This window comes from Zalophus californianus, chromosome 4 (assembly GCF_009762305.2).
Source record: "Zalophus californianus isolate mZalCal1 chromosome 4, mZalCal1.pri.v2, whole genome shotgun sequence".
In the NCBI taxonomy this organism is placed as follows: Eukaryota; Metazoa; Chordata; class Mammalia; order Carnivora; family Otariidae; genus Zalophus; species Zalophus californianus.
The window spans coordinates 176,884,550-176,956,638 of NC_045598.1; positions in this window are offsets into that span (position 1 = coordinate 176,884,550).

Genomic DNA, 72,089 nt, shown 5'->3' on the forward strand with positions numbered 1-72,089 from the left:
TGAAAATTATTAAGTAATTCTGCTAACAAAGGTGTAATTACATTCTGAGCTCAGGGCTTGGCAGGAGAGGGGTATGGTCCTCTAAAACAGGACCAAGGGTAGTGAGTAGGACTGGGAAGGCAGGGAAAGCTTGCCTGAGAAGCCTTCCTTGAGCTGAGATCTAAGGGAGATAATAAAGTAACAGAGGGAATGGAAGTCCAGACTGAGGAGACAGCAGGTACCAATATCCTGGGGTCTGGGAGAATGGCGGCTTTCATAAACTGAAAGAAGGACAGGGGCCGCTGAACACAACTGTGAGTTGGAGCACGTTTCCAGAGGAAAATGGAGAGGAAAGCACAGCGAGAATAAACAGAGTCTTGCAGGCAAACTTCAGAGTTTTGATTTTCTTTCCAGTGACAACAGGAACCTCAATTTCCTCACTTAATATGGGGGAAATGGGAGAGGTGAAGTCTTAATGAGCCTGATTACACTTGTAAATCACACAGCACTGAGCCAGTATATGGTAGGCTTGCAATAAATAATTCTCTCAGCACATGTTCTGAACTGTAAAAGTCTTCCACTATTAGTCTCACTTTTCACCAGTGGATTGTTATTTAATGCACATTTATAAAACCTGCTTCTTTAAAAGATCCATCTAAATAAAATGTCAAGTATTTTCCTTCTCTAACTCCATAGCACCACAATCCATTCATTTTTTCCAGTCAAAAGCCTCGGAATTGTCTTCAATAACTCCTAATGCTCACCCACCACATCCAGTCAATCACCAAGAACTTGCCCATCCTATCAACTAAAATAGTCTCTTTAAAATCTGTCTACTTCTCCCTTCCCATTCAGTTTTCTTAGAACACAGAGCTGCTAGTCCGTCCTAACACATGAGGCTTCCCATTCACTTGCCTGGTCTTGTACTTGACCTCTCCACCCCTACTCATGCGTTCTCCACCCTGAACTCAGACTTCTGTTTAAATTTCACACCTGATCATGTCACTTCTCTATTGAGAATCTTCTCGTAGCTCCTCGACATTTGGATGAATTCAGGCTGACTACTTAGCATGGATGATAAGTTCCTTCATGATTTTGTCCTTGTGGGTTCACCACTTGTAAATGACTCCTCTCCAGCCTGGAATTTGCTGTTCCAGGAACATGTCATTTTCACACTCATCTCTGGACCTTTGCATATACTCTGAGCTCACCATGGAACATTCATTCTCCCTCTTATTCCACCTTTCCAGGATAAATTTAATTATCTTCAGGTTTCTACTTCAATATGACCTCCTCTGGGAGAGGGCTGGAGGTCTTTTTATTCCCCGGGACCTTATACTTACTCAATACAGCTAATGGTTGACTTTTTGAAATTGCGTGTTTACTTGTCTGCATCTCTCTAGCTTGTAAACTGGCTAAAAGTGGAGATATTCTATCTTGTGTTCATGTTATCACTGGCATTAAGCACAACACATGGCAGAGTACTACCTCAAAATAATTATTGATTAAATCAGTAAATGCATTAGAAGTTAATCAAAGATATACTTATAAGAAAGAGTTCTCCAGCTGCCATTTTATTCTAAGATGGTAGTATACTATATATCAAACCTAAACCATCTTGGTGTAATTTAAAGATACATACTTATTCAAATTTGCCCTGGAAGAAACAGATAATCTGGTAAAAGTTTGATGCCAATAGGATGCATTGAAGTAAATACCACATTCCAGGCAAGTCCTATTTCCCTTGTATACAGAGATGATATCACTGGCCACATGTCATTCATTTAGTCTTTTTACAGACATTTACTATTTTCAGCAAAAATCCAAAAAACACAAAATTTAAGTTCCTTTGGGACACCTGGCTGGCTTAGTCTGTAGAGATGTGACTCTTGATCTTGGGGTCATGAATTTGAGCCCCGAGCTGGTTATAGAGATTAGCTAGCTAGCTAGCTAGATAGATAGATAGACAGATAGATGATAGATAGATAAAATTTGAGTTCTTTTTCCGTTTTGGAGGATGCAGGGCTGATTTATGCATATAGCTCTTCTTGTTTTCTTAGTGCCTAGTGCTTATAGGTATGTAGGTTGGAGGAGAAGATGGCTATAATGTAGCATAAGAGGATTAGATCTGCAGTCAAATACCTGGGCTTTACCACTTGCTAGCTGAAGAACACTCTATCACCAACAACATCTTTAAATCCTTCTACCTCTCTCATCTCTCCGTCACTAGCCAAGTCCAGGCTACCATTATTTACCGCTTGGTCTCCTCATTGGCCCCACTGTTCCCAATTTTGTCATTCTTCAATCCATTCTCCATTCTTCAAGGGGCCAGGGTGATCTTTTCCCTCCATCTAATACCACAGTTCCTCTGCTCTCCTTTTTCTTTTCTTTTCTTTTTTCTCTTTTTCTTTTCTTCTTAAAATTTTTTCTTCACTCCAGCTACAGTGGCTTTTTGGGGGGTCTTCCTATGAGCAGTGCTCAGAGTCACTGGTACCTCCTGCTGTTTGGGAATAGTACCAGCTCCTTGTGGTTCACTGTATTCCTCCGGGTAGGGCTTGGCACTCCCATTGCTCTCTGCCGCTGCCTTGCACGCCAGGAAGATGCCGAATCAGAGTGCACAGCTTCAGAGGCAGACAGGCCTGGCTTAAATACCAAAATCTACCAAAATCAATGATTATTTAATAGCAATTGTAAAACTAAGAGGGATGAAAATATTCACTATTTATTGTTAGTGTAGGTACTATGCTAAATGAATTTTCATGCTGTCGCCTCTTTTAGGCTTCAAAACAACAGTACCATATATTATTCCCACTTTATACATAGAAAATTAATATGTAAAGAGGATAAGTATCTTTCCCAAGACATCTAGTGAACTAGGAGAAGTAGGGGTATAAACCAAAGTCTGATGACTTCAGAGCCAGAACTTAACTTCCATGATGTACATCTACATTGTACACAGGGGGTATGATATAATAAGTACTGTGGTGCTTAGCACATGTTAACTGTTTACTATAAATAATTGTCCTTGCTATTCCTATTTTATGGGAGCAATCAACTCTACTTCCTCTCTGTCTAACCACATTCTTTTCTGTTTTTCAATATTAGGCTCAGGCATAGCTTTTCTCAACCCCTGGTGTCACCTTGGATTATTATCTTACTGTATCCACCATTCATTTGGCTTTTTTTCACTCTCTGTGTGGGATCACAAGCTCCTGGAGGGCATTGGTTGCTTTTTGTGTTTTTCTAGCTTTCCTCTCAGCAACTTGCACAGGGCAATGCAACTGTAGGCCACTCAATAATTGGTTGCTGAATGAATGCATTAAACCTCATAAGGATCAATCTTCTGACCTTGAACTCATTAGTACCATGCTCTGAAGAGCTGAGCTAACTCGAGTTACATTAAGCATAATTAAAATAGATTTTTTTTTTAAAGAAAGGAGAGCTTTGTGAGCCCAGTCCTTGGTTAGTCCAGTGTTTCTTAACTGGGGGAGATCCCCTCTCCCTAGAAGATATTTGGCAATGTCCAGCGACATTTTTATTTGTCAATATCAGAGGGTGCTGCTGGCTTCTAGTGTATAGAGGACAAGGATGCTTCTAAACATCCTACAATGCACAAGACAGCCTCCTACAACAAAGAATTATCCAGCCCTAAAGTCAATAGTGCCAAGATTGAGAAAGCTTGGGTGAGACAAGGTTATCAAAAGATAAAAACACATAGGGAGACAAACCATAAGAGACTCTAACTATAGAGAACAAACTGAGGGTTTCTGGAGGGGTGGTGAGTGGGGGGATGGGGTATTTGGGTGATGGGCATTAAGAAGGGCACTTGATGTAATGAGCACTGGGTGTTATATGCAACTGATGAAGCACTAAACTGTACCCACAAATTAATAAAACACTGCATGTTAACTAACTTGAATTTAAATAAAACAAGAGATTATAAAATTTACATAGAATTTATTGAACAATTTATAAATATGTACCATGCATCTGTGATGTATGTGATTTTAGGTCCTGTATAAATGTATGAAGAATAGGACAAAATCTCTATTGGTAAATGCCTTTTGAATCAAAATGTCAGAGATAGTGAAGAAGCTTATGTATAGTTAAACTTAACTAATTTAAAAGAACTTGAGAGAAATTCAGTCCTTGGTCTGTGATTTATATAAGAGCAGCCAGGTTTATTATTTGCCATAAGATACAGTAATTCAATGTGCAACTAACAAACTGATACTCATCAAGAGATCCTAAAATTGATTTTTTTGAATTAGTAAGAATCATCTATAATTGATGGGTGTTTATATTCAAAGGAGGGATGATGAAGAGATTTTTTAGGAGACTTTGAAAAATGAACAATATTCTTACCACTTCTTTTTTTTAATATTTTATTATTTATTTATTTATTTATTTTTATTATTATGTTAATCACCATACATTACATCATTAGTTTTTGATGTAGTGTCATACATTACATCATTAGTTTTTGATGTAGTGATCCATGATTCATTGTTTGTGCATAACACCCAGTGCTCCACGCAGAACATGCCCTCCTTAATACCCATCACCAGGCTAACCCATCCCCCCAACCCCCTCCCCTCTAGAACCCTCAGTTTGTTTTTCAGAGTCCATCGTCTCTCATGGTTCGTCTCCCTCACCCATTTCCCCCCTTCATTCTTCCCCTCCTGCTATCTTCTTCTTCTTTTTTTTAATATATAATGTATTATTTGTTTCAGAGGTACAGGTGTGTGATTCAACAGTCTTACACAATTCACAGCGCTCACCATAGCACATACCCTCCCCAATGTCTATCACCCAGCTACTCCATCCCTCCCACCCCCCCACCACTCCAGCAACCCTCAGTTTGTTTCCTGAGATTAAGAATTCCTCATATCAGTGGGGTCATATGATACACGTCTTTCTCTGATTGACTTACTTCGCTCAGCACCACTTCTATCTCTCACACCAATTCTCAACAGAGAATTGCAACCTGTGTATCAAATAGCACAAATTCCAATTAGTAGCATCTAAATGAACAAATATTTGATGACAAGATTACAATCACATAATTCTAATGCTGAAATTATTTCGAACACGCACACACACACACACACACACACACAATCATAACAGCCAGATCTTTGTATAGACATGAGGAACAGGGTCATGAGTAAAGCAAAAAATGGCTCTAAGAAAGCACAGGATTACAAAAGTAGAGCTTTTATTCGAGGTATAATTTATGTACTTGCAAGTAAATAGTTTTCATATCAATTATCCTAATAGTTTTTAATATACTTTATTTTTTAGAGCAGTTTTAGGTTCGTAGCAACCTTGAACAGAAGGTACAGAGATTTCCCACAAATCTCCTGCCCCCACACATGCACAGCCTCTCCCACCATCAATATCCCCACCAAAGTGGCAAATTTTTTATAGTTTATGCATCTACATTGATACATAATTATCATCCAAAATTCATAGCTGACATTAGGGTTCATTCTTGATATTGTACAGTCTTGGGTTCTGACAAATATGTAAGAGATCTATCCATGAGCACAGCATCATACAGAGTAGTTTCACTGACCTAAAACAATTATAATATTAAAATAAAAGTCACATTAAATGAAGGTTTATAAGGTTTCTCGCTCCTGAAAACCTGGTGTTCAGGTCAAAGGAAAGGCTGTCTTTGTTAGGTTATTGACTCACTGTGATTCCATTTCCAAAGGGGACCTGGAAACTCTAACTTAGACACCAGTTACAGAAACTCTTCATGGTCAGCCCTTAGTTTTCCCTTTAGCCGCATTCTCCCTTAGAGAATGTAGGAAATCACATCATAAAAATGTCTATCCTGAAGGATGGAGAAAGTCGTTGAAACTTCTGACAAAGATGAGAAGACTGGTTAAAAAAGAAACATCTTGTAAAACAGTGAGTTATAATCAGGAATCCCTCCAATTCTGAATCCCCCAGGCCCAGGGAAGACTTGATGAAATAAAAGTGTTAAATCTTTCAGGCAAGACAGATTAACTTGTAAAAAGATATTTGCATCCTTCTCAGAGAACCTGCTGCAAAAAGATATAATGGGGGCAGTTTGGATAAAAAGCAAAATTACACATATGCATGAATATTAGCATTGAAGCTAACTAAAGCAAAGCAAATGCTGGTGTGCTTAAATGGGTCATTCCTGTGTTCAGGAAGAGAGACAGTTGGAAAATAGTACATGATGTATGGGGCCTGATGGCTGACGACTGGATTATTCAAAGAATTCAACGACTTCATCTCAAGTGGCATTTCTTGATGGCTCTGTCTGAAATGTCCGAGACTTTTGAAAGTGAGACTGATTCTGATAGTATTAGTCTCAACAACATATTTGCAATGGCATAATAAATTTTTCAACAGACTATTAGGAGAGGAGTCTGGGGCAGTTTAATGAATTCTGGATGAAGGGGAGGTAGGGGTCAGATACCTGTGTTCTTTTCAGTCCTGCCACTGACTAACAGAGTGGCTTTGGACATGTCACAGAATTTCCATGAGCATCAGGATAAAACAGGAATGAGAATGCTCACTCAACTCCAAATTTTGTGGCCTGAGAAAATGTTTGCTAAAATCCTAGGAAGAGGAAAAGGGGGAATAGTTGGTGATAAGGCTTGACAGGAAGACAAGGAGAGGTTGATGCTGGAGGCGCCATCTATTTGGCTTGGAGGAAGATTAATCCAAACTGAGTTTCACTTCCTCATTCAACACGATTGTGAACCCTGATTAGATACACTGTTCTTATTATGATGGTATGGGGTGTGAAACATTCACTGGCAAGAGGATGAGGGCTAGACCTCAGGAGAGTGTCTGATGAAGGAATTCAACTATGCACAACACAGGCAGGGTATTTGCCTAACCTCTTCATCTGCAAGGGCATATCTTTGAGTGCAAGTGGCTACTAGCCACACATGTATATGAATATTGTTGTGTGGAGAAGAAGGGATGAATGGGTCCTTTTATTTGGAAGATTTTATCTTTTAATTATTTGATGACTGTCATTCATTCTCAAACTCCTTTCATTATAAAAAATGATATAACTGCCACTGAATGTTAGTCATTATCCACCTATAAATGCCCTTTCATACTTGTGACAATTTCATAAGGTATATATTATGACTTGCATTTTACAAATGAGCAAATCTACATTCAGATAGGAAAAATGATTTGACCAAATCCGCACAACTGCTAAGTAAAAGAAGCAAGCATCATCTCTACGTTGGCAGGCCTGGATGGAAATCTGAATTTGCCTGGTATTCTTTTTATGGAGACATGTGGCTTTCTTGTATAAAACTGGAGAAGCACTCCATGCCCGGGATGGACTCCAGGCCTGCCATTATTCCTAATGATGAATTATGGCCATGGTTGCCTTGTAACCCCAGCTTCTTATAATACTAGCATGGTGACCACCTGGCTGGAGTGATTTATTGAAATGTAGCTGTTCTTGTTTTGATGCACATAAGTGCATCGCCAGTGCACCTTGGGGTAATTATATTGTGGATGAAGAACTGCCATGGCAACCACCCATGGCGTTGTTTATATCCTGGAGCTGCAGTGCATGGCCCCCAGAGGGCTTTTCCTCTCGCTAAGGTTTGCAATGGGTGGTGTAGGTAGGAGTGGGGGTGGGGGATGAGTACTAACCTATTACCATGGAGACCGGGATGCTGATAAAGAGCAGGCATCCTAAGGAAGAAGCATCTAGAGTAGCAGCATTGCATTCCTCAGAGGGTCCTGGTGGAATTGAGTAAAAATGCTGACCTTTTTCAAAAGGCCCATAAATAATTCACAACCCATCTTCTAAATTTGTTCCCCCAACCTTTTTTGCTTTAAACATTCACCTCTTTAGGCAATAATTAAGTTCCAGCTCAAGACATATTCTATTTCATAAAACATTCTTACTTTAATAGGCTCTTTGGTTGATACTAGGTAACGATGTGTCTCATCTACCCTTAATAGCAGGAGTGGACATTGGTGGATTTATTTTTGTATTGGATTTGTGTTGAATAGCACTTTATGGTTCTTTGAATAAAAGCTTCAGCAAAGAGTGTCTATTTTCAGCTGTATTTAATTAAATTTTTAAGAACAGGCCTTCCCCTCTACAATGGAATCCAACCAACTTTCGCAGATAAAAAAGTGAAGGAGGAAGTTAACTAGTGTGGATTGAACAACCTTTTTAAAAATCAATTTTACTTCTATGTTCCCATGCGAAGGCAATACTTACTTCATTGAGCTTTTTCAAGGATTAAGATGTGATGCAGGTGTGGCAAATTCAAAAGTCTAGAGAGGCCAAGAAGACTGTGTACATGAGCAAAATGAGCTGAGTGCCGTGCAGCAGAGCCGGGTAGGGCCTAAAAGAAACTGGCAGGGTGGGGGTAGGGTGGGGGGGCAGTGTTCATGTCTCCCCTAAAGTAGGTGCTATTCAGCATTGCCATTTTTTTAAGAGGAGCCAGAAATGGGGAGAAGATGGTGAAATTTTCCCAGTTTTAAATGATGACAACTAATTAACAAATATTGAACCATCTAGTAGGTAAAACACAGACAAATATACAAAAAAATATGTCATGGACTGCCGGTTGGAGGCCTCAGATGATGTATGTTAAAAGCTGAGACTGGCCCTGAGTAAGCTCTCATAAAGGTTAGCTATTCTTATTTGGTTCATTTGATGAGCTGCTGAGAGGTTTGTACTTTTTCTTTCTTACAGATGGGGTATCTAAGGTTCAAAGATCTGAACTGGGATGTGAAAGAATCTGACGTTGGTCTTTCTGATCTCAAGCCTCAGCTACCTGAGTGGGTGGTTAGGAATGTTTATTCACAGTTTGTGCTTTTTTTATGCTGACCTGATTGCCATGATTTTTTTTTTTTAGCAAAAGATTATTCTTGCTGCTTGCACTACTCTCATATTGCATGTTTGTCTGAAATTCAAGGAATTATTAGGCAGAAGCTTCATGTGATCTAACTTTCTTTCTTTCTTTCATTTTTTGGAAGAGGTCTCATGCATAAAAGTCTCCATTAAAATAATAATAATAATAATAATAATAATAATAATAATAATACCCAGAGAGATATTCTGGATTCATTGCTTCTAGGCTCAATTTTTTGCAATTTGACAGCCCCAAGGTCTGAATTCATAGCTGTAATACCCCTTTCTTATCTTCAGAGAAAATGAGTCTCACAAGACCCTCTGCGACCTCAGCCTGAGTGTTGAATTCCATAGTGCTTTGTCACTCTTAGGATAAAGAGATTTCAAACATACAAAGTCCTCTTCCATTCTTGATATTGCTTACAAAGTAAGAACTATGGAGGTAGTCATTTATTTTCTTGCTTGTTTGTTTTCTATGTCCAGACATGTTTACATTCTAGGAAGGAGAACCAAGAAGCAAACCGAGGTCAGTTAAGAGATGTAAGCTAATGACCCAGGAAGTAGAATGAGGTCAGAAAGTGGAAAGCTGAGGTTTTGTTGCAGGAAGTAGAACTAGACCAATAAGAAAAAGGGGAACTCCTGTCCCCGGAAGTGGAAGGTGGTCAGAGGGTGCAAAGGTGAGCTTGTGACTGCAGAAGTAGAGTAAGGTAGGGAGATAAAGAGAAGTGATTTAGATAGAAAGTGGCTCTTGGCAGTTGGGGATGATGTTTTCTTTATTTTTCTGTCTTCATGCCAACCACGGGGAAGCAGTGCCAGGGGTTTATCTGAAGAAGAACGGCTGATTCCTTTCAAATTAGACTTTGTAGGTTTTCTGGCTCTGCAGCTGGGAGGCTTCGGAAATTTACCTAAATTCTTTCTGCCTCAGTGTCCTCATCTGCAAATTGAGATTAACAATACTGTCTACCTCACAGTTTGCTGGAAGAATTAAATGATATAGGTAAGTGCTTATTATGGTACCAGAACTATTCAATAAATATGATGTTATCATCATTTTTATTTTCATTTTAAGTGTTTCAGATTATCTGCTTTTCTTCTTAATGAGCATATTCTTTTACCTTCTGGTGTGTCTGTCACATACTGACTTCTTTGCTGCACAGAAGCGTCTACTAGTTATTAGTTAACAGTCGACAAGGGGGTCCTTGGTGAGACAGGCTCTCTCACACTATTAAATGCTATCGAAATCACATCTGCTAATTCAATAGGACAGAGTCCCACAGTCCCAGGACACTCTCCGAGTGAACTTATGAGAACTAAATTGATAACAAATGAGTTGCTTATTTCCTGGTAAAAGGGTCATGGAGGAGTAAGAGACGTCGGTTGTCTTTTGTAAAACAGATTTTCATGCAAAAGATAGCTTTGAATCAGAAGGTCTGAATTTGGTACACAGAACGCCCGGGGATGAAAAGAGAAATCCCTGCTTCCTTTCCTTGGCATCACTTGTCAGTTGAGTGGAATTTCCTCTTTACTGTATGGACATTAGTATGATGGAAATCAGGTCTACCTGGCTTGAGGTTCTTATAAAGATGAGTTTGGCTAAGCGTTACATAAGTATTAATAAAAAGCACACTGAATTTCTCCCACCCATCCCCATAGCAGTGTGCTTTTCTAATATCTCTTTCTGTTATTGCCTTCTTGCTTTTCATTGCTCATCGATGTGCATTTTATTAACATGCTGAAAAATATGTATTGCTTTTCATAAGGTGTGATTATAGGTCCCTGGCAAAGAAAAAGTCCATTTCAATAGATTATATGTGTCTGGTGTTAACAGCCTGATTTCCACTGGTTTGATGGTTACTTAAGCCACTGAGCTGTTATCAAAGCAGGACCACACAGTGTATACCTAGACCCTGCCCCAGGTTAACACATTTCCCATAAAATGTCTTGGGGAATGTCATTTCTGCAAAGTAACCACGCTTCCCGCATGCTTAGTGCCCTACAATTTCAAAAGCTCTTTCCTATGCATGTTGTCATAACAAACCTGTGAGTCCAACAGGGCATCATTAGTTCTATTTTATATATAAGGAAAATAAGCCTGAAAGAATATAATCAATTCATAAGAGGACAGAGTGGGGATTTGAAACCAAGAATATATGACCCCAGGGTCCTTGCTTTATTCTTTATTCACAGGCAGAGAGAGGTGTTTTCTCAAAAACCTCCCTATTATTTGGAGTGCCTCTTTTTCTAAAAGGATCTATATTCCAAAAGGATGCTTAAAGGCACAATCAGAGCAATCAAATATAGTCATTTTTATCCAAGATGCCTCTAATCCTATTGTACTTCTTCACCTCTTCAAAACCACCATGAGAAAGTCACAAAGCAGTGTGGATTCCTTCTGAGTTACAGGTTTGTTGGGACAAAAAAAGAAGTCATCCATAGGCCACTGACGTCACTTGGCACTGGTGGGGTGGCATAAAGAACTGAGGGGGAGTGAGACCTGTGTGTGGATCCTGGATCCACCCATTTCTAGCTGCATCACCAGGGACCGTCTTTGTGAACCTCAATTTCTTCATCTGGTAAATGGGAACAATAATAGCATCTGCCTTTTATGGATGGCATGAAGATTGAAAAACCTATTTCCTATAAACTACTTAGCAAAGAACTTCATTTCATAGCCTCTCACATAAACAACAGTGATGGTCACTATTACTTAGAGTAATTTTGCTATTTGAATGTTATAGTTTAGGGAAATGAGTCTATTGGAAGTTTCTCAAACATATTTTGCCTTAGAGGTCCTACAGGGCTTTGGTTCTTCAGACCCCAAAATGATGAGTAAAGAAAACCATGAATAATCAGAGTTCTGTGCTCATGCCCTCTATACATTCTATATTGCGAAGACTGATCCTAACACTTACCATGTTCTTTCAAAAATTTCAATTCAGTTTAACAAGTGTTATCTGAGGGTCAAGTGTGTGTTAGGCCCTGGGATGAGAGGTGGATAAGAATGATCTTCAGCTTCAAGAAGCCGTCGCATGAATGGGGATGATGGAAACCCATGTTTTAAAGCCGGGCAGCAAGTGCTGTGGTGGTTCTATGTCCAAATTGGCACAAAAAACCCGTAACAGGGCCACTTAGCAAGCCTGTGGTTTAGGAGCCAGTCAGAGGATTCTTGGGGAGCATCTTGGAATTACTAGAGTATAAAGTTAAAATCAAAAGAGGTGGAAGATAGCGTTGATGTAGCTTTCTGGAGCCAGGTCATGGGATGCTATTGACAAGGCAGTTGGCTTTATTTTATGAGTTAAAAAACAATATATCATGAGCGATATACAACCCATAGAGCCCATACAGATTGTTTGCTCTCCTGGATCTTCAAAAAAATGAATTGACATAAATATGAAATATGACTTCATTTACAAATCCCACCTTCTGGGGAAATCACTCAGCCCACATTTTGGTGTAGTATTGGTTAGCTGAAGCTGATATAGAGCTGCGCTGCAACACTAGGCATGTGCTCTCAAATTTCCCAGGCCTACCCATCCCTTTTGACTACCCTTGGCCTACTGCACTCATCTGTATTCTGTTGTACACCTATCAGCATTTGAAACTGCTTTTTGCTTCTTCCATTGTCCAGACCTTAGCAAACATATGAAACCGCTCCTATCAGAAAACTGGTATAAATCTCTTTATTGCACTGGTACTGCCTTTCAAAGAGCCGGCAAACTGGTCCACTCCCCAGACGCCAACAATCTCATCAAGTCATCTCTCATTAAATCCATCACGTTAGGGTCAGAGTGGGAAGCAGGTGGCAGCAAATTAATAGTAGTACTAGTGGTACTACTACTTACTTCTAACAATAACGATAGCTAACATTTATTTAATTCTAAGTGCCAGCAACTGTGCTGGGTTAAGTTTATAGGACTCCTTTCAATTGATAGTCTTACAAGAGCAATTCTGTTATTATCCCCATTTCACAAATAAGGAATATGACATTTAGAAAAGTTGCTAAAATGTGAAGGATATAGTGCTGCATCCTGGAGGTATGATGATACTAAGTGGTGGTGTGAATAGAAAGTTGAAAGGTAAAACTAAGGAGAACTAGCGGGAGCACATATACTGGGATTTACAATGTTTTTTACTCTGCATTTTTATGCATTCAAAGAAGTGATCTTTTAGCCTAATTAAAACCTACTTAAGGAAAACCTACTAAGAATTGGCCTAAAAATTGTACACATCAAGCTGTCATCCAGGTATATATAGGTCACAGTCTGAGACCTGACCAGACCTGCTGCTGACAGAAAGCAGAATAGTGATCTGCAAACTCTGTCCATTAATCTAGAAAGATCTTCTCCTTTAAGAACAAACAAACAGAAAGAGCAATTTTAATAACTTTTGGGGAAAATTGCAGGATAAAACAAAGGAATGTTGTCCTGAGGACTCAGAAGAGTAACAGATTTGGGAAATTTTAGAGACTAGTTTGGTATTTTCAGGAGAATGTAAGGAAACATTGCTTCTCTGAAACAGAAGCAGATCACCCTAAGAAAGGCGGGGAGATAAAAGTTATAAGGAAGAGATGAAAATACAGATGTGTGATATAAAAGATGGGAAGAAAACTAAAAAAAATGCAAGAGCACAATTCAGATATTTTCAAAAAATGGGAAAAAAAAGAAGGAAGAGTCAGAAATTCTACTTCCTGAGTTATAGACTACACGGTTCAGACTAACCTCCTGCTGAGAAAACCTAGAAAAAACTGGGAAAAATATTTATGGAACTAAAAAAAGAATACACATTGATGCACATGCAAGATAATATGATATAAAATCAGGAGGAACAACAAATAAGAAAAATGGATCCAGAGGTCATCCACATAATAAAGCTATAAAGCACAAATTAAAACAAACAACTGTGCTAAATATCTTCACATTAATAACAGACATGATTGATAATTTGACAGGAACTTGGAAACTACGAAAAGAATCAAATTGAAATTCTAGATATGAAACAAATATATAACTAAGAATGATAACTTAATGCATTATGTGTTAAAGAGCAGATTAGACAAAGCCAAGAGTAGAATTAGTTAACTCAAAGAAGATATTGAGAATGAAACTTATAAAGATGAATGAATGAATATACAGAAAAATGTGTAACATACCTAGGCAGTCCAATAACAAAGTCTAATAGATAATTAGAGACCCAGAAGGGAAAGGGAGCAAGGGAAAAGGGCAAAAAGCAATATGAATTCCTCAAAAATGTCAAGAGAAATTAAGCCACAAATTTCAGAAGCCCTAGAAATCCCAAGCAGGATGAATATGAAAAAAGCCACACCTAGGAATATTATAACAAAACTGCTAAAACCAGAAGAAAGATTTAAAAAACCCAACAATTAGTAACAGAGGGAAAGTGGGGAAGATTTATTAACCTCCAATGAGCAGCAATAATATAGATAATTTATCAACAGAATCTATAGAAACCAGAAGACAAAGGAATGCTTTCTTCAAGGTGCTAAAAGAAAATGATAGACAACCTAAAATGTTATACTTAGAAAAATAAACCCTTCAAAAATTAATGTGAATTTAAGATATTTTCAAACAAACAGAAACTAAGGGAATTCATCACCAGCAGAACTGCACTAGCAGAAACACTAAAAGGACATGTTCATTCAATGCACAAGAAATGTATGCCATATAGAAGCTGAGAAACGTAAGAATGAATAAAGAACATCAAAAAAGTAAAGACTTGGGTAAATGTCATTGCAACCTATAAGCAGAATTTATAATGAACTCTACAAAATAATGAGAAAAAGCCCAATAGGAATATGTGCACAATCCTTTAACCAGCCCCATAGGAAAGAGGACGTCTGTGACCAAAAACTATATGAAAGTGTTCATCCTCATTAGCAAGCCTGTGGTACAAATTGAAATCAAAATGTAAAACCGCTAAACACTCACTGGAGCAAAAAGACTGACAGTAGTGAGTTCCTGGTGAGGTGGGGAACAAGGGTAACTCTCAAATGCAGATGGTGGAAGTTAAATTATTAGAGTCACTTTGGAAAAACAGTATATCACCAAAATTGATAATTAACATGCCTATGACCCAGCAATTCCATTTCTTTTTATATACCAAATAGAAATATAAGCACTTGGGCACCAAAAGACATGCCTTAGGAAGGTTCATTGTTTGCAATAGCTCCAAGATGAAACAATCCAAATGCCCATCAGCGGTAATATAGATAAACAAATCGTGGTATAGTCACTCAGTAGGGTACTGTAGATGACAGGGTCAGCAAATTACAGCCCATGGACCAAATCTGGCCCATTGCCTATTTTTGCAAATGCATTTTATTGGAACACAGCCATGCTCATTCTTTTATATAATGGCAACGGCTCCTTTCATACTATGACCCGGGTGAGTTGTTGCAGTAAAGACCATCTGGTCACAAAAACAGGAATTTTTACTATCTTCTCTTTACAGAAAAAGTTTGCCAACCCCTGGTATAGGTCAGTGAAAATAAATTAACTACAGCCACATTTGTTAACATGTATGAATCTTACAAATAAAATCTTGGGCAAAAATAAGCCACACCCCTCATAAATAACATGCTTTAAAATATGTTTCTGATCTCCTTTCCCTACTTCTGGAATTTTCTCCTTGCTGAAATTTAACTCACCTTCCAGTTGCCCAGTACAAAAATCTATAGTTCTCATATCCAATCCATCAGAAAGTCTTACTGGTAATCCTTTGACATATATTGTGTCCAACTACATCTCATCACCTCCTCCCCTGTCATTCTGGTTCAAATCACCATCACCTCTCATTTAGGACCATGTCAGTAGCCTTCACTGATGTCTCTCCTTCTGCCCTTGGCCCTATTCACAGCAGGTAGAGTAATTCTGTGAAAAAGAAAATCAACTCACGCTACTTCTTTGCTCAAAACTCTTCACTGTCTTTCCTTTTTAGAGCAAGTGCCATAGTTCTTACTGTGCCCCAGGTGGCCTCACCTGATCTGGTTTTAGATGACCATGCTGGCCTCATTGCCTACTACTGCCGCCGTCATACTGTAGATGAGGAACACCAATGTCTGCTTTTCCTTGAACACGTGTGTGGTCAGCATCACTGCCCTCTACTTGCTCTGCCTGCTGTGATCCTTTCAGACACCCACCTGGTTTACTTTCCCACCTACTGCAGGTCTTTCCTCCAATGTTTCTCAATAAGATCTTGCCTTCTCATTGCATTTAAGCATTCAACTTCCCCACTCCTGGCATTCACTTTCCTGCTCATTTATCTCCAAATTATGTATCACTATCTAAAATACTCTCTATTTTTTCTTTTAAGTCTCACAAAGATAAGGATTTTTGTTCCTTTTGTTCATTCGTGTATCCCAAAGACTTAGAACAATGAATGACACAGAGTAACACTTGACAAATGTTTGTCTAACAAAGAAAGAAACTGAGAACTTCTGGAATTCTAAGAAAAAAATAAAATGTGAGAAAACAGCAGAAATGATAGATATGGAGGGCAGAGAAAGGAGATCTCACCTAAACATAGCAAGTGTTCACAAGGAAAAAAAAATCGAAGTAACTGGGACATAGGTATCAAAGAGAAAATTTTTTTAAATCCCAATAAGTAATTAGATTAGAAAGTAAAGACAAAAGGGTTTTTGCTTCTCCGATGACATGAGTGAAAAAGGACTGACAGAAACATCCTGGCAAAATTTATGATATAGCAGGGTAAAGGAAATTTCGACAGGTACTCAGTTAAGGGGGCAGTGGTGGGGGGAGAAACAGGTTACCAACAAAAGAACACAAATCATCTGGCTCAGACTTCACTACATCAGAAGTTAGAATGTAAGGAGTGATAGCTGATGGGTTTTAAGGGAAGAGCGTTGTGACCCCAAATCTTTGCACCTATTCCAGTTACCTTTCATGTTTCTGACAAAGGAAATATATTCTCCAATATGCAACAGCATAGAAATATGCCACCAATGTTTTTGTTTTTAAAAAAAAACAATTACCTGAAGAGATCCTCCAACTAACTATAAAAAAAATCCACATTTAAAAAATCAAGAATATACAAGTTAACAAGTTAAACATACTAATATCCTTTGTCTTTATTGTCAGAGTGCCTAATACTGAGGAAGGAATATGGTGCAGCAGAACAAACATAAGATGACACATCTGGGTATAAATCTGAGCTCATTCACTAATTAACTCTGTGACTTTGAACAAATTGTTCAAGCTCTTTGAGTCTCAATTTCTTTATTTATAATATTAAGATAATAATACCTAACTCTCACAGATGGATTGAACAGATAAAATTAGATAATACATAGGAGTAGGGTTTGTAAATTACTCTAAAAATGTTAGTACTTATTATTACTCACATAAGGGTTTTTGTAGCTTCCAATCTAATTACTGGAGTGACTGTTATGGACTGAGTGTTTTTGTCCCCCAACCTCCGAAATTCTTACATTGAAATCCTAACCCTCAGTGTAATGGTACTGGGCGGTGGGGGGAAGGTCTTTGGATGATGATGAGGTCATGGGGCTGGAGCCCTTATGAACAGAATTAGTGCCCTTAGCAGAAGAGACACATGAGCTTGCCCTTGCTATCTGTTGTCTGCTCTCTGCGGGTGAGGACTCAGGGAGAAGAGAGCCCTCTGTGAATCAGGAAAGGGACCCTTACCTGATACAGGCATCCTGATATTGGACTTCCAGCTGTGAGAACAGTGAGAAAAGAAAGTCCGTTATTTAAGCCCCCCAGTCTACGGTGTGCTGTTATAGTAGCCTGAACTGACTCCAGATAGGCTTTCAGTTTTCTTTTCAGCGGATAGCCATTTCCATGTATGAGGGATTTGTTGTGGAACAGTGAAGACAACTCACTGAATTTAGAAACATAAATCTTTTTTATTATAGGTCTCAGTTACCACAGCCCAGCTCTAGCTGCATAATAATAAGCATTGCTTCCTTCTACAGAATTCTATAGAATTGGATCTCACCCTTAAGTCACATTTGTAATTTCTATGTAAACCAGTCAAGTTATTCTCTTAATAGAAGCTATAGTCCCTGTCTTGAGCATGCTCATTTATTTTTTTTTTAAAGATTTTATTCATTCATTTGAGAGAGACGGAGAGAGCACACAAGCAGGGGGAGAGGCAGAGGGAGAGGGAGAAGCAGACTCCCTGCTGGGCCAGCCAGGAGCCAGATGTGGGGCTCCATCCCAGGACCTGGAGATCATGACCTATGCCAAAGGTAGATGCTTAACCATCTGAGCCACCCAGGTGCCCCGAGCATGCTCATTTTTTACCAGGATATTCATCATTCTCTGATCTCAGCCAGAGCTGCCTTGATCCTGTGTCCTCAAATTCCTTTCCCGTAGGGGTGCCTGCATGGCTCAGTCGGTTAAATGTCTGCCTTCCGCTTGGGTCATGATCGCGGGATCCTGGGATGGAGCCCTGCGTCAGTCTCCCTGCTCAGTGGGGAGCCTACTTCTCCCCTTCCTTTTGCCCCTCCCCCACTTGGCTTTCACGCTCTCGAATAAATAAATAAATAAATAAATAAATAAATAAATAAATAAATAAAATCTTTTAAAAAATTCCTTTCCACATGAAGCCTTTTCTCTTATCTCCAGATGTCCATCATCTCTGGTCAGTCCCTTTAAAACTTTTAGTGTGAACCATACAAGTACATGATTTACAGGTTAACCATATTTTTTACTATCCTCCATTACTAATTTAGGATTGTGTTGGTTACATTTTCACCAACATTTATGTTGGAATTCTAACTAAACTATAACTAACTGATGTCCATAAAAATCTGTCCAGTGATAAAACAATGTCTATAACGTAGCATTACAGAGAAAAAGGTTGTAAAAGTTATGTGTACCATATGATCCACACTATGTAAAAAAGGCTAACAAAAAGATTAGAAAGAATTCGACCTCATGTTGAGATTGGTTATGTCTGGGGAGTTGGATTAGCACTTATTTCAGAAAATTGGTTTTATGGAGTTATAGTTCCCTGAGATATTCCAAGTTGCCAAAATGTTTAAGAAATTCTACAAGTGAAACCCTCATCTTGGAAATTCACATCACAAGTAAAATTATTAAGTGATTTGATAAATAATTTAGTAAAAAAAATTACCTTAAACTTTTTTTATTCCATATTTCCAAACTTATTTGGAAAGAGAATTCTTTAAATTTATTATCAAATATAATTCCTTAGAACACATGTTGGAAACCTAAAATGTCCCCAGTGGAGATAAATTATTAAAATTTTAAAAAATTTCTTTATTTTTTTTTTATATTATCAAAGGAACGTACTCCCTTTTGAACCAGGGAAACAATGCAGGATTGTATTTAAAAATCAATAATTTCATGCCAGCTCGTTTTCATTTCTAGTTCTCAGGGTCACAAAGTTTAGCACACTGATATGCTTTCCCCATAGACAAGTTTATACATTCATATGCACAAATGCCTAGGGCTAATGTTATCATTTTACAAATCAGTTATTTACAAAAGTAGGATCATTTTACATGACACTATTCTGCCATTTTTTTCCTTTCATCTAACTAAATATAACTACCTCTCAAAGCCCAATTCAGTTTTTTTGAATAGCTAGATGACTGCAAAGAGTGGATATACCACAGTTTATTCAGCCGTTTCCTTATTGATGGACATTTTAGTTTCTTCCAGTAAGGTATATCCAGCGCATCTTGGTATGGTAAAGTATATCCAGCTCATCTTATTGCTAACACAAATAAGGATGCCTCCTTGCACAGATATATTTATTTAGAGGCATTTTTTTAAGGGGATCAATTCTGATCAATATAATTTCTTAATCAGAGTATATATTTTTATTTTAGTAGATATTACCACATTACTTTTCAATAATATTGTAGCAATCCTACTCCCTCCTCGTAAATACGCCTATTTCCCTATCTTCACCAGCATTTGATACAATGATTATTTTTATTTTTCTGGTATAATGAATGAAAAATGGAATTCTTCTATTTCCTTGATTTTCTTAATAATATGGCCACATACCTATATATGCATAAAATATGTAATTCTTTGTTGTCTTTGTTTTTGAACTTGATAAAATTATATCAAGCTATGATTATTCTTATACAGCTTGCTTTTTTATTCCATGTTGTGTTTTGAAATTCATCCATGTTGGGGTGCCTGGGTGGCTCACTCAGCTGAGTGACTGACTCATGATTTCAGCTCCAGTTGTGATTTCATGAATGGTGGGATCAAGCCCTGCATCAGGCTCTGCGTTCAGCAGGGAGTCTGCTCAGGAATCTGGCTCTCCCTCTGCCCTCTCCCCACTTGTGCTCTCTCTCTGTCTCAAATAAATAAGTGGATAAATCTTTTTAAAAAATTCATCCATGTTGAAAAATGTAGTTATAATTCTTTTTTTTCACAACTGACTAGTATTCTACTGTGTAAATATATTTAATTAATGTATCCATTCTCCTTTCAATGTACATTTAGGCTGTGCTTTGAAAGATTCTTCAGTAGCAACTGGAGTCTCCAGTACCAACTAGAGAATCGCACATATTCAAAGTTCCATATATTCCCATATCTAAAAGTGAGATTACCAGGTTATAGGATATAAAACTTTTTCACTTCATAACTTTATTTAACAAATAATTTTCTAGTGATTTGTTACAAATTCATATAGAGTTTTATATGAGTTCTTATTTCTCCAAATTCTTGCTTATACTTGGTGCTGGCAGGTTTTTTAAATTTTCTGACAAATTTGTTGATTTCTAATGGTCCATCATTATGGCGTCTCCCTTTAGTTTTTATTTCCCAGATTAGAAGTGAGATCAAACAGATCATCCACCGGTGTTTATTCACCTTTCATATTTCCTTTGCCTGGGACTGTCTACTCAAGCCTTTTGTTCATTTATCTAATAAGGTGTTTGCCATCTTTTACTTACTAATAGTCTAGAGAAGTCTTTGTCATTTTCACTTGTGGGAACCATTGGAGTTAACAGCTGGGACTTGAAGTCACTTCCTTTAATGACTTTCCCACAGAGTTAATGTTATGATTTGTTAGATTAACATTTGTTAAGTAGAACCGTGGGGTGCTGAATGGTGAGCTGTGGTTCAGCAAAAGAGCACAAGAGAAAGTGAGATACAGAAGTTTATTATTCACAGATCTTGGAGGAAGTACATGGCCCATCTCGAAGGGCCACATGGTGAGGTGAAGGCAGGGTGCAGGCAGAGAGAGGCAGACCTGGGGCACGTGTATTTGTGAGGGTCCGTAGGTGGAGTGCTTTGGGGTTCCATATTGGTCAATTCAAACCAAAAAGAGCCCCAGAGTTTTGGTAAGCTCCATGGGGTCTTCTCTAAGGGGCACACAGGGAAAGGCCCTGAGAGCTAGGGGAGACTGTTTATCAGAAGGGCTTTGGGGGGATCATATCAGGAACTTACATTTGCTCATGCTCTCCAGGCTGTTATGTAGCCTGTTTGAGGGGTTAGTGTCGGTTTAAGACCCCCCCACCCAGGGTGCGTGGCCCAACAAAATAGATGCCCAGGCAGTGCTCCCTGGTTTCATCTGCTTCTCTGCTCTAAAGGTACTGTTTGTCTCATAAAATTAATACGTATTTTGAGGGGGATGGTTTAAATCTACATACATCTTCCATCCCTCTTCAAACTTTCAGTGTATTCACTCGCTAAATAATATCTATGGAGTTATGGTTTCCTATTTTATTCATTTCCTATTTTATTCAGTGGGTTGTAATGTGCTACTATCATTATTTATTTTAACGCTCCAATTTCTCCAGTTTGGTCAGTAGGAACCCCTTGAACCTGGCTCCTCTGTCCTTTGAGCACATCCCATCATTCTTTGAGTACTTTTCTTGCTTTCTGGCATGGTAAGGTATATCCAGCTCATCTTGTACTTTTTATGTCTCAGCTCTGAATCAGCCATATCTCCCAGGAGCCCTGGTTCTTTATGATAGAGAATGTTAATTAGAAGTCAAGATCTGTGTTTATGTGTGTTTGTTGCTATCAGGGTGTCATTGATCCCAGGATCACCCAGTGACAGAACTAGGGATTAATGCGGTAGGGGGGGGAGCATATACATACTCACATGTATATGTATAAATACAAACACACATAGACACTTTAAAACTATATATACTTCTCTATTTATACATATTGAAAACCATACGCAAAATAATGGCCCTTCACAGATATCCACATTCTAACCCCTGGAACTGTGAACATGTTACCTTATTCGGAAAAGGGGAATTAAAGGAGTAGATGGAGTTAAGGTTGTCAATTAGCTGATCTTTAAGTAGGATGATTATCCTGCATGATGGAGCTGGGTCCAGTGTAATTACAAAAAGTCTTAAAAGTGGAAGGGGAAGGCAGAACAGGTCAGAGCGATGCGTTATGAGAATGACCCCACCCATCATGCTATTTTTGAGATAAAGGAAGGAGGTACAAACCAAGGAATGCAGACAGCCTGTAGGAGCTGCAAAGGGTAAGGAGAGGGATCAAACCCAGCACTTCCAGAAAGGAGTGCAGCCCTGCCAGCACCTTGATTGGAGCCCATTGGCACCTGTGTTGGATTTCTAACTTATAGAACTGGAAAATAATAAATTTGTGTTGTTGAGAGTCACAAAATACGTGGTAATTTGTTTAGGCAGCAATAGAAAATGGGTACAATTGTGGTACCTCCAGTTCTAATCCAGTAGCCCGAAGTTTGTTCTACTTGCCTCTCTTTGTTTTGTATTTGTAACTCCTTTCTCCAACAATAAGAGCTCTGACTACCATTCTCCTTAATAAGCTTCTGGTTCCTTCGATCCTCCTGTAAGGAGTCAATTTCCCATCCTCACCTCCACCTGTCCACAAGCACAGATCTCTCCCCACCCTGCCTTGGTCGGGCTCACCACGGCAAGTCCTCCCACTCTGGGTCACTCATGCAAGGATGACCTCACCTTGCTCAGGTACTGACACAGGTATAGCTTCCTCACCCTGCTTGGGGTCTCCTTGTCAATACAGTGTCCCCTCTCCTCCTGCATGGATACCCCTTTCCCTGATCACTTCCAACCGTCCATGCGGCTATCATCCCCAGCTTCCTGTCTAGTTCCTTTGTCTCAGTGAATAGCTTTACATCCACATTGTTCAGAGAAGGTGCGTAAAGGGGAAGGAAAGCATGAGAGAGAGGATGCTGGGTGTATTTTCTAGAGAACAGATGTTTTACGTATTTTCTGTTCCCTTCACTCTGTGCTGTATTCTGGATAATTTCCTTGATTTTATGTTCTAGTTCCTTGATATTTTTTTTAGCTATGTCTCCCATGATATTTTTAACTAATTTAATTTTCAATTTGCTGTTTGTTTCTCTTTATTTTCAATTTCCTGAACAACTGGTGGGGTTGGTTTATTATCATGGTTTATTATCACTTTTAAGTACTTACTGGAATTTTCTCTTCTGTGAAGTGCTTAGCCATATTTGTTGCCCAAATTTCTATTGAGTATAACAACATCCTAACAGTGGTTATATCTGAACTATTGCACTCTGATTGGCTTTATTTGATTATTGATGTTTTTCAATTTCCTAAGTGTTCATTTAGAACTAAATTACTAATTTACATTCATCATCACAAAATCAATTTCAAAATAAAACAATAAAAAAGTTCTATAACTTATCTATATTTTTTGACCAAAAAAAAAGAACTAGGGGTGTGTGGGTGGCTAGTCAGTTAAGCATGCAGCTCTTGGTTTCAGCTCAGTTTATAATCTCATGGGTCATGAAATGGAGCCCAATGTGCTCAGTGGGGAGTGTGCTTGAGGATTTTCTCCCTCTGCCCCTCCCCCAACTCGTGCATGGTGTGCTCACTCTCTCTCTCTGTAAAATAAATAAATCTTAAAAAAAAAAAAAAAGAATTGGCAAGTGGCTAGAACTGGGAGAGAATTGGAGTGATGCTCTGTCTCCTAACTGGATTATCCAGGGAGGGCACATCACCACTGTAAGCTTTCATTTTCCTTCTTCAAATCCTGTCATTTATTTTTATTACTGGTTTTAAATAATAATTAAAACTGTTAAAATGCTCTACATCCAGAGATGGATGATGGCTGATTCTCACCAGGTCTTAGGAGAAAGCTACTGTCACTTGGACAATGCCATGTAGGCCCATTCATGAAAGGTGTGGCATTATTTCCGGAATTCAGCCTCTTGTGCCTGGCATTCAGTGGATTTCTTTTGCTTTTATTGGTTTCCCCCAGCACTGTCCTCAATATTCGCAGCTGCACCTGTTCATAAAAGGATTACTCTTACAGAAGAGCATCACTAAGCTTAAAAAATGGGGTGGCGGGGGAAAGGGGGGTTGTCTAGCCACCGTGAGGGCTTCTGCTGATTGGCCAATATTAATCCGCTTCTTTCACTTCTTTTTATTCTTTTTTTTAAGGATTTTATTTATTTGTTTGTTTGTTTATTTCACAGAGAGGTAGGGAACACAAGCAAGGGGAGCGGGAGAGGGAGAAGCAGGCTTCCCTGTGGAGCAGGGAGCCCGATGCGGGGCTCGATCCCGGGACCCCGGGATCATGCCCCGAGCCGAAGGCAGACGCTTAACGACTGAGCCACCAGGCGCCCCCACTTCTTTTTATTCTTATTTACTGCTCTATCCTGTATTGCAGGTGTCTTTGCAGATGATAACACTTTGCTTGATAAGCAACTCAGATCTTGAAGACAATTTTAGCTAAAAACAATCTTGAGGTCCATGGACACCATGTGCTATGTACTGTGCTACTGAGAAGTCGGGAATAGATCCTAGAATCCAAGAGGTACAAAGGAGAAGAGAAAGAAGTGGGCATGACATCAGACACACCTGAATCCCAGCTCTACCGCATACTGCTGCTCGGAACCACAATGTCCTCCTCTATAACATGCGGACACAAGTTAACTGGTTAATTTATTAACTCGGTAAGCATTTATCGAACAGTTACTATATGTCAGTAACATGAGCTATTTAAAATATGAAATCAGAAGAAAATTGGCACATTTTAGGAAGTCATTAAATACCAATTTCCTTCCCATGTATAAGAAAGGTGGTACAGAGTACGTTGGATTATAAATTTCCAGTTCCCTGACGCTAACTTTAAACTGAAGCGAGCCCCATTATCGGTCCATTAACTCGGGCCTCTGTGGTGAAAAACGGTATCTTATTACTTGGGAATTGACTTGTGAGTTTAATAAGAAATAACATTCACCACCTTGAAAATCTCAGGAGAGAAATGTTGCAGAATGTAATTGAGATATTCTCTGTCAATTTATTTAGTGGCCATTGAGGAATGAGTGTGAAGTTCTAAACAGTCCTTTGTACGGTACCTTGCACATTTGGAAGAACTCAATACAGGTTTCCCCCACTCTCGGAAAGAAACCCCCAACATTACCCCTCAGACCTCTCTGATACCTTAAGACACATTTTGCACAAAATAAATTGAGGTAAAGCTCAGATGCTCACAGACACAGGTCAAGGCTCTGGCAACTTGATGCTGAAATGTGAGTGTAGGTCTGGGGGAAAGAGTTGGGGGTCTCCTCTCTCTGCTTGGGGTGTGGCTGCCTCTATAATGGCTGCTACAAAACACATTCAGAATGCTATTTTCACATTCAGCCCTTTTTTTTGTAAAAGCAAAAACCTTCAGATTTCTTTCGGTTAGTGAAAACAGGTGTTAATGTAGGTCTTTCAGAAAAGCAAAGTGGTGTAATATGGACTTTTGAAAAGCGGGGGATACCCGTATTTAAAATTCTGATCATGTTTATTATTTTAAGTGTAATCCTTTAATCTGAGATCTAGAAATGATAAAAGAATCATATAACCAATGTTTCTTCAACAATTAGTCTATTCTATATTGTGATGAACAATAGAAATCACACTCATGCTCGTAACACACACACACACACACACACACACACACACACACACACACACACACCCCACTCTCAAAACACAGGTAAGTTTCCCTTGGAGTTGAAAGTGAGTGATGGCTAAGAACAAGCTCTGTTTATAGTCATTCTCTTTGCCATAATCCAACACCAATCAAGGTATAGTTTGTTATTTTAAAAATGTTGGCTACTTTTTGTTTTCCCAAGTGTAAAATTGTATCTGAATATTAATCCAGTGTTTTCTCCAGGCATGTGCTCTGGAGATTCACTGATGTAGATAATTTCCAGATTTTGTAAGTCCCAAAGTAGAGGCCCAGAGAGGAGATGCAAGGTGCCCAAGTATACACAGCCTGTTGTTGACAGAGACAGAACAAGACAAAGGTCTCTTTTCTTCTGGACCAGGGCTGCTCATTCTTTTTCTCACTCTGCCTGCCTCAGGATCAAGGAAAATGATAACCGGGACTAAAATAAAGCCTGTCTCAACTTCAGAAATATTCTTCAAATAATTGAATCAGTAGGTTTGTGGCTTCTTGGGAATCATTATGTTAGACCCAGGATAGAAATAGCCTATCCCTTGGTTGAAACGTGTTACATTCAAATTGATACTGCTTTTTCCCAATGTGTAATTAGGAAAGACGAAGACCTACTTTTGTAAGTGTTGTTAAGGGAGAATGGAGGTCAGTCTCTCTAGGTCAGTTGTAGTCTTGAAGCCTCTCTTTGTCTAGGTGTCTGTTGTTCTTAATTGCCAGGAATGCTTCTCCTGGTGGCAGGTGAGGATCGCTCTGGGTGAAAAGACAAATTCACAGGGCCGGGGAAAGGAGACTCCTAGCATGTGCCAGACGCTCATTCAGGCTTCAGAACCACCCTGCAGGCCAGGCATTATCATTCCTTCCTGTATTCCTCTGTCCATTCGTCTATACATCATTATTTAGTGCTGGCTTGTGCCAGCTCGACCTCATTCCCACCTTTGTGAACCTTGCTCTCCAGCACAATAGTCAGATAGTAAGTGAATAATTAAATGCAATTGTCACTACCAATCCCATTTCAAAGATGAGGAACCTAAGGCTTAGTGGCTTAAAATGCCTTGCACAAAGCCATTTACCAATCCACCAGGAGACACCAAGGTCCCCAGCTTGCTGGGTTCCACCATGCTGACTCTTAGCCTTCTGCTTCCGAGAGAACATATGGATGGGTATCTCAAGGGAAAACTTCCTTTCACCAAAAACAAGGAGGGACAAGCCTTCATTAGCAAAGGCAGGAAACACAGAGAATCAACAGCCTTAGGTAAATACCACCCAGGGGGAACCACAAAATTTTATTTTGACAGAACTCTTCCAGTAGGCTTTTCATTTTATTTTATTTTCTGACAGATTTTAATTTTTAGATCATTTTAGATTCATAGTAAATTTGAGCAGAAGGAACTGGGAGTTCCCACATACTTCCTGTCTCCACACCTGCACAGCCTCCCCCTATCATCAATGTCCCCCACCCGAGTGGTACATTAGTTACAATTAACGAACTGACATAGATGCATCATCACCCCAAATACATAGTTCACATTAGGATTTACTCTTGGTGTTGTACCTTGTGGGGGTTTGGGCAAATGTGTAATGATGTGTATCTGCCATTATAGTAGCACACAGAATAGTTTCACTGTCCTAGAAATCCTCTGTGCTCTGCTAATTCATCCCTCCCCCTAACTCTTGGCAGCCACGGATACTTTGATTGTCTTTATAGTTATACTTTTTCCCAGAATGTCACATGGTCAAAGTTATGCAGTATCTAGCCTTTCCAGACTGACTTCTTTCACTTAGTACTATACATTTAGAGTTACTCTTGGTCATTTCATGGATTGACAGCTCATTTATTTTTAGTGCTGAATAGTATTCCATTGTCTAGATGTATAACTGTATTGTGACAGGTGTTGGATTTTATCAAACATTTTTTCTGCATCTATTGAGATGATCATGTGGTTTTTGTTTTAATTATGTTACTATGGTGTATTACATTAATTAATTTGCAGATGTGAAACTAACCCTGCATTCCTGGTATAAATCCCAGTTGGTCATATGTAATTTTTTTCTATGTTGCTGGATTTGGTGTGTGGATGTTTTGTTGAGGATTTTTGCACATGTATTCATAAGATACATTGGTCTATAGTTTTGTTTTCCATAATGTCTATGTCTGGTTTTGATATTAGGGTATTACTGCCCCTATAGAATGAATTGGGAAGTGTTTCCCTCCTCTCTCTTTTTTGGAAGCATTCATGAAGTATTTGTATTTTTTTCTCATATGTTTGGTAGAATTCACCAATGAAGCCATCTGGACTGGAGGGTTTTGTTTGTTAGTTTTGTTTTGTTTTTTGTTTTTTACTAGTTCAATCTCTTTACTTGTTATAGGTCTATTTAGGTTGTCGACTTCTTCCTGAGTCAGTTCCGGGAATTCTCCATTTCATCTAACTTGTTTCACTTACTATCATCTATTGTTCATACTGTTCTCTTATGGACCCTTTATTTCTGTAAGGTTGGTAGCAATTTCTCCTTCCATTTCTGATTTTAGTAATTTCAGTCCTCTCTTTTTCTCTTGCTCAGTCTTGCTAAATGTTTGCCAATTTTGCTTATCTTTTCAAAGGACCACTTTGTTTTTGTTTATTTTTTCTGTTGTTCTGATGTTCTCTTATAGTTTCTATTTTGTTAATTTATTCCCTAATGTTTATTATTTCCTTCTTTGCTCTTGCTTTACATTTAGTTTTCTCTTATTTTTCCAGTGTCTTAAGGTAGAAAGTTGGTTTATTTTTTTGAGGTCTTTCTTCTTCTTTTTTTAATAGAGGTATTTACAGCTCTAAATTTTCCTCTAAGAACTTCTTTAGCTGTATTTTGTATGTTTTGGCATAGTATGTCTTAATTTATATTCACTTTAAAGTATATTCTAATTTCCTTTGTAGTTTCTTTTTTGATTCATTAGTTACTTAGGAGTGTTTTGTTTAGTTTTCACATATTTGTCAATTTCCCGTATTACTTGCTGTTATTGATTTATAATTTTATTCCATTGTTTTTAGAATGAAATTTAAATTTAATTCTTTTTAACTTTATTGAGATTTATTTTATGGTATAGGACATGATCTTTTCTGGAGAATGTTTCATGTACACTTGAGAAGAATGTACATTTGACCTTTGAACAATGTGGAGGGTAGGGACACAGACCCCCTGTATAGTCAAAAATCTGCATGTAACTTTGACTCCCCCAAACTTCTACTGTTGACCAGAAGCCTTCCTGATAACATACACAGTCAATTAATACATATTTTGTATGTTAAATATATTATATACTGTATTCTTACAGTAAGTAAATTAGAGAAAAGATAGTGTTATGAAGAAAATCATAAGGAAGATACATTATAGTGCTACACTGTATTTATCCAAAAAAATTGCATATAAGTGGACCTGCACAGTTCAAACCTATGTTGTTTAAGGACCAACTGTATATTCTAATGTTAGGTGACATGTTCCATAGATGTCTGTTAAGGCTAGTTGATTTATTGTGTCATACACATCTCCTATTTCTCTGTTGGTCTTCTGCCTGATTGTTTCACCCATTGTTTAAAGTGGGGTTTTGAGGTATCCAAGTATTACTATTTGAATTTCTTATTTCTTCCTTCGCTTCAGATATTTTGGTGTTTTGTTGTGAGTTGCAACTAACAATGTTCAAATAAAATAGAATAGAAAATATAAGAATGCATTTTTGCAGTAAGGTAAACAGTGTTGGGGTGAGCCTTGTTTGAGTTACGTGTGTTTGAATCTGTGTGTGTGCTATGATGTAAAATATATTTGTTGTGGAAAAAAGCATTTGAAAGCCATAAATTCACCAAACCCTGGCCTTACTGCCTTTCAGCTTTCACAGGCTGGATTAAAACCCCACCCCATTTCTCTGCTTTGTTCGACTAACCACTGCTATTTTTATTCAGCCTTGGTTGAGATAATACTTCCTTGATGGGGACTTCCTAAATGTATATGATAAGTTAATTTTGTTGCACGTTCCCATAGCACCCTGTGCTGCCTCTTACTGTAGAGCTTACTGGGATGATTTATCTCTCTCCCTTCCTCTGCTCTAGGGCTTGTAAGGACATGGATTATGTAGTTTTTATTTGTTACTCCATCTAGAGCAGCAAGCAGATACTCGGCATGTTGCTGATGGTCAAGAAATAATTACTGAGGTTATGAATGAAGCACAAGAGAGTGACAAATGATACTTCCTATATTGACAAAGGCTGGTAAATAAATATATCTGTAAGAGTTTACTGTATGTCAGACACTGGGCTAATTGTTATGATGTTTCCATTAAAATATTCTTGAGGATGTAATATGGTGGTTTCTGTTATATAGAGAAGCAAATTGAGTCTCAAGTAGGTAAAATAGATCCCTCATTGTTACACTGTATTACCTAGTAAGCGACAAAACAAAAGTCTTGTAAGAATTTCGGGAAAAAAAAGATAGTAGTTGACTAGAAAGATCTGTGAAGACTTATTACAGGAGAGGAATCAACCCTAGGCCTTGAGGAATGCTGGAATCTGGGGCCAAGCAAACGAGTAAGGCAAGCAGCCTATGTGTAGAGGTGGAAATGGCAGAATCAGAATTCATCTAGGGTTTACATTTGAAAATACTCAAACTCTCACCACCACATCAACATAAAAAAATTAAAAAGCTCCCTTTCAAGTTAAGCAAAGCAAAGATGTATTACACGCACTCCGTTCTCACAGGATCATCAGCAAGTAAGACGGGCCACTGGAATGACAAATTAGGGCAGCTATCTGCTAGGCATCCCTTGTAAACGACTAAATTCCCAACTGGGTTTCAGTGTTAATGGAATGTGAAGATACTGCACCATCTAGTGGTTTTATTGGATGCATATCTATATCGATTTTTGCTTTTTTGATTGGTTAACCACTAATAGGACCTGACACAATGGAGATTCTAGTTTGCTGAAGGATCAGGATAAATTTTTGTCCAAGATTCTTGAGGACTGAGGTGTGTTGACAAAACAAAGAAATGGATCAAGACTTTCAAGCACTATCATGAATGGAGATGTCTTGAGAGATCTGTTTTACTGTTCCAAACACATGGTTAATCTTAGGTAGATTTACAAGAAAATTATTGGAAATATTATTGCTCTTGAATTCTAGGAAGAGAAAATTTCCAAGTGTAATAAACAAAAAGAGATCTCAAAGCCAATGTTGTGAGCCACAGTTCTAGTTAGAACCTTCTCAGGTTATGGGAACAAGTTCTATTATATGTCATTTCTGGGGCAGTTTTGATTTATTCTTTATATCCTCATTGTGGTTTTGTATTATGATGCTTTTTCATGCCTGTGCATTTGATTGGATGTCAAGCATTGTGAATTTTACCTTGCAGGGTCCTGATATTTTTGTATTCCTGTAAATGTTCTTGAGTGTTATTTTAGGGCCCAGTTAAGTTACTTAGAAATAGCTGCATCCTTTTGCGTTTTCTTTTCTTTTTCTTTTTCTTTTTAAAAGATTTTACTTATTTATTTGAGAGAGAGAGCGTGACAGAGAGAGAGATCACGAGGAGGGGCGAGGGATAGAGTGAGAAGCAGACTCCCCCTGAACAGGGAGCCCGATGCAGGACTGGATCCCAGGACTCTGGGATCATGACCTGAGCTGAAGCCAGACATTTAACCAACTGAGCCACCCAGGCACACTTGAGTTTTCTTTTTAAGCTTAGGTAGTACCAATAGTACCAAAGCTGTGTTTGATTTAGGGTAGGGGCTTCTTGTACTACCTACAAGCCAAGAGTGGTTCTTACATTTTTAAGTTGTAAAAGGAAAAGTAATATAAAACAGAGACTGAATGTGGCCTGCAAAGCCTAGAATATTTACTACCAAGTGCTTTAGAAGTTTGCTATGGTTAATTTTTCTACAGGATTAAGGCAAGACCATTCTTAGTATTCCAACTGATGCCATACCTATTATGAGATTTTTCACTCTGGTTCTTGACGACTCTTACAGTTTCCACTTGGATGTGTTATATATCACATTCATTGGTCTGCCATTAGCTAAAGCAAATCACATGGTCACATATGACAATGTGATGGAGATATAAGCTCCCCCATAAGGAGTCACATCACATTGTGTCAACAGGTGGGATCTACAGTTATTTTATTGGAAGAAATAGTATACAATTATAAATCAAATCTAACATACACAGCTAGACTAAATAAGGTAAAGAGGTTCCTTTAATGCAATATTAACTCTGTGCCTTTATATGTGATTGCAGAGTTTCTTATAATGCCGATGAGTTCTCAAGAAGTATTTTTGTTTTGATGTTGTGTTTATATCCCAGTATTATGATAATTTACATAAGCTTATTTGAAAATTAATTACATTAATGGAAGTGTTAATGAATTATTAATTATGTATTAATGAAAGTCTTGAATTTAACTATTATTAGGAGACTTCAGAGCCCACATTTACATTCATGTTTCCACAATATTGATGAGAAGGGAGAGAAGCAGGAAACAAGCAAACCTATAAGCATATTTGGGTGCCTGACCTTGCAAGCACTGTGTAGAACCTGTATATTTATTGCTTCTTTTCATCCTCACCAAAACTCTTCATGGTAGATACTGGTGACCATGTTTGATGGACAAGGAATTTGAGTTTTACAATAACTAAGTTGGTCATAGTTCAGATTGTCAGGAAATGTTGGAGTGGGGATGAGAGTGCAGGTCTGTCTGACCACAAAGCCGTCATCTTTTGGCCATTGTCCCCCACAGTAATCAGGGAGGGAAGTGGCCAGCAGCCATGCAGTCCGCAACTTATTCCCCCAGAGCTCCTCCCCATTCATTCATTCGTGGTGGCCATAAAGAGAATGAGATCACTTATATTGAGAAAAAGTCTGACTTCTGGCTTATCAGAATTCATGATTCTCCTTTGTAGAGGAATCCAAATTTGAAACTTACACTTCCTGATTTACTAGTGCAGAAAGCTATGATCTGGTCAAAGTGGAGGTCTGTTGATGGTCCCTTAATTAACACCAACGATATTATAATAAGTTAAATGCTATGAATACTTCAGTATTTGAAGATTCTCACAGTAGCTACTTTGACACTGGTTGTAGCAACTTCTTTATAGGTATGTCTCCTGAGGCAAGGGAAGTAAAAGCAAAAATAAAGTACTGGGACTGTATCAAAATAAAAAGCTTGTGCACAGTAAAGGAAATAATCAACAAAACTGAAAGCCAACTTATGGAATGGGGAGAAGATACTTGCAAATACATATCCGATAAAGGGTTAGTATCCAAAATATATGAAGAACTGATACAACTCAACACCCAAAGAACAAATAATCTAATTCAAAATGGACAGAAGACATAAACAGACATTTCTCCAAAGAAGACATACAGATAGCCAACAGACACAGGAAAAGGTGCTCAACATCACTTATCATCAGGTAAATGCAAATCAAAACTGCAATGAGATATCACCTCACACCTGTCAGAATGGGTAAAATCAACAACACAAGACACAATAGGTGTTGGCAAAGGTACGGAGAAAGGGCAACACTCTTGTGCTGTTGGTGGGAATGCAAACTGATACAGCTGCTCTGGAAAATAGCATGGAGGTTCCTCAGAGTTAAAAATAGAACTATTCTATGATCTAGCAATTATAGTGCTAGGTACTTCCCCAAAGAATATATAAATAGGGGCACCTGGGTGGCTCAGCCAGTTAAACCTCTTCCTTAGGCTCAGGTTGTGATCCTGGGGTTCTGTGATGGAGCCCTTTGAGGGGGGGCGGGCTCCCTGCTCAGCAGGGAGTCTGCTTCTTCCTCTGCCTCTGCCCCTCCCCCAGCTTATGCTCTTTTCTCTCTCTCTCTCTCACACACTCTCTCTCAAATAAAAATAAATAAAATCTTTTTTAAAAAGAACACAAAAATACTAATTTAAAGGAACACAAGCACCCCGATGTTTATAGCAGCATTATTTGTGATAGTTAAATTATGGAAACAGCCCAAGTGTCCATCAGCTGATGAATGGATAAAGATGTTATGTGATGTGATGTGTGTGTGTGTGTGTGTGTGTAATGGAATATTAGCCATGAAAAAGAATGAAATCTTGCCACTTGCAACAAAATGGACGGAGCTGGAGAGTATAATGCTAATAAGTAAAATAAGTCAATCAGAGAAAGACAAATACCATGTGATTTCACTCATATGTGGAATTTAAGAAACAAAACAAATAAGCAGAGTAAAATAAAAGAAGAGAAGGAGAGAGAGAGAGAGAGAGAGAAACCAAGAAACAGACTCTTATTTACAGAGAACAAACTCTGGGTTCCCAGAGGGGAGGTTGGTGGGGGATGGGTTAAAGAGGTGATGGGGATTAAGGAGGTCACATGTGATGAGCACCAGGAATGTATGGAAGTGTTGAATCACTATATTGTATACCTGAAACTAGTATTACACTGTATGTTAACTAAATGGAATTTAACTTTAGAAAAATATCTGAAGATTCTCAAGAAAAATAGTTGCTTACAATTACTTTAAATTGACCTGGTTAAATGGCAATTGCTCTTGCTGTTAAAAAAAAATTTAAGCATAAAGCATAACAATCCTTTGTGTAGTTTGCGCATAGTTTATTCAATCAGCCCCCTATTGATGGACGTTTGGGTGGTTTCCAATTATTTGCTCTTTCAAATAATGCCTCCTCTGTATCAGCTCTTGCTACAAAATGAAATGCAGCAAATAACCACAAAAACTCAGTTGAATATAAAAATAATCATTTATTGTTTACATCTCTTAAAGCCCAGCTGTGGGTCTGGCACACTGCCCCTTCCATTTACAAGGTGTCATTCAAAATAAGCCTCATGGTCAAGCCCAAAAGTCAGAGGTGGAGAAGTGCTCCATCCATGATGAGGCTGTGACAAAGTTGTGGATACAAAGAAAGCTGAATAGTTAAGGTGAATAACGCAGTATACTGCAGACTCATGTGAAATTTTGTCAATGTATCTTTGAAATATATTCCTAGAAGTGGGGTAGCTGGGACAAAGATGAAGTGCACAAGTAATTTTTCTAGATTTTACCAAATTCTCCTTCATAGTAGTTTAACTATTTATTTCTATAAGCAATATTTGAGATTGTTTTCCCACAACTTATTTTGTCTATCAGCATAGTTTTAACTTTTATTTCTAGCATTATGAGCAAGGTTAGGGATCTTTTCATGAATTGAAAAGCCATTTACTTTTGTATGTATGTGAGTAGCTGATCTTTGCTCCTCACCACCTAACCCCCTCCTTGGAATATACAGTCTGCTACCCATTCCACGCTGGGAACCATGTTCAAGGACATAACTTTGAGAAAGAGAGGTGTTGTTGAGACCCTCTGGATGGTACATGTGACTGAACCCTGTTAAGGCCTCCATATAAACCAACAGGGCAGATGCAGAGGTCTACCTGTCTTGTGGCACCCAAGACAAGCCTCGTTGTAAGTTCGATTGCCTGTTAAACTGGCCACCTACCGATCTGGGGTGACCCCCCCCTTTTCTTCCTTTCTTCCATCTCTCCTTGCCGTCCATGCACCGGGCCAAGTTCAGGGTTCACCTGTGAAGTCCCAAGTCGGCAAACCAACAGTAAGGTTCTCATCTTTTACTTCTTTATCTTTAGAAGCTGTTTACACAATAGGGAAATTACCAGTTTGTGAATATGTTTTCCCAGTGTTTTACTTGGCTAATTGTGCTTCGGTAAACAAATGTTTCAAATTTTTATTTCATCAAATTTACCAACACTCTTCCTTTTTGCTTCTGGATTTGGGGGCATCCTTAGGACATTTTTCTCCATTGGTGAAAATCCACTCACGCTTTCTTCTTATACTCATTTGGTTTTGTTTTCATACTTAAATCTTTTATACATTTATCATTTATCTTACTGTAAGCAATAAGTCACATTTCAACTTTTTCAATAGAACTATCCAGTTATCACCATACTACTAGTTTGAGATGCTGCCTTTTAACCTACTGAAAGTCACATGTAATTGATCTGTTTCTGGATTTCCTATTCTGTTTTGTTCATGTATCTGTCCAGGCACCTGACAAACTTCTAATTATCAAGATCTTAAATTATGTTTCAATGGGCTAGGCTCCCCAATACTTATAATGCTTACTTATCTTGTTCAGAGTTTACTATGTATTTGCATTAGTTATCTCTTACTGTTTTGTGAAGATTACAACAAACTGAGCAACTTAAACCAATACTCATTTATTTTCTCTGTTTCTGTGAGTTGGGAATTTGGACACAGCTTAGCTGGACCTTCTGCCAATGGTCTCAGGAGGCTAGTGTCAAGGTGGTAGCTGGGCCACATTCTTATCTGAAGCTGAAGCCAGACATTTAAGTGGTGTTACTATCTGAAGTAATGGATTTCTTAATATTGAATCACCTTTCAATTACTGGAGTAAATTATCTTTGGTCATGATGTACATATGTTCATGTTCTATTTGCAAATATTTTATTCAACATGCTTACATCAGCATTTAAAATTGAGATTTGTCTCTAGATTTCTTTTATTGTACACTGTTTATCATATTTATGGATTAATATTATTTTGCTTCATTAAACTGATTAGGAATTTTTGTTTGTTCCTTTAAATAGCATTGAGTTTATCTGAACTTTAAAGTTTTGAAAGAATTTCCTGTTGAAACTATGTGGGCCTGTTGTTTTTTATGGAACAACGGGAACTTTTTAAACTATTTTATCTACTTTTCATGAGTATTACTGTTTTTAGACTCTGTCTTTCCTGGGGTCAATTTCAGTTAGTTGTGTTTTTTAAAAATTACTCATTCCACTTAGATTTTATAAAGTTATCTCAGGATTTTAAAACTTTTTCTCTATTTTGGATCTTTGCTTTTTGTGCGTGTGCATTTTCTCTGTCTTTTTCCTGGTTGGATTAGTGATGTATCTACTTTTTCATTGATTTTTTAAAAAAGAGTCAGATTTTAAGTTTATTAGTTTTACTATTTTTCTCTTTTCTAATTTACTATAGGATAATTTAATCTTATTACATATGTCCTTCTTCTTTTGATGGCTTTTTAATCTTTCTAACTTTTAGAGTTGAGCATTATATTATTTTCATTTTTTTGCTTTTTATTGACATAGTTATTTGATAGTATAACATATTTCTGATAACCACTTTAACCAAATTTCATAGAGATGGATATGCTCTGGTCATTATCATTATTTCTGAGAAATTTTGAAATTTTATGTTCTCCTTTGAACTAAAACTTGTTTAATCGCATATTTAAAAAAAATTATAGGTGGAAGAGCCATTTTTCTTTGCAGTTGTTACTAATTTATATGTAATTTTATCACACTGTTGTCAGAGAATGCTCTTGTTGCTATTTCAGTTCTTTAGGATTTATAGAGGTTTTCTTTGGAACATAAGATGTCTTTCATTTTTGTCACTATTTCTTGTGTACTTGTTAAGAAAGTATATGCTCTAACAGATCATAGTTCACAAGTAGAATATATTACATATATGTTATACATTCTAAACTAGACTGCATGTAAGTCTTTAGAATACATATATGTATATACACACACATTTATCTTTTACCTAGATACGTATACTGCTGGATAGATCGAATGTGTGTGTGTATGTTCCAGTTCCTTGATTATATAATTATCTTTGCACCCCCCAGAGGAGACCCTAAGACAAGGAGTGTACATGCAGCTTGCCTCTGTACAAGGTCCTCCCTGGGAGCAGGGGTGAAGCACTGAAGAGGAGGAGGAACAGTCCATGTAAGTGTGTTACTGAGGATGCCGCTTGGCCACACTGGGGCCCTGTGCTTGCCCGGCCGCCTCCAGTGTTTGTAAGTATGGCCTCTCACCCTTGTCCATTCTGGTTGAGTGATGAAAAACTATCTCCAATGTTGAGAGTTATCCTCAGAGGCTTTCACTCTTGTGCTTTGGGGCTGTGTCTGTGTGCTCATCAAGTGGGCCCCCACCAGTGTCGCGATGTAGAATTTCTGCCGCAGGAGGTGAAAGGTGTGTGGAGACACGTGCCTGAGGCAAGCACCCGTCAGTAGGAGTGAGTCGCGCTCCAGCTGGAACTGCGCCCTGCAGACACGTGGCAGAAGTCCCAGGTGAGGCCCAGAGCTCTGCCCTGGGACACTCACAGCCTCAGAGACAGCCGTTGTAAGTCTGAAACGTGCTTACTAGTTTCTGGCCAGTGTCGTGTCTCTGGGATTGAGGTATGGTGCCCAAGTCTCCAGTTAGTAGTCTGTCTGTTTTCTCTTTTGTCTGATTTATGAAAAGTGCTGCCATGTTATTAGGCGAACAAATATTAATCCCTACAATTGCTTTATTGTCTATTGGTGCTTTAGCATTATAAAGTAAAGTTTAATACATTGAAATCTAAATTCAATCTTGTTGATCATAAAGGTTGTGACCCCTGTTTTCCTTTAACTTAGTATTAGCATTTTACTATCTATCTATCTATCATCTATCTATCTATCTATCTATCTATCTATCTATCTGTATTTTTTAGCAGACTACTTTTTAGAACAGTTTTGGATCCACAGAAAAATGGAGAGATGAGTGCAGAGATTCCCCATACACCCCCTGCCTCTGCACACGCACAGCCTCCCCAATTACCATCATCCCACACCACAGACGTGCTACATTCGTTAAAATCAGTGAACTTAATGCATCATTAGAACCCAAATCCATAGTTTACATTGGAGTTCACTTTTGATATTGTATATTCTGTGGGTTTTGACAAATATATAAAGATATCTGTCTGTCATTGTTCTATCTACAGAATAGTTTCATTGGCCTAAAAATGGTCTGTGCTCTGTCTCCCCACAGCTCCTGGCCACCACTCATTCATTTACTATCTCGTGGTTTTGCTTTTCTGGAATGTCCTAGAGTTGGAATCATACAGTATGCAGCTTTTTCAGATGGGCTTCTTTTGCTTAGTAGTATGCATTTAAGGTTCCTCCATATCTTCTCATGGCTTGATAGCTAATCTCCTTCTAGCACTGAAAATTTTCCATTGTCTGAATATACTAACCTTTTATTTTTAAATTTTCCAAATCTCTTTGTGATACGAGTATGTCTTTTATATAGAGCATGACATTGTATTTTGCTTTCTTGAGCATTCTGAAAACACTTTCCTTTAATAGGAGATGTAAATCCATTTATATTTACTGATACAATGATATGATCTGGTTGGTCTTGATTCTGACATATGGATGCATATATTACATCTGGTGTATGTATCTATATATATTTAAATATGTGACTTTATATATGTAACAAATGTTATATATTTGTATGTTACATATAAAACATGTATTATAAAATTATAATTTTAGTTATTTGAATATGTATGATATGTCATTATGTTTAATTATATACATAAAAGAGTCCTTTAATATTTTATCTATTTGCTCTCCTTTTTTATAAAGCTTTCGTTAATTTGGGAGATTTTTGTGTGTGTGTGGTAATGATTACTTTTGCACTCATATCTTACTATAAAGATGTCTTTTCTTAATGTCTTTTTTTAGCTATTGTCTATTGATTTTATCCTAGGACACTATTTAAGTTAACTTTTAAATTAACTTCTCTCAGCATCTGGATTGAAGTAATACTCTTTTACCCCAAATACTGTGTGCAAGGCCCTCTCAAATCCAAGCATCTATGGATCAATCTCTTGAGCTCTCTCGTTAACTCCATGGTGGTGTACTGATGTTGAATTTGGCAGACAAGTCTATGAAATTTTTCCTGTTTTCAGAAATCCCTTCTCTGTATCATGTTGCCCAGAGAGCACATTCCATTCCTGTCAACTCAGTGTAAGGGAATTCCTTCTAATCAATGGGGTAAGACCTCCTTTCTTGTCCTCCTCTCTGACTTAAGAGTGAAATCCTCTATCACCTTATTAAAAAAAAAAAAAAAGGAAAGAAACCCAAAACAGAGAAAGTCCTTTGTTTCCTTGGCTTTGGTGTTCAAGGTATCCTATTTCTTGCCCTGCTGTCTGTAAACCTAGATTACTTTTGTGTTACACTGGGATATCAAACTTTTAAGCAATTACTGGTAACATTTAGTCACGGCCATTATAATTGCTAACCGTTAAACAAATCATGAGTGTGGCATCTGGAAAAAATAAAGATTATGGAAAAGAATTAAGTAATCTAGAAAAGAGCGAATGGATGAGAAAGCAGTAGAATGTTCTAGAGGGAATGATAATTAATCTGGATATAAATGGAAATGGACAATGCATAGTTGCCCTTTCTTTTGAAAGAAGCTGCTCTTGGGAGACTTGGTATTTACTCTTTGGTAGAACTTTTTTGTTTGGAAGAATAAGTTCACATATTCAAACATAGAAAGTATCTTCAACATGCCCCCATCAGACAGATTTGAATGCCAGGGCTTATCATGTTTAACTACATGAGCTCAATGCCCCTGCTTTAGGGCATGGAATTTAAAGATTTATTTTTAAAAACAAGACCATTAAGATGAGAAGCATTGTTTTTTGTGGATGTCTGCAAGTGATAACAGAAAATGTATCATTATCTGTCCAGTTCCGCACTCTTCTCAAATGGTGAAGTGCAGAGACAGTTCCGAAATAAAAATAATTACTCTGGATTTTTGTACTCACTTGATTGAATGTTTACCACTTTACCGCTGTTGAGAGATGTACGCATATTTTTTAACCAGTAATATAATTTACTTGAGAGTCTCATTCCCAATGATGGGTTGACATTATTTTAATTTGCAACAAGGGGGGATTTTCACTTTACGTCTAGTAAAGAACTTCTGGACCAGATGAGGTTTACTGCACTCAAGTGTGAGAACACATTACAGAATGGACTGGCTCTACTTTTCAGCACTTAACACCTGGCAGGGTCCAGAGAACAATTAGCTTATTAGAAGCTGAAACTTTCTCTTTTGCTCTCATTGAATCCAGGGTATCTGAAAACCTGGGTTCCGAGCTAATCTAAACTCTTAGACAGCTTTCCATTTGCCAGGCAGTGGGCAGATCTTTCAAGGTCTACATGGAGGTATTTCTCCCAAACTCATAGGGGGCTTCGTATTCTCTGCCACCTGCTCTGGCACACCCCACAACATATTTTCATCATTACTCTCAAGTGTAATGCCTTGCTTTGTCCAAAGGCTTATTGAGGGTTGAGAGAGTGAAGAATACATAAATCTGTTTCAAAACAGGCTTCAGTTTTATGTGGAATCTGATCTTGGAAATACCATTTACTGGCTGTGTGTACTTGGTCAAACCACTTGGCTGTCTTTAGCTTCAATTTCTATGTGTATTGGGAACATCTACTTTCATATCCCAGGTGCTTGGCTACATACTGTACATGCATCACCTGCTCTATCATCACAATTACTGTGTGACGGAGTTACTAGTATTACTGTCCCTTTACTGATGAGGTGGGGACTACAGAGAGGTTAAGTGAGCTGGGATTTGAACCCAGACAGTCTGCTTTCTTTGGTCTTAACCACAGTTCTGAGCCACCATGGGAAAGCGTCATGCAGCGTGCCTAGCATACAGAAGATATCCCATAAACATGGGCACCTCCCAAAATAATAGCTTAAAAAGTACTACTGAGTTGATGGAAAAGAAATCTGCATGCATAAGCACAATTTTTTAAAAGATTTATTTATTTATTTTAGAGAGAGATCACGCACAAGCAGGGGGAGGGACAGAGAGAGAGAATCTCAAGCGGGCTCTTCTCTGAGCACAGAGCCCGACATGGGGCTCGATCTCATGACCCTGAGATCACGACTTAAGCCCAAACCAAGAGTCAGACACTTAACTGACTGTGCCACCCAGGTGCTCCAGGAGCACAGTATTTTTGGAAGGATTGTCTGTGGGCCAGGTACATCAGAGTCTTGGACATGACTTCACACCTAATGAATCAGAAATTTAGGGATTGAAGCATGGGAATGCTCATGGCAATTCTCTGGCAAATGTTTTGAACTCTCAAGCTTGCAGGCTATCAACATGGTTAAAAGATTATGAGCTGGGAGTCAGAGTAACTGGGACACTAATATAATATCTGGAACACATTATATGACTATCTGGGACAGCCCTCTGTGGTTTGCAACTTGCTTTTGTATGTGTATTCAAATAATTTAAAAATATGTGCATGCATTGTTAAAATAATTTCAGAGCAAAATTCCAGGAAACGGTTTACAGCCAGCCTTTAAATACAGCCTTTTCAATCAGCAGAATGATTTATGGTAGCAAAGAGGAAATAATTAAATGATACTTGATCAACAACCGTCTTTCCCGCTGGACTTTAAGCTTTGTGGTGTTGTAACCAGTCTCTCTTGTTCCCCGTGTATCCTATATTAAGAACAATATATCTTGCCTACATATAGCTTATATTTAATAAATATCTATATTATATTGCACTTTTCCTGCCTAAAGCCAGGAAGGTCTATAAGATGCTTTTTACCAAGGCCAACATATTTGTAGTGGCTTCCACAGACAGAAAGTATTTATCAGAGCAAGTTCCCACTGGAAGGGTGCCATGCTTTTTAAAGTTTCTGAATTCACCCAGATTTTGCTTTGTCAAATTAATACAAAGTAAAGCACAAAGGCACAATTACGTAAAGAGATTCCAAGAACTTCCTGTAATTAGCATGTTAACTCCGAGATAAGAAAGTGGCATTGCTGATGTGAACTTGGTTGTGATGATGCCAAATTAGGCAAAGACAGAGAAGAGAGGGCATTCGGTCACCGTGTTCCACGGGAAGAAGGTGGTGTCCCAGGAAATTCTTAAGGAGAACTGGTAAATAACACCACATTTGTACTTTAGTCAGCCCTAAAGTGCTATGGATTGTAATTTGCTGTAAATATGGGCACAGACCGTTTGTGTGCAGGACCACAGTTTTTTATATAACTTTAACCAAGCAACTGTCACCTACTGTTCACCTTCTCACTAGTCAAACTCACAGAACAATAATTAGGGTGATGGTGCAGTTATCAAAGCAAACTTGAGGATGCCAAAGCTAAAAACTACCAGGTAAATATTTTTCAAAGAATCGTACCTTCTCAGTGCTTTCAAAGCCATTTGATCTCTATTATCTTGTTTTAGAAATGGGAAATTGACTTGAGGAAGGTCAATAACTTGCTCAAGAACAGAGTAAAAAAAAAAAAAGGAAAGAAAAGAAATACATTGTATCCGAAAAAGGGGTTTCCTAACATGGGAAGGTGCTCCTCGGACCACAGTACAATGCCTATTAACACGCTAAATGGCTTTATTGAGTGGAATTCTTTGACCCCCACCTTCATTTTTCAGAGAAAAAAGCGTAATAGAGAACTTGAACATTCAGTAACTAGGGATCCTTTTCTGTGTCACTGAGCGCTGCACCAGTTGCCAGCAGGGGGCGCCAGAGCCCTTTGAAAGTTGGATTTTTGTCCGCCTTGAATCTGGGCATTCAAATACCCGCCTGAATCAAATGATTACGTGCGGGGGTTGGGCGGGAGGTGTCATGAGTTATCTGACTCCCCCTTTCACTTTCTTAAGGGGGGGGAAAAAAACCAACATTTCATTAAATTGTAAGCGATATGCTGTTACAGCGTTACTTGTTAATCAAAACGGGCTTCCCCAATCCAAACGCAATTAAAACTGCAATTCAGACCTTTAGCTCCTTCCTCCTGAGTGTGTGGCCCCTCTGGGAACTCCTGCCGGGAATATTGCTTCGATAACACGAATATGTGTAGCAGGCCCCGGGAATGGCACCGGGGAGAGGGAAGGATGCAGGCTGGCCTGTGGATTGAAGAGAAAGTGGTCTGCAAGATGAGTTCAGAGGGGGTGGCCTTCTGTGGTGACAGGAATCTCTGCAAGTCCCGGCACAGAGACCAGGAACAGAATCATTCGCTCCTGTGGTCTTGGACTAAAGAACTCCCTGCCAAGGTTCAGGTGCCAAGTGCATGGGAGATTTTGGGGGTGGGGTGGGCGAGGGACAGCAGTATGACTTAAGACTTTTCCCTAACTGTGACACTTCCAAGTGAGGTAAATTACCCTCTTGTAGAGGACTTGCAGCATCTTTGACCATCTTGGTTGATGTTCTTGACTCAGTTGAGTATTTTTGAGAATTGTTCGAGGAAATAAAAATGTCAAGCTCTCCAATCTTTGATAGTTTGTGAATTTTTTTTTCTTAAATTGGACTGACTTGGGGAAGAAGACCTCAAAATGAGTGCATTCTGTTTGCTCTGCTCACCACCAAGCGAGAGATAATTTGACATTTGTATTATTATCCCTTCTCTTTCAAAGCTTGGTTTTCAGGTACACTATGGGAGCAGGAAAGAATGCCACGTGCCCCACCTTGGGGAATGCTCTGGGTGGGTCGACGGAAGTGTTATCCCACTTCAGATGGAAGCAAGAGTCAGTTCCAGCCAGGTGTGGAGGGGTTTGGGGTGTGTGTTTTGTGCAATTTGAAGAAGCCTCACGTGGGGAGACCACGCTCTAGGAGCACGTTGCCCACTTTTCCGGAAAGGCAACAGAATGGAAATTGATCATTGTGCATGACCCTGTTGTGACTCAAAACAACAATTAAGTCAATTCATTAACAATATCAAGTAGGAGCAATGAAAGAGTGTAGTCAGGTAGAGTTTGTTTATTCCAAGTCAAAAGTCGGATGTTAGATAAAGTCTAGAAAGGATTCTCTATTATGCTGAAATCTTGTGGGGACAAGACTTTGATCTGATCTGAAAACTCAAAGAATGCTATGTACTTCCACGTACATTTCTGTGGAATCTGATATCCGTAGAGTGGGGAGGACATAAGAGCACTGATCTGACTTCAACAGGTTTAATGGGGACCATTTGACTTAACTGCCCACAATGACAGCCCATTTCCAGCTTACTGTGTTTAGTCTGAGCTGTTCCAGATCTTCCGTTTCACGTGTGAATGACTATCAGATGCTCTTCTGCAAACCTACGGACGTGCGCCATGTTGGTGTGGAAACATGCCCTTTCTTGTCGCCTTCATTTCCCAGCAACACCTAGGAAAGATGTCAGTAGACTAAAACCCACATATGAAATCCCTGTGTTTTTTTTTTTTTTCTATTTTAATTACGTGGGCAAAGAACAGTCTACAAGCAGCGGAAAGGCTGCCATCACCAAAGGGATGCAATATGGAGAAAGACTTGATGAAAAGTATCAGGAAAATGGAGCCACATGCCTTCTCATGGTTGCTACTCTTGTGTTTAGAGTCTGAGGAATTGGTGCAGGGATTGGGGAGGATAAGGGCCATCTCCTGGGGGGGGAGGGAGAATCTGGAGGAGAGGAACTGTGGTAATGTGAATTCCCTGTCTCTAGAGTAGAATCTTTGAGCTTTAAAGGAAATGTGGGTGTCCTACAGTTCAAATCCTACATGTGATGAAAGGAGAAGTGAAATAGCAGACGGGTTAACCGAGGGGATAAAAGATTTTCCAGGACCTCTTTGTGTTTCAACCATTATTATCAACTTTAATTTTGAATGTTATCCTTCTCTGTCTCCACTAGGGTCATGGCACAGAGGCTTTGGAGACACAGAGATGTTTAAGACGTGGCCACTGGCTTCAAGGAGACAACACACAAAATATTCATGAGACTAGACATCATTTGTTGGCAGGAGTTTTTTTTTATTCTATTCATCCCGGATTTGCCATTGCAAAAATGCTTCTTAGGTGAATGTACTGGGTAGTAGGAAAGGACATAAGGAGGGAATATCTGCATTGGTGACTTAAAGGTGCATCAGTAATGGCGACTCAGAAGCTGTTTTAGCAGAGCTGTCAGGGTTAAGAGAAAGTCTCCAGACAGACAAGGCAGGGAAAGACATTTCAGAAAGAATTAATATGTACATAGTACTTGGAGAACTGTCAAGGAGCTTCACGAAAAAGGATGTGGACAGCCGTGCTGGCGGCAAGGTGGAGAAAGGTTTATAGGTAGAGACAGAGTCAGGAAGATGGTTCAGGAAACTGGAGCATTAGTCCAGGTAAGAGATGGTGAGGATCGGAACTGGGGTCGTGAGTGTCCTAAGGGGGAACAGATCATGCTGAAGAACCATTTCAGAAACAAAGATGCCAGGACTTGGTGATTGTGGAATATGTGAGGAGACAGGGAGGGTTAGAGATTCTGAAAAACAGGAGGTGTTGGGATCCAGTTAACAGAGGTTTGAGCTTAAAACCTTGAAAGGGGGTCCTGAAGACTGTGAGGAAGGAAACAACCTCCCTATATGAGGGAAGGGTTTTTCTTAGGACAGAACGAAGATAACATTCAAATTTTGAGAGTCAGAACAAGCTCCAAACAGCCAAATTGTCTTAAGTGTGTGTGTGTGTGTATGTGTGTGTGTGTTTGTGTGTGTGTGATAGGTAGAGAGAGAGGCTGACAGACAGACACACATATATTTTAAATTTGTAGCAATGCAGTTTTACAGCAGAACATTCCTCTGCCCTCAAGTCATGAGCAAAATTACAGATTTGTCAGTGTAACCTTATTCTAACTTCCTGTTGGAGAGCTTCCCATCTTTCCACAGACTCAAAACAAGCCCCAGCAGGTCTGATAAAATTAAAATTGTTCTTTAGGTGTAAAGAGCCACGGGTTCTGCTGTGCTGCACGGAAGGTAGTTTTGCTGCTTGACTCAAGGGGCCATATGGTGGGGAGCATGGGGGGTGGGGACGGCCACTTGGGACACTGGCTTCATGTCTCCTATTGCTTAGCTAATGGAGGAGAGAAATGACTCTCAAGACTTCTCCAGTTTGCTGGTATTCACTCAAACCCACCACTCCTCCATACCTCTACTCTCCCTGCAACTCAGATGCTCGACCCACTTGTCATTTTCCATATGCATGTGTATCTCCTTCCTGAGATAGTCAGTGGTCCCCCAAACCCACTGCCAGCACACGGCCTGAGGTAGACGGTCACGCTGGGTGAGGGCTGGCTTGAACTTCAGGGCTGTGCTGGGGCAGAATGGTGAGAATGTGTATCTTTGCCTTGTTCCTGATCTTAGGGGGAAAGCGTTCAGTCTTTCACCTTCAAGTGTGATGTCAGCTGCAGGGTTTTTGTTCATTCCCTTTATCAAATGCAAGTCATTCCCCTCTATTCCTAATTGGCTGAGAGTTTGTATCATGAATGGGTGTTGGATGTTGTCAAAATGCTTTTTCAGTTGATATGATCATATGACTTTTCTCCTTCAGCTTGTTGAAATGGTGGATTACGTTGATTGAGTTTTGAATATCAAACCAGGTCTTAATGCCTAGAATACATTGCACTTGGTCATGGCATGTAATTCTTTTTATATATTGCTGGACTCAATTTGTGAATATTTCATTGAGGATTTTTATATCTAAGTTCATGAGAGATATTAGTGTGTAGCTTTAAATTTTAGTACAGCCCTTTTATGATTTAGTATCAGGGTAATATCTAATAAGATGAGGTGGGAAGGGTTCTTCCCGATTCTATTTTCTGGAAGGTCTTATGTACAATTAGTGTTAATGCTTCTTTCAATGTTTGGTAAATTTCTTCAGTGAAACCTTCTGGACCTGGAGACTTCTTTCTTGGGGAGATGTAAATGACAAATGAAATTTCTTTAGCGGTTATAGGACTGTTCAGGAGCGTATTTCATCTTGGCTGAGTGACAGTACGTTGTGGTTTTTGAGGAACTGGTCCATTTCTTCATGTTGTCAAATTTATAAGCAGGAAGTTATTTGTATTACTGCCTTATTATCCTTTTAGTGGCTGCAGGATCTACAGTAATATCCCTAGTTTTATGCCTGATATTGGTGATTTGTGTCTTTTCATCTGGTAACTTTGTCAGACCTATAAGAGGTTTATTAACTTTATTGAAGAAACCAGCCTTTTGCTTCATTTATTTTCTCTAATATTTTCTCAATTTCGAGTGCATTTATATCTGCCCTATCTTTATTATTTTTCTTTACTGCTGCTTGCTTTGTTTTTATTTTGCTCCTCTAGTTTCTTGAGGAAAGAATTTTTTTTTTGAGGTAAGAATTTCGATTATTGATTTGAGACCTTTCTCTTTCCTACTGTCTTAAGTGCTGTCAAGTACCCTTTCAGCACAACTTAAGATGCACCCCACATATTTTCATATGTTGCATTTTTATTTAGTTCTTTTTTTTTTAATTTCCTTTGAGACGTCCTCTTTGATCGTTTCGAAGTGCGTTGTTTAATTTCGTAGCATTTCGAGATTTTCCTGTGGTTTTTCTGTTACTGCACCCAACTTAGATTCCATTATGGTCAGAGAACATACTCTGTATGGTTTCAGTTCTCTTAAATTTGTTGAGGCTCATTTTATGGCCCAGGATACAGCCATCTTGGTGAATGCTCCATTGGTGTTTAAAAAATATGTGTACTCTCCCACTGTTGGGTGGCTTGTTTTGTTTATATAAGTTAGATCCTGCTGGTTGATTGTGTTGTTAATTCTATATTCTTGCTGAATTTTTGGCTAGTAGTTCTGTTGTTTGCCATGAGTGGGGTGTTAAAGTCTTCAGCTGTAATGTGTATTTGTCTGTTTCTCCTTTCAGCTCTTGTTTTATTTTGTTTTATATATTTTAAGGCTCGCCTATTTGCTGCATATATATTTAGGATGGTTATGTCTTCCTGGTGGATTGAGTCTTTTATCATCATGCAATGCCCTGACCATACCTTTTTTTCACTCTATCGTCTATTGGCTTTCCATTTTTCTTCACTAAATCCGTTTCATTTGAAATTATTATCATCAATGTATCAGATGATATATGTGTATACATCTGGATGTAAAAAATACTTTTGGTTGCAAGAGACGCAAACTCAATGGAAACTAAGTTAAGCAACAATAACTCAGAGTGAATAGATTTCCATGACTGGGAAGTTCAAGAATGGCCATTCTTATTTTGGACATGGCTGAATTCAAGAGGGAAAAATCATGCTCTCTCTTATTCTTTCTCCCTGACCCACCTCTGTTTTCTGCGTTAGCTTTATTCTCATTTATGCCTTTTGCGCACGGTGTCTAAAATTACCATCTATAGTTCTTCACACACCATTAGCCATTTCAGATCATCTAGGTGGTCTGTTAGTGGCTTCAGGGAAACATCCTAGGATGGCTTTGACTGGTCTGGGGCCTGTGTCTTGTCCTCAAGCCTAAAGCAATCATGGTGGCCAGGAGAATGGGCTATTCTGATTGAGCAGTTTGGATTATTATCCCAACTCTGTAGGCATATAATTGACCAACTAAAAAAGAATAGGATAGTGATGGGGAGGGGGTGAATTTCTAAAAGGAAGATATGGGAGATAAAAGGAACCAAAATATTCTTCAACATTCAGAAGTCAAAAAGATACTGTCATTCAAAATACAGCTCTCCTTTAATATACTTCATGTAGAAATTATTTGAGTACCCATTGAGGCAGTAACAATGAAAAGCCAAGTTGTTTCAAAGGCCTAGGTAGGCCACTTTCCTGAAAATGTTTATGAAAAAAATACGAACCCTCTTTTATTTTATTTTATTTTTAATTTTGAAATCTTTATTGTCTGAAATGTATTTTTCATTTCTAAAACACCCACTTTCTCACAGTCATCTGTTTCTCCCTACATTTTCTTATTCTATCATTTCTTTTTCTTTTCTTTTCTTTTTTTTATTATGTTATGTTAATCACCACACATTACATCATTAGTTTTTGATGCAGTGTTCCATGATTCATTATTTGCGTATAACACCCAGTGCTCCATGCAGAACGTGCCCTCCTTAAGACCCATCACCAGGCTAACCCATCCCCCCACACCCCTCCCCTCCAGAACCCTCAGTTTGTCTTTCAGAGTCCATCGTCTCTCATGGTTCGTCTCCCCCTCCGATTTCCCCCCCTTCATCCTTCCCCTTCTGCTATCTTCTTCTTCTTTTTTTTTTAACATATAATGTATTACTTGTTTCAGAGGTACAGATCTGTGATTCAACAGTCTTGCACAATTCACAGCGCTCACCATAGCACACACCCTCCCCAATGTCTGTCACCCAGCCACCCCATCCCTCCCACCCCCCACCACTCCAGCAACCCTCAGTTTGTTTCCTGAGATTAAGAATTCCTCATATCGGCGAGGTCATATGATACATGTCTTTCTCTGATTGACTTATTTTGCTCAGCGTAACACTCTCCAGTTCCATCCACGTTGTTGCAAATGGCAAGATCTCATTCCTTCTGATGGCTGCATAGTATTCCATTGTATATATATACCACGCCTTCTTTATCCATTCATCTGTCGATGGACATCTTGGCTCTTTCCACAGTTTGACTATTGTGGACATTGCTGCTGTAAACATCGGGGTGCACATACCCCTTTAGATCCCTACATTTGTATCTTTGTGGTAAATACCGAGTAGTGCAATTGCTGGATCATATAATAGCTCTATTTTCAACTTTTTGAGGAACCTCCATACTGTTTTCCAGAGTACGAACCCCCGTTTATACTAGGATCTTCAACAACCAAATTTCTTCTCTTGCCTGTTGTTAACCAGAACTTAGTGGAAGCAAAAAGCTTTGCCCCCTCATTCAAAGGTAAGTTTAAAGATAAGGAGTCTTATACACAACTGATAAATTATTGAACACTGCATCTGAAACTAAGTATGTACTATATGTTGGCTAATTGAATTTAAATAAAATAAATAAATAAAAATAAAAATAAAGATAAGGAGTCTTGGTGCCTGGGCGGCTTAGCTGGTTAAGAAAGAGGGGAAGGAAGGAAGGAAGGAAGGAAAGAAGGAAGGAAGGAAGGAAGGAAGAAAGAAAGAAAGAAAAAAGAAAGAAAGAAAAAAAAAAAAAAAAAAAAAAAAAAAAAAAAAAAAAAAAAAAAAAAAAAAGAAGAAAGAAAGAAAGGGGAAGGAAGGAAGAAAGAAAGAAAGAAAAAAAAAAGAAAGAAAGAAAGAGAAAAGAAAGAAAGAGGGGAAGGAAGGAAGGAAGGAAGAAAGAAAGAAAAAGAAAGAAAGAAAAGAAAGAAAGAAAGAAAGAAAGAAAGAAGAAAGAAAGAAAGAAAGAAAGAAAGAAAGAAAGAAAGAAAGAAAGAAAGAAAGAAAAAGAAAAAGAAAAAGAAAAAGAAAAAGAAAAAGAAAGAAAGGAAAGAAAGAAAAAGAAAGAAAGGGGAAGGAAGGAAGAAGGAAAGAAGAGTCAGAGGAAGATAGGATTTGAATGATGGGCAGATTAAAATACTGAGAATGCTGAGGAGGGCATCCCACATGCCAGTAAGGAGATAGGCACAGAGTTAAATGGGCAGCAAGCATATGGTAAGGATAAGTAAAACAGGCATGTATTAAGCAGAGGAAAGATGAGGAAAGGTTGGGAAAAATTCAGAAAGGTAGCAACGTTTCAACTAATGTGTATGAGGAGCAATGGAGGAGCACACAAGTACAAATGCAAAAAAAAAAAAAAAATTGTGGCAGACAGACTGCTTTGTACAGTGCCCTCCGTTCCTGCCCTCCCCCTCTGCCCACCACGTTCACGCCCGCCTTGCCAACCCTCTCTGCAGGGTCAGGGAGCCTCCAAAGCAGCCCCCACTCCACTGCGTCACGGTGGCCTGTCCAGCGGCCCTTCCTACCTTGTCACTGCTGACTCTCTCGAGGTCAGCGACTGTACCTTCTTTGTCTTTGTGAACGTGGCCATCGGTACATTATCACAGGAGAGTTTCCATTTCAGTTGTAATCACAGAGCTGGTCACTTCTACTGGTCCGCTGTTCCTTTTGATTGACAAAGGCCCCATTTTCAGGGAGAACTACGACTTCCCTTTGAAGGGTGATTTCTTTTAACTGACTGATACACAAAATCATGATCCTGAAATCCTAGCCAAACGTGTAGACCTCTTCCTCCAGCAGCAAGTATGGGAGCATTAGGGACCTCCACAGTCCTCCTTCCTTTTGCTTTGCCTTTGGGAAGGAGTTCTGCTCTGTGATCCCGTGCCTGTGGGACCAGAAGTGGGGTGAGACCTGCTGACCTCCCTGGAGTGGCACCTTTCCCGGAATCCCTGCTGACATGCTCCCAGCTGTACAGCCCTTTTGGGGTTGTTGACTCTGATGACTGTTTTGGGGGTTCCCTGGCCTATTGGTTGTCCCTCTCCTGTTACTTATCTCTCATGAGTGATGCTGGTCCAGGCATTCCAGATCAGAAAGCGCCCCAGTCCAAGATTCCCTGTGTTTGTCTGCTGGGACTTGGAAATCTTCTAGTTTCTCATTGTACCAAGGAAGTGATGTTCTCGCAGGAGCACTGGCCCTGCCCACCCTGGCTGCCGATAACAAGCTGCACTGTCATCCAAGGGGTGAGGTCCCTCCTGCCTTCTTTCTTAGCTTTGGGTAGTAGCAACAACTGCTTTAAGCCATATAATTTCTCCTTGTTCCTCCTGTTCTCTTTCTTAAAAAAAAAAAATACATAGATATGTGTGTGTGTGTGTGTGTGTGTGTGTGTGTATGTATACACACACACATATATATATATATATATTTGTGTGGTGTGTGTGGGTATGTGTGTATACACACACATATATTTTATCTGTGAGGCTTTACCTTTCTCAAACTGTTTTCCCAATGAGAGGCCAGGAGATTAAATTGCCTCAGGGTAACTCAGACCCACCAGCTGTTGCTGCTGGCTTCCCGTGATTGTCAGTGACTTCATTGAAAACGTTTGTGTGATCTTTCAACATGTCCACAAGTGGAAGGAAAAAAATAAAAACAAACCTTCTGCTGGAAAAAAGTTTCCAGATATGTCACTGAGTGCATCCACATAATGAAACGGGACCTCAGGACAGTCATTTCTAATGACTTCCTGGCCCCTCCGCTTCCCCTTCGTTTGATTTTAGCAGCCAGATTCCAAAGCTTTGCCACACAGAGTAAAGTCTTTAAGCTGTGCAATCATGGGGTTCTGGAGGAAGGCAGGAAGTGTGAGCCACGCCAGGCCACCCACTCCAGGCCCATGCCCGAGCTTTCATCTGGGGGATTACTGAATTCCTAGCAACTCCATTTCTAGGTGTGTATTTCAACCTTGTTCATGCATTCTCCCAGCAAGCGGCACTGAAAGATGGCCTACAGTTGGAGTGGCTTCTCTCAGGGAGCTTACAGTCTAGGGGGTAGTGAGATATTGCCCAGGGAACTATGGCTGCAAAATGTTGAAGTGTCAGATGCTGCAGGGAAGCAGATGGAGGAGAGCCAGAAATGCCTCCTGGAGAAGAAGCTGACTCAGCAGTTAAAATTGGTGCATTCTTTTATTTTACTCAACATGATTGAGCTTTTGCAAGCCAATGCCTGTGCTGCGTGTCGTGAATACAAATATACATAAGACATGGCACCTACCCTCTCAGCCTCTCCACGGTGGAGAGACATGTAAATGTGCAAAGGAAATATGTTGTCACAGTCTGGGGTAGAGATGAACTGAGTACACAAGAGAGGGTGACTTCTCTAATCCTCACAGACCTGTCAGAGTTACATGAACTGCTCTTCTTATGTGTGTTCTAGCTCCTGGTTTATCTCTACCGTAGGACTAGGACCACAATAGCAATAGTCAGTACTTAACTGAGGTCTTGCATGTGTCAGGCAGTGTTCCATTTGCTTCCCATGTATTATTTCATGTAATCATGGCAACACCTCTATGATGTAGCTACTGTTGTTAGCCACGTTGTATGGGTGATGAAACTGTGACCTTGAGATGTGAAGCGATTTGTCTGGGTCGTGCTAGAGGTAAAGAAAGGGTGGAGCCAGAATTCCAATCAGACTCTAACTCTTCTGTTCAATTGCCTCCTGGAGTTAGCCAGGAAAAGAAGGGAGGAAGAAGTGTGTTCCCCAGACTGGGATCAACCCAACAGTAAAGGTACAGAGCCGTGGGAGGGCACAGCCATCCCAGGAGCTACAAGAGTTTGGTGTTTCTGAAACCCATGGTACATCTGAGGAATGAGGGATGGGATGAGGCTGAGGAGAAGGTGTGTGATGGATTTTGAGAAATCCCTTTTTCTGAGGTTTTATTCATGGTCATGGTTGCTATTCTGAAAGGCAATTTTTGTCAGGCAAGAAGAAAATGAAGAAAGGAAATTCCATGCATTAAAAAAAAAAAAATCAAGAAAATAGTGGAAAACAAAACTGAATGGATCAGAAAGAGGGAATGATATACTTTAAGTCTTTTAAGTAGAATGTAGCATACTGTGGGGGATAAACCCATACAGACGCAGGAGCTCCCTAAGGTCAGGGATATTAATAATAGTAGTGATGATAATAGTAATCAAGTATTATCTATTTTATTCACCAATGCTTAGAATAGTACCTGGCTCATAGTAAGTACTCAATAAATACTTGTTGACTGACTGGATGAATGAATGGATGAATGAATGAATGAATGAAGCTAATAAGATGGTTGGACCCAAATCACAGAGGTGTCTGAGCACTATATTAGTAAAGATTTTAAAAATTTCTCTTTTCTCTGTAGAAGGATTTTGATCAATGGTTTTTGAATGGGACAATGATATATGTGAATCTAAGAAGAATATCTTGGGTTACAATGGGCACTCTGGATTATGACCATCTTTGGCAAGCCTACAAAAATGGACCGTTTAAGGGCCCTTTGCAGAAGTAGAGCAAAGCATGAAGACCATTCATTCTTTTTGAGACATGTTTGAGTGGCCCATTGATATGGAGATGTCCAGTAACCATTGGAAAGGTGAAGTCTGGAACTTGGTAGAAAGGTTACAGCATAGAGAGAAATTTGTGAGTTCAGCATTCACACAACAATGAAATGGAGTGAGGAGGAGGAACGTGAAGAAGAAGAGAGAACAGACTTTGGGGGACTGCCTCCCTAGGTGGTAGAAAACTTAGATCCAAGGAGGGACAGTGAGAAGAAATAGTAATGTTGCAGAGAAGTACTCAGAATAAAATGATGGAAGGGGGATTGATATTTCAAGCACAGGGGAGTGACCAAGGCTAAGCACCATTAAAAGGACAAAGATGTGATATGAGGATGGGGAAGATCCCTAGAACTTGGCATGGAGATGGCCGGTAGTGACCCTGGAAAGAGCCATTTGTGTGAGGCTCCACCACATTTCCATGAGTCATACAGTGAAGGGGAGAGGGGCCCGAGAAAGTGTTAGACATGCTTAGGATGTTTGAAAAGGAGAGGGAAAAAGAGCGAGAGAGAACAAAGATAAAAGATAGTAATGCTTGCTTTGTTTTCTGAATGGAAACTCTCCAAATAAATGAAGAATAAGGAATCAGCCACAGGGAGAAATGAAGAATGTGAAAATAGGTATCAAAGGAGACAGCTGAGAGTGTAGAGGAATACAGATGGAGCAAGAAGCAGTGTTTCTTCCGTTGACATTAGAAGAGAGTGTGGATTAACTTTGAGAGAACTGTATTGAAGGTCTTTGCAGCCTTTCTGCAGTAGTAAGATCATTTTGAATGAAGGAATGAATGAAAGAATGAAGGAATGAATGAAAGAATGAATGAATGAATGAATGAATGAATGAACGAGCCTCACTCAGACTTTTCTTAGGGGGAGTTTACTTGTAAACCATTAATCCAGCTTGTGGAAGAGATTGAGTAAATAGTTATTGGTTGAATGAATTAGGGCATTAGGAATTCATTTCATGCTGAGACGGTAGAGTTGGGATCACAGCTCTGTGTGTGGAAAGTGGGAACCTCATTGTGGGGAGTAGAAAGTAGGCATGACTAACAGATACCCCTCAGCATTCTGAGCCCAACCACGGCTTCATGTACATTTATAGTGTTGCTGATTAGCTTCTGTCCCATCATTCTCCTAACGGGACTCAGCTGACCTGGAACTACAGGGTAGACATCGGAAAGGCAGACAACATGGAAGGTCAGATTGGGAGTAGAGGCTTGCAAGATTGACATTGTTTGACATTGTTTGACAATTGACATCAATGTCAATGGACATTGACATTGACATGTTTCAATAAACATGATATCCAGCCAGCAGGGGACTCCAGAATGATACATCTGGCAAGTGGAGGGGTTGGAAGTAAGGCCAAGGAGAAATCTTAGTGGAAATGAACAAGTGGAAGCAGAAGAATAAAAGTTAGCTTGCATTTTTTTAAAGTAACATTTACAAGTGATTTCATTCCAGGACTTCTTGTACTTACTACTCCCATAAAGAGATAAATGTCAGTATCACTCCCAGTATTGGAGGGGAAGAAGGAATTGAGGTATGCAGAGCTAAGTAATTTGCTCAATGTCACACAGCATGTAAATTTTAGAACAGGAGCTAGCACCCCAAGACATCCAATTCCTGAGCCTGATTTCTTAGTCCCAATATTATAGCAGCACCTTAGGTTGCATAAAAAAACATGAATTTCAGAATCTGAGATACTAGAATTGGGTTAGTTGGTGGTGGTGGTATTTAAGAAAGCAGCCTTGTGTGTTAGGTGGTTGAAGAGCTAGGAAGGTAAAGGTTAAAGATTTTTATCTCTAGATATTGGGTCAACATTGAAATTTCCTGGTTGATTACCAGAAAAACCGAGGCACATGGAGTTCTCCTGGAAACCATGTGTGCACACGCAGATTGATTTAAATTTCCAGAAGCTGAGTTAGCATCTGTGTTTGGGAAAGCTTCACAAGATGCCCGGAAGGTCTTTTTGCTTCCCTTATTGGTCCTCAGTGGGTTCCTTGGGTTGGGTGGGGCATCAAATGCGCTTCAACAGCAAGCGGAATTGAGAACATCCTCTACATAATCTACCCAAGTCAAATAGGTTTTAAAAAATAAGAGGGATGCCACCTGAGTGGTCATATGTCCTCATTTTACAAGTAAAGAAACAGGCCCAGAGAGGCAGAAGTTTTCCTTCTCAAGGACCTTGGGTAGTTAATACCATAGCTGGTTTATGGAACTTTTTTTTTTTCAGCAAATTGTTTGATGACCATGGTAGAGATGATCTGTAGTTGAGCTCATAATCCATTCTCCTTTTGCATTTAGTAACAGGCCATAATGTTTACTGGGGCACATTGCGGCTCCACCAAATCTCCCCCCTCCTTACAACAAGGTGTGGTCACGTGACTACATTTTGGCCAATGTTATATAAGTGTTAGTGTCACTGGGATCTTCCAGGAACTTTCTTTAAAAGAGAAGAGGCTTGCCTTTCTTTCTTCACTCACCCATTTTACTTCTGGAAAGTTCATGTAATGGCTGACTTCAGAAGGAAATTTGGAACCTGAGGATGTTATGGGAATAGAAACCATTCGTGGAGGACCAGTTTAGCAGGATGCTGGTTTTTGGCACTGTGGAGGCAATCTAACAGCTCTGGAATGCCTGCCTCAAGACTTCTGAAATGTGAGAAGGAAACTTTTTCTTTATTTAAGCAATAATTTTCTGTATCTCTTTTACTCACAGCAAAACTTAATCTTAATGAACTCTTATATGCATGACTTTCTACCTAGGAAATACTATTCCAATGTCTCTTTGACCTCCCGTGTTTGAGTCAATACCAAGATACTTTGTGTTCCCACCTACCTTTCTATGGGAATCAATAATCTTGGGGTCCTGGCAGCTTTGGCGATTTGACAGGTTCCTTCTTCTAAATCATCCATTGTGATGTTTGGGTCTCCCACACTCTTGAAGAACTAAAGAAAAATAGGATACTTTGTGGCCAGGTAAATATTGAAGAGCAGGATTCCTGTGATTTAGGGTCTCCCATTATGCTCCAGAGGTATAAAAAATTAGAATTTCCCTGGGTCTATGGCTTTCTATGACTGCTTCTAGCTTCAGTGGTCCCTCTGCAAACCCCAAGACTGGTTGGCGACCAAAATCAATCTAATCTTGACCAGGTATGACATATCCACACATATGGAGCATTTACACACACAGCTCCATACTGGACCACTTGCTAGAATGAGGGCAAGAAGCGATTTTGCAGCATTCTGGAAAATCCCAGTAACCGTATCCCCATTTTGGAAATATCCCAGTAACCATGAACTATGTGGGAGAAGGGGTTGTGGCAGTGTTGTTCACTCAGCACTTGGCACACAGTAGGGCCTTTGATGAATGATTTAAAAGAAAGAAAAAAGAGAGAGAGAAAAGAAGATAAAAAGATAAAGAGATAATTGTATGCACTAAATGATGTGTGTGTATGTGTGTGTATGTGTGTGTGTATGTGTGTGTGTGTGTGTGTGTGTGTATTTAGGTCAGATTTAAATAAAACTTCTTTTTGATGACTAGACTCTTCTGTTTCTCATCCAACGTTCTCTCAATTGTTAGTGAGTTTTGCTAATGAGGACAGTCTCTTGAATTCAGGGTGCCGATGCCTTTCACTCAATTAATCTTTCCACTCAGTAAATTCTGCTGCTGGTTTTAAAAGGCCCCAGGCCATTGACCAAACATATTCCTCAGAGTAAGGAACCTTTGTTTTCTTTTTTGCAGTCCCTACATGTTGGGGATTTCAGCAGCTTCCTTGAACTCCACTGTAGGGAGTCTTCCTGAGGAAATGGTTTTCATGAGGGGCCTTGGGGATTTGTTAGTTTCTATGAATACTTGGCAGGCCTCAAGGCAGCTGGCCTGTGACATGGAGATTGCTCTCAAAAGACTGCCATTTCAAAGATCGTTGTTGAAGAAAGACTAGAAGGCTCAATCTGGATCCCTGGACTCCCGTGAAGTATTGGAGATGATGAGTTCATGTAACCCAGGGAGGTGGCAGGAAGTTAGTCGCCAGCTGATAAGCAGGAAGGAGCAAGGTTAACGGTGGTTTATATCTCTCCAGCTTTAACTGCAACCTGTAGGCATAAAGCTACCTCTTTGAGCTTTGCTGCAGATAGCCCAAGAGGTTACTTTTTAAAAAACCATGTTATTGAGATATAAGTCCCATATCATACAATTGACCCATATAAAGCTATATAATTCAGTGTATTTTAGTATATCAGTACCAATTCCTTCAAAGAACCACTGATCACCATCAGGGATCTTACTCAGGGGAAGGCTGAACTCTTATTCAGATGGCATTGCCGCTGTTCAAAAGGTGTTTGGACATTCCTGAGAACCGGCTTCAGAGCTTACAGGACATTCCTTTGAGTCTTCCCTATGGTGATGAATTTTTATCCTTTGAGGGTGGAGTTGACTTTTTGGAAACAAAGTGTTATTCAGAGCCAATTCTGTTGAATGAAGGCTGGGATGGAGCCATGTAATAATGTTCAGGGTCAAAAACCAAAGGGTGTATTTAAAATTTTTATTTATTCTTTTGTGTGGCTTGGAAGCAGGTCCTAAATGGAGTGAAAAAAAAATCATTTGACTTTAATCTCTCAAGCTGGTGTTGTTGGATTAATTGACCAATTTTCTGTTAAAAGGAATAAAATGACTTTTTCCCCCTTGTTGCACATGGTCTCCTCACTAGAAAGAGGGGCCAACAGAACGCTGGGGCAGGAAATCGAAGGGAGGAAAATCCAGGTGCCACCACTTACTGGCTGTTTGACCACAAGTATGCCCCTTCACTTCACCATCTCTCCATTTCTGCCCCTATAACTGAGGATAATACCATCTACTGTGCATATTAGGTGAAATCATACATGCAATTCTGCTTTGTAAACAGTTAAGTTGAAAAATACTGTGCACATGAAAAGGGAGAGTATCTAGTCCTAAAATACTTAGTGTAGCCACTTCCAAAAAAAAAAAAAAGTCTTCCAGAATTGAAAACTAGGGATTGGGTGGAGATTTTGCTGGAGGCATCAGTTTCTAATAGGGCCACATTTCGGAAAGAGTAAATCTATGAGTCTATTACCCTGGCTCAATAATCTTGATCAACTTGTCCTTAAGGAGCCCTCGAAGTTCCCTTAAGATACATTTTCTGTGTTTCTTTCTTCCTACTCTTCACCTCGCTAACTCCGAACCATCCTCCATATTTCAAATATCACTTCCTCATGTATTCCTTCCTTCCTAGGTAATACCCTCCTGACACACAGTGCCACCAAATGTATACTTCTTTTCTATGCAAATCTTTTTTCTGTTTATGATTGTGTATCAATATTTGCCAGAACCTCTGTTTAGGTCAACTCTGTACTTCCAGAATCAAGCACTGGAATGAGTACGTATACAACAAATAACAATCAATATAGACATAATCATGTCTATAACCAGATTCTTCTTAAATATCCTTAAGCTTGATATAGGATAGTCCACATAAGAGTTCGTGCTGTATTTTTCTAAAAATTATTATGGGGTAGTAAATTTGGAGAAGAGAGAGAGAGATCTTAATTTAGTGGTCACATTCTACTGAGGGGGAAACTGAAGCTTAGAAAAGGAGGTGATTTATTGAATATCAACAAGTAACAAGAACGTACACAACAAGAGCTTCTGTCTGTGTTACCTAGAGCCTGGGCACAAAGCAGACTCATGTACACAGCCAGCATTTTGTTGTATTTCTTTGAGGAAGTGCCAGGCACTTTGGCATATGGAATCACATTGAATTGTCACAATAGCCCTGTGAATAATGACTGTGCTGTTAGGGTAACTTGAGACTTGAGTCCCCCTGTCTCATGTCCTCTGCACCAGGGCTCCCACTCAGACCTCCTCAAATAAACAAGTAAATGCACTCTTCTTGTGCCAGCTATCCTCACAGCCGCAGGTTCAGGCCAAGCACCTCAGGCCACCTTCCAAGCAGATCAGTGATTTAGTCTTGTAAGAATTTGAGATCCACCACTGCCTTCGAGGGTGTACCATTATGCCAAGTTACAGAGGAAGTGACAGAAGCCCAGAGAGGTGGCATGGCTTCCTCAAGGCCACACAGTGTGTAAGTGACAAAGCCAGGCTGTGAGTCTGCTGCCACAGTTCCAATTCTGTTTTCCCCACAAAGACTGTTAGAGTGAGTGAACGGGCTCTCGGGAAAGAATGCGAGTATTCGGGTCACGCTGTGGGAGCCCCCGTGAAGAGCCATGTCTTTGTTTCTACAGAGCTGATGGCACTTGGAGCAGGACGCTGATTGCTAATATCTGTGCACAGCCAAGTGTCTCTGGAACCAGGCATTTGACCACTTAGAACTGTAGGCAGGATGTTCTTTCAAGAATAGTCCATCTCCTTGATTTTACAGCTGAGAAATGGGGGCCCGGAGAAGCACAGTGAATTTCCATGGTCACTCCCTGAGGGGTAGGAACAAGAGTGAGACAATAGCCCAGGTCCACCCTAGCTACTGAAGACCTCTTTATACCTCACTATGTGGAGAATGAGTAAAGAAGGGTATGGCTTATAAGGCACAAGGATATGTAAATCATGGAGTAAGAAGATCCTCTGTTGACTGCATTTAGTGCTTAATGTTTGAGAGCAATGGAAGGATTACATTAGGGTTGACTGGTGAATGATGGGGCCAGGACAGCCACTTCCATCACCCCCCTCTGGGAATGTGTGGATATAAATAAGGCCACGACTCCATTCCCACTGGAAGTGGTTCACACCTTAGCTGTTATCGGTTATACCTTAATGACCCTATCCAGTATCCATTTAATAAGGATTAGTTGATAATCAACTGAATGGAGGCAGGTGATGTCAGAGGAGGATCATGGGGCCTCCTTACACCATCCTTCATAATCCTTCCTTGGTTCATATTTCTCAAAAAAGTTCATTTGTGCCAATATCACATGGCAGAAAGGACACTTAGATTAGAATCCTGGTTCCATCATGTGCTATACTCACACCAGGACTTGGGGCAAGAGGTAAACCCCATTTCAGCTGCAGGAAACCAATGCTCACTGTAAGATGTATCAGTCTGTTTACCATGGATTTTCAACATTGAGTGCATGCTGAATACTTGGGAAGAATACTCAGAATTAAAGGTACTGGGAGCTGCAGTGGGGCTATTTAAAAGCTATTTTTACAATAAGGAGAGGAGGGAAGGAAGAGGCTCAGGGCCCAGGGCAGAAAACATGATGCTAACAGATGACAGTGAGGAAACAGAGCTATCTACATCTTATAAAACATGTCATATTTGTCTAGGGGGGTAATATTCCAACTGGAAAGGCTGGAACATGGAAAGGGAAATACAGGACGAGGAAATGCTATGGAAGCACAGATATCAGGAAGCAAAAACAGTCAATAGATCCCCACAGGACAGGGACAGGCATTTACAAAAGACATGTCAGTTACTGTGTTAGGTGTGCTTTTGACTTCCTTTCTCATATCAACTCTGGAAAACACATATTATATCCATTTTACAGAGAAGAAGCCTGTGGTGCAAAGAGAATAAACCATCAGTGCAGAGCCTGATGTGGGGATTGATCTCTCCACCCCTGGGAGACCCATGAGATCCTGACCTGAGCAGAAACCAAGAGTTGGATGCTTAACTCACTGAGCCACCAAGGGGCCCCCATAGAGAGAAGATTTGAACTCACATCTCAGTCTCATGCTTTTCCTACTAAGAACTTAAGAATACAGTTGTAACTCCAATTTCTGAGGAACTTCAGAGGACAATTCCAGAGGACTGAAGATGGACAAATCACTCAGTGTTAGGTAGGAAGGGAAGATGGATATTAGAATTTACATCTGAATTTGGTGTCTATCCCCAAGAAAACTCTACAATTGAGAAATATATATTTTTTCTCAGCATTTAGAAAGGGAAGCAGTGATCACCAGGAACGGGTATGGATGAGCTAAGAATAAGAAGGGTGATGGGGTTGCTAGACTAGCCAAGCACTGGGTGCCATTGTGATGATGTGTATCAATTTCAGCAAGGAACTGGGAAGTTTCCTTCATAATATTTTGGAAGAAAAACTTGAGAAATGAAGGCTGGATGATAGTAAATTTCAACAGCCACACAGTGGTTGAAGAACAGGGTCATCTTTGGTTAGCCACTATGTCTGTCCTTGGCCTCCCTTATAAACATTCAATCAACTGGTTGAAATGAAGACTGAGTTTGTTAAAATGTCTGAGGCCATGGGGTCTGGAAAAATTGTTGGATAGGGACCTGGGATCAAGACTTCGGTCCAGGAAGGGTGGTTTTAAGATGGGGACACACTCAGGAAACAGCAGCAAGACCATGATGACCTGAGCTACAAGTTAGGGAGTCAGGTGCAGGGATGTGGAGGTAATGCCATTGTAATAAAGACCACGTAAGTGCTGAGCTGGACCCTCAGCAAGCCTAACTTTGAAAGAAGTCCTGTGAGCATCTCCCACTGCACTTAAGGATAACACCAGTCACAGAGTTTTAAAGAAGAGCTGACCCTGCCAATTGGCAGTGCGTGTGCACACGTGTGGGTACACCTGTGTGTGTCTGGGGAGAGAGTCAGGTGACTCCGGATGTGGGGATTGGAGGTAGGCAGAAGTGATATTCAAACTGGAAGGAGAAGAGACACATTAGAGGAATTTATTAGTCATCTTCAAATAATCAGTGGGTTTTTTATGTGGAGAAGAATTCATTTGTCTCTTTATTTTACTTATATACAGTTGCTTTTCATGTCTTTCTTCCAAAAAGCTTTTGAAGTCAATAAAAAGTATTCAAAATCAACTCTGAGTAGCTTCAGAAGTCAGATACAGGGCAAGTGGTGAATAATTGTAAGGTGCCTCCCGAACTATTTGAGTTACAATACAAAGGGGTGACCTGCCTGGGCAAGTAGTGACCTTACATTTCTGGAAGTATGCAAGTGCAGGGTGACCGGAGTGATATGTGAACACACACACACACACACACACACACACACACACACACACTCTTACACTGAGTTGACTCAGTTGGCTTGCTAAGATATCTTCCCGTGCAGTTTTTGTTCATATATATTTAGGTTTGATATTTCTCTTGTATTTATTGTTTTATTTTCAAGATTTTAAAAAAATAACAAACACATTGTAGTTTCAACAAACTTTAGCCGCTGGTTCTAGTCACTAATGCCCTCTACAGCTAAACCCAAGCCTCTGAGGGTTAAGATTGTCTTTTTGGAATACATGGTAACCATGAGTTTATTATTAAATAATCTCCAGTTATTTTGAAAAGAAGACTAGAGACTGTGGCAGATCCGGGAACAAAATATAAAACAAGACTTTTTCTCCAATGCGGTAGGGCTTGCTTTCTGGGCAACACTACTCTGAATGGACAGACACTTCCACTCCTCTCTCCTCTGCCCATTTACAAACTTGCCTTGCCCTTGACAGCTCTTTAGCTCCTAGGGGAGGGGTACCATAAGAGGCTGTTGACATGGCCAAAGGAGGGATTTCACATTTCATCTAGGGACTTTATGTTCAAAGAAAAGGAAAGAGAAATAGAACACGACTCCCGGCTCCCCACCCAAGCAAGGACAAATCAAGCAGGTATAAAATTACAACCATCAGGCTCTCTCTGCCTCTAAGAGTCAGGTTTACAAATCCAAGAGAACAGACAGCACTTCCTGGGGAAGCTTTCTCTCGCCTCCCCCAAAACATTACCCTTTTCTTTCTCTGACCTCTGTGCATACATCTGCATTGTCATTTATTTCCAGGCTTGTCCGTCTTTAAGAGGCAAAGTGACAGAATGCTTAGAGCGCGGCCCTGGAGCACGCCCGCCTGGGTCCACATCCCAGGTCTGCCACTTCCTGACTCTGCGGCACTGGGCTGTTCCCTCACTGGCACAGTGAGAATAACAGGGTCTAACTCACGGGATTGTGGGAACACATCCTGAGATCATGATGCCTTCAAAAGCCTGTGCTGTGATGACAGTGGTTGATAAGATGGGCTTTGTGATCTGACCTGCCTGGGTTCAAATTCTTGAGTTGGGTTACGGCATTCTGTAGTTAACCTGTCTTAGCCTCAGCCTTCCTGCTATAACCACAGTCTATCTCAGAGGGACTGTTGTGCGGCTGATGAGGGAACATGCCTGGCCTGTAGCACTCAGGGAAGACTACTCACTGGAATGGGGGTTTTCAGGGCAGGGGGCTTGTGCTAAGTCCTCACTCTAAGCTCCTAGCCTGGAGCTGGACATAGTAGGAGCTGTTGAATCTATGAACTCTGGTTCTCTTGGCTAACCATCTCTGTGCCCTCCCCCAGCACACACACACACACACACACACAATATGCACCACACAGGCCTGCACATATATACAACGTACACATACCATATACATAGATACCACACTCACACATATACCCCATGTATACAATATACACCCACAAACACCACACATACTACACTTGTCAGCACATATATATGATACACACACACACCACACACACACACACACACACACACACACACACACACGCATTTCCTTTCTCTCTAAGCTGCTCTACTGAGCTGAAGGGAGCTATGTCATTTGCAAGGATATGATTCAGCTTCTGGGGCCTGTTGCTACAAGTATGAGGTCCCTCATCAGCTGTGCCACCTCCCTGGAAAGGCATGCAGAGTGAGTTCCAAATTTGCATTTTGGCCTGAGGAAAAGGGTGTGGAGGTATGTTTTTCTCCCCTTGTGATTGTTAAATCACACTTCTTACCCAGGCTAAGAGACCATTTCTCCAAACAGAGATATAGGTGAGGCTGGTTATTCTTTTTTGAAATTCCATGCAGCTCTAATGAGTACCACATGTGTCACAGTTAACAGGCTTCTCCCTGAGTTGTCAGCACCACAGAAGATGATAGACCTTAATGCCACATTTCAGAGAGGCACGGGACCCCAGGGCTGGAAGGCATACTGGAGAGTATCTTTCTTATCCAGTGGTTCTCAAACTTTCCTGGGTTTTAAGAGCCTTTGGAGCTCGTGCTATGCATACATATTACCTAGTCTCAACCCTCAGAGATTCTAATTCAGTAGGTCTGTTGGGGAGAGAGGGGTCGGAATTTTAAATAAATAAACTAAGTGATTCTGATACAGATAGGTACACAGATGATACTCTGAGAAACACTCTTTCCATAGGTGGAGAAAACTTGGTCCCAGTCATCAAATAACTCACCCAAATAGTTAGTGGTAAGGCTGGGAATGGACCTCAGGTCTATTTGCATCTAGTGCCTTTTCAGTATTTGACTTGAGTCCATTGGTTCTTCCTGTGTTTACATCTTCAAGCACTTTAGAATAAGTCTGTGCAGAGAAAAGCATTGAATTTGTCTCAGAGGGAAACAAGGCTCCTCTGTGGCCTTAGTCTTGTTCTTTCTGGGAGACTCCCTTTTCCCAGTGGAGTCCCTTTCTTGGCTGTCAAGTTCACTTGACAGGAATTGCTGCAAGCGTTCTTCACCTTCAGGCCTGCAGCAAAATTGAGAGGTGCAGATTGTTCAAGTTGGTAAGCATGGTTATCATGTAACTTTTAACCAAGCCTGTCCAGATTCCCACTGCAGAGCATCACAAGGAGGGGGACGTTAGTCTTAGTTAAATCTGCCCGTGCTTCTTCTGTTCAGAAGCCAAACTTACTCTCCAGAGAAACACTCACCAAATCTTCAGAGACTTCCTGATTGTTTATGTCAGTTGTCAAAAAGTTACAGCCCACAGGCCAAATCTGGCCCACCATCTGGTTTTGTAAATAAAGTTTTATAGGAAAACAGCTATGGACATTTGTTTACGTATCATCTCTGGTTGCTTTTGTGCAAAATAGCAGAGCTGCAATAGAGACCATATGGCGTAAAAAGCCTAACATATTTTCCATCTGGCCTTTTACAGAAAGACTTTATTGACCCTTGGCTTATATTGTTACTTGGGGCACCCCCGGGGGGCCATGGGATGCCTAATGCCAATTCAACCTGAACATGCAAAACAGCTTCCAATAAGAGCCATGATATACTCTACAACATTCTTCACCACCGCGTAGTGTAACTTGTATTGATGATGAAATCACAGCAACCTAGACTATCTTGCCTTACAGTCCTGGCCATTTCGGAAGCTTATTCAATAGGCTAATGAAATTTTTGTTAGGTGATGTGATTTTTTTACTCCAAGTAATGTATTGAAGGGTGTTGTATCAAAGTGTAACCTAAGTCAGGCTTGATAAGACATGATGTTGCCTTTTTTTTTTTTTATTAAGTGCTAGGCATCTCTTCTCCCCCTAATCTTCTTCATTCTCACCCACCATTCAGTGAGTAGTTTTGTGTCATGTTTGCATGGCTATGTCACTACCTTCTTTGATCCAACGTCTTTGCGAAAGCAGGTGTAGAAGGGCTGGATCCAGAGCAGAGGGATGCTCCCAGAAGCAGATTGTTTTCCCTTCCCACTCTTGTTGTTGCCTAGCAATAATTTGGGAGTGTCAAGAGAGATTCCAGGGACCTACGGATTTGGCACAAAATGATTTGTGAGCCATTTTTGAGAAATGATCCCTGAGTTATATTTGTCATTGTGCCTCTCAATTTCATATATGTTTGTATATTCACACACACTTTGGCCATTTAGATGATTTGTACTATACGGAGAGGTTTGGTGTATAAACTCCTCACCAAAGAGTTTTTATTGGGAGACAAGAGCAAAGTAAAATAAAATACCATTATCATGATAGGTGTTCCTATAGGAGACAGAATTTCAAACCTGCTTTTACAGGAAGACTGACCTCATACTTAAGCCCATGGGGATTGAAGTTAGAACACCTGACTCGAAATAATAATAGTATCTACTTTATAGGATGTTTCTGTGTATTAAATAAGAACATTTATTTGTAGCGTAAGCATGGCAGTTGGTGCTCCATGAGACTATTTGTTGTTGTTGATGATGATGATGTTATCCCCAGCAGAGATTAAATTAGGTGGGGCATTAAAGGTGTTCTCTTACTCAGTACACATGGCAGAAGGAGAATTTGGGAAGTGGTATTAGTTGTGGCTGATGGGCCCTCCTTAATGACTTCTCTTTACTCGTGTCCTTTATCCTGTAACTTGAAGTCCTTCCCCTCTGACTTTGGACTAAGAGTGACCTCCACTTTGGTTATTAGTATGCTATGAAACGGCCACAAGTAGAGGCTTGGAAAGCCCTTGAGTGTCTCCTCTGTCCTTCCACGATTGAGTTTGCTTGAACATAGAATCCTACCAATTCCATGGAACTGAGCCTAGATCAGCCTGCTGGAGGATGAGAGATCAGGCAGGACTGAGTTGCCACAACCAGTGTCACTTTGGACAGTCCACCCCCAAGCATGACACAGAAGCTCAGCCAAGATCAGCAAAACTGCCTACCTACCTCTCAGCTGACTGCAAATGCATGAGTGAGCCCACCAAGTTCAACCCAGATCAGCAAAATTTCCCAGATAACCTCCAAGTTCATGAGAAATGATACGTGGCTGTCCTCTAAAGCTACTAAATTATGGACTTGTTTGTTAAATAGCAAAAAGTTACTGAAGGAGAGTTTGGAGTACCCACTCAGTACTAGTAGGTGATTAGTTCATGAAGGAAATTAGTTTGAAACCTTCTGGGGTCATCAGATGCTTTCCTTCCCTATACAAATGGGGGTGGTCTAGAAGCCCAGAAATGAAAATCATGCAAATTAGCATGTGTTTCCTTTGTCAAAATATCAACCCAATCCATAGGGATGGCTAATTAATAAATAATGTGATCGCTAATATGGTAAAATTGAGGATATATTCTGAAGTATTTATCGCTGCTTACAGAAAAGAAATCTCCTGGAAAGAGACACACCTAATTCAGGCTAAAAATAGCACAGCTGAATTTCTGGGAAAGAAGACAAGAGTTTGGAGGAAAAAAATATTCAGCCAAAAAAAAAAAAAAAGTGGTTTAGACATCATGGGCTTCCTGAATGCCTGTGTCAGCTTGTTAGTGATAAGGAAGGCTGCATGACATACTATTATGGTTTAACATGCAGCAAGAGACAGATTGGTTTCTAAAGGGAGAGCAGAAAAGCAGAAAGAGAAGCCATGGGTGAGAGGGATAGTATCACCCAGCTTTGATGCTGTGCTTTGTGGGTGATTCAGTGCTTGCTGATAGGGTTGAAGAACTCTGCAGCCCAGCCAAATTTAAGCATTGGAACATCAAAGCAGTGAGGAGTTGCTGCCAAGGGCTCTTTACCCTCAGGCCTGCAGCAAAATTGTGAGGTGCCGATTGTTCAAGCTGGTAAGCATCATGTGACAAAGAATCAGAGTTAGTTACAGAGAGTGTACAAGTCTATGCCATTCCTTCATTTACTCAGACAATTCTGTTCTATATTATGAGCCCGTAAGTGTGGTATAAAGTTTTCATTCACACCTCCACTCATTGAAGATATTTATTGGGCCAGATAATGTGCTATATCCTCAAAATACAAAAATGAGAAAGAACATGGTCTATAACTTACACAAATCTATAGGCTATGGGGAAGAGACAGAGAAAAAAACTGGCAGTGACCATATTGAAAACCATCATGAAGGGGATTTGAAGTACTACTTTTTCCTCCATCAAGTTCTGAGTCTATTGAGAGGCACAGAAGAGAAACACATGGATAAGCAACATGTCATCTCTGATAGGGATACAGACTGGATTGGAGGAGATGATAGCAGATCAGTCACCCAGAGGTCTCACTAATGACGCTTGAGGCCAGAATTCAATTTGGATTGCTATGCACTCAGTTTTATGTCTACCTGTCTTCATTTTTGTCTTTCTTCTTATCAGCAAAATGGGAAGGAAAATTACTGCTGCTAGTTGGTGATTGAGAATCTGGATATTTAAGGATAAAGATGATGTTATTTTAGATATGTCTTAGTTGATTATAGTTTAATATTTCTGCCTCCCCACATCATGTTTGCTAGTATTGCACAGGGACTGGGGGGAGGGAGGGTTGGGTGCTCCTGGGGAGGAGGAGGATCCCGTGTAGGGACAGACTCCCTCTCTTTGAGCCCAGAGGACTGAGAAGGAAGCCAGAGATGAGAGAGGAAGGCAGCCAGGAATAAAACTCTTTCTTCTTCTCTGGAGGTGGAAGGAGATGTGCTGGCTAGATCTTAGGGACTATGCAGGACAGAGAGCCCTGGTCCCTGCCTCTGCTGAGGACTCCAAGAAGACACCATAATGCAGAGCAACCACAAGCCAATAAGTTGGATGTGGTTTAAGAGAATGGTCTGGGGGCGCCGCCTGGATGGCTCAGTCAGTTAAGCATCTGACTCTTGGTTTCGGGCTCAGGTCATGATCTCATGGCTGTGGGACTGAGCCCCGCATTGGGCTCCGTGCTCAGCGAGGAGTCTGCTTGAGGATTCTCTCCCACTGTCCCTCTCCTTACTTGTGCTCCCTTTCTCTTTCTCTCTCTCTCAAATATAACTGAAACAACTGTGGAAAGTCGCCTGGTGTGAACTGCAGCTCCAATCATGATCTGATGATTGTGAGATTGAACCCCCAGGGGGCTCCAGTGCTCAGCACGGAGTCAGCTTGGAGTGTCTCTCCCCATGTCCCCCTGTGTCTCCCCCCACCCCCCGCATTTGCTCTCTTTAAATAAATCTTTAAAAAAATACTTATCAAGACAATTAAGAAAGGCAGACTATATATTAAAATATAAAAAGTAAGTGTCTATTAATTGTAGGTAGAACATCATAAAAATAAATAAATAAACAAATAAATCTTATTAAAAAAGAGAGAGAGAGAGAATGGTCTGGCATAAAGAGGGTTTTTATCAGCAGTCCTGAGATTCATTAGGTTCTAGTACAGCAGAAAGAACACTAAGTTTAGAGCCGTTGGGTCTGTAATGGGGCCAAATGAGGAGACCCTTCGACAGAAGCCAAGGGATGGCTTCCTGGGCCGGGGCTGGAGGAAGAGAATATTCTAGACTCAGAGATTCTGTAGTGTCATTGAGAATAGACACTGTTATGGGGCAAATGGAATGAAGGCATCTGACTCACTGAGCTAAGAAAATTCTACGGACGAGTTCATTATTCATAGATGTTAGTGTCAATGTCCCTCATACCCAAGAATGAAGCAAAACCAAGGAAACCTGATAAAACGCTGCCCACCGTACACTCAAATATCAGACCTGGGGAATTGCCTTCCACATAGTTCCATAGGGTCATGTCAGCCATTCTGCCATATAGCCAGAAATGAGCAAGGGTGGGGAGAAGACCAGGGAAAAGAGCACTTATTTCAAGGAGATGGCCTTAAATATAAATGAATGATTTAGCAACTGATTAGATTCACTTTTCAACTTGCATGGACTACATTTAAAGATATTTGGCAAATTGGGGTTCATGTGAAGAAGAGTAAAGTAACAGTAGAGAAATAAAAGAGCCACAGATTCTTTGTTCATTGAAGTTTAATTCCACTATAGAACTTCAGTCTCTCTGGTGGTCCATAATTCATCTATTATTTGCCTAAGTCACTACAATCTTGTGACTAGGATGGTAAGTTCGGTTAAAAGTGAGTACATTGTATATTATTTGCTATGTAACTTGATGTCTGGTGAATAGTAGGTATTTGATGAATGTTATGAAAAATGAATGTTTCCTTCTACTATTTAGCGTATCCAAATTATAATCAATGTCCTGGCAAAGGCATGAAACGGTTGACATTTGGTTTGGGTTCATCTCACTCCTGCTCCATCCCTGTCTCTCAGAATCTGTTCTTGGCCTTTCTCCAACCAACTTTAAATTAGAAGAAATGATCAGAATCTCATTTAGACTAACAAGTGGCAGATAACAATGCATTATGTCCTGTCTCCTATAGACATTGGCCCATTAACTGATTCCGGTCCTTGGCCTTAGGATCGGCCATTTCCCACCATGGGGTGGGACCTACTGGGACAGATGGAAGAGAGATCTTAGGTTGGGAGACTCTTCAAATTATGCATCAATAACACTAGGTTTTTCTGCTTAGGTGAATGCCCCTGCTTCAATAGTAAGCTTTGCCCATAATAACTAACTGGTAATACAGAGATTTTCATGGTACGCAGACAACACTCTGTCTTAATCCCCAAAAAGGGAAAGAAAATCTAGTCTTGGAGTTTTAAATTTCCACCCCAAGTGAGCTTTCTAGTATTTTTTTTTCTTTTTTTTTTTTTTTAAGCCCGGTTTCTTTGCTTCCTCCTTGTGAATGAAATATCACACAGGCATGGGTTTCTGAAGGTTATCTATAGCTTTGCCTAAAATGGCTATAATTGGAGAAATGAAATAGTGCTAACTGCAAAGCCTGAATAACATTATAACATTATGCAAAATGAAGGCACTTTAGAAGAATAAAGGAAAGATGACAATGCAAATCAGAGCCAGTGAAGGTCAGACATTTTGCATAAAGTGCCTCACAATCTAATTCATTTGAACTTCGCCCGAGGAAAGAAAAGTGACTTATTAAAGCACGGTGCTTTTTCAAAGAGTATTACTGTGAGGCTCTGGATCTGCTTACAAGTCCCACAGGCAGCCGTGAGGCTTGGATGAGGAGCTGGATATAGGCATAGCCAAGCTGAAATTACAGAACCTTTGTTCGGAAATAAAATATCTCAACCCTGTGATTGCATTCAAGCTGGCTTTCTTAACCCTCTGATGGCTGAACTAATGGGTGGTTGCT